The 72,089-nt window shown below is 42.2% G+C and overlaps 2 protein-coding genes and 3 long non-coding RNA genes across 8 annotated transcripts; 4 read left to right on the top strand and 1 right to left on the bottom strand.

The window, feature by feature from the left end:
* Window positions 1–15,320: 15,320 nt before the first annotated feature.
* LOC124387575 (SUN domain-containing ossification factor-like) lies at window positions 15,321–25,110 on the top strand. Its single transcript, XM_046851984.1, has 9 exons — window positions 15,321–15,518; window positions 16,737–16,848; window positions 17,417–17,528; window positions 17,625–17,746; window positions 18,872–18,939; window positions 23,273–23,380; window positions 24,273–24,378; window positions 24,477–24,532; window positions 25,074–25,110. Exons 1-9 carry the CDS (start codon window positions 15,466–15,468, stop codon window positions 25,108–25,110), a joined length of 774 nt encoding a protein of 257 aa, XP_046707940.1. The 5' UTR covers window positions 15,321–15,465.
* LOC124386695 lies at window positions 25,109–28,750 on the top strand. Of its 2 annotated transcripts, none has more exons than XR_006926002.1 (3): window positions 25,109–25,148; window positions 26,137–26,789; window positions 28,663–28,750. It is a non-coding gene; the product is annotated as an uncharacterized LOC124386695 (long non-coding RNA). The 2 variants fall into 2 exon arrangements; XR_006926001.1 differs by lacking the exon at window positions 25,109–25,148 and adding an exon at window positions 25,861–25,922.
* Window positions 28,751–31,175: 2,425 nt separating this feature from the next.
* LOC124386694 lies at window positions 31,176–31,700 on the top strand. Its single transcript, XR_006926000.1, has 2 exons — window positions 31,176–31,353; window positions 31,449–31,700. It is a non-coding gene; the product is annotated as an uncharacterized LOC124386694 (long non-coding RNA).
* Window positions 31,701–34,050: 2,350 nt separating this feature from the next.
* Window positions 34,051–37,545, top strand: LOC124386692. Of its 3 annotated transcripts, none has more exons than XR_006925997.1 (6): window positions 34,051–34,161; window positions 34,376–36,098; window positions 36,184–36,332; window positions 36,428–36,515; window positions 37,069–37,124; window positions 37,220–37,545. It is a non-coding gene; the product is annotated as an uncharacterized LOC124386692 (long non-coding RNA). The 3 variants fall into 3 exon arrangements; XR_006925998.1 differs by having other exon boundaries at window positions 34,057–35,051; window positions 35,386–36,098; XR_006925999.1 differs by having other exon boundaries at window positions 34,057–35,004; window positions 35,386–36,098.
* A 4,833-nt stretch (window positions 37,546–42,378) lies between these two features.
* LOC124387576 lies at window positions 42,379–46,015 on the bottom strand. The gene is made up of 2 exons (XM_046851985.1): window positions 45,861–46,015; window positions 42,379–44,449 (listed from the first exon to the last, which is right to left on the bottom strand). Exons 1-2 carry the CDS (start codon window positions 46,013–46,015, stop codon window positions 42,778–42,780), a joined length of 1,827 nt encoding a protein of 608 aa, XP_046707941.1. The 3' UTR covers window positions 42,379–42,777.
* Between the last annotated feature and the right edge of the window lie 26,074 nt (window positions 46,016–72,089).

Raw genomic sequence — 72,089 nt, forward strand, 5'->3', positions numbered from 1 at the left:
GGTTCGGAAGCGGAAGTAACTCGATCATGCTTCCCTGAAATGGATATAATCCACGGAACATAGCCATAAAGTAGGTTCGACACTAGTGATGTCGGAACGGAGGCTTATGTAGAGAAAGTCGTAACGAGAGACGGGTGTCCGTAATTAATCAAAGCCGGGAGTGGCAGAGATAGCGGCAGCATGAAAGGGGGTCATGGCAGGTGGATCCCTGACATTATCGCCCACTCCAGGGGTGGCACCTGACGCCCAAAATGGACCCGAGGTGGAGCGACTTCCCCTGTGGAGATCTGAGGCGGAGCGACACCCTCTTTGAAGACTTGAAACAGAGCAATGCCCTCTAAGACGGTCTGGATGGAGCGACGCCCTCAGTAGAGGTCTGGAACGGATTTTTGCTCACCGTTCTTGTGATATTTTTAAAGACATGGATTATCAATGGACTTGTATGTCTTCCATTTTCTAATAATTGCTCCCACAGTTGATTTCTTCACACCCAGCTGCTTACCTATTGCAGATTCAGTCTTCCCAGCCTGGTGCAGGTTTACAATTTTGTTTTTGCTGTCCTTTGACAGCTCTATGTTTTATGTTTGAGTTTGTGGACAGGTGTCTTTTATACTGATAACAAGTTTAAACTTCTTCTTCTTCTTTCGGCTGCTCCCATTAGGGGTCGCCACAGTGGATCATTCGTCTCCATACCACCCTGTCCTCTACATCTGCCTCTTTCACACCAACTACCTGCATGTCTTCTCTCATCACATCCATGAACCTCCTCCTTGGCCTTCCTCTTTTCCTCCTACCTGGTGGCTCCATCCTCAGCATTCTTCTACCAATATAATTCATATCCCTCCTCTGCACATGTCCAAACCATCTCAATCTCGCCTCCTCACCTTGTCACCAAAACATCCTACATGCTGTCCCTCTAATAAACTCATTTCTAATCTTGTCCATCCTCGCCACTCCCAACGAAAACCTTAACATCTTCAGCTCTGCTACCTCCAGCTCCACCTCCTGTCTTTTACTCAATGCCACTGTCTCTAATCCATACAACATCGCAGGTCTCACCACAGTCCTATAAACTTTCCTTTCATTCTTGCAGATACCCTACTATCACAAATCACTCCTGTCACTCTTCTCCACCCACTCCACCCTGCCTGCACTCTTTTCTTTACTTCTAACACACTCTCCATTACTTTGCACTGTTGACCCCAGGTACCTGAACTCCTCCACCTTCTCCAGCTCTTCTCCTGCAACCGCACTCCTCCACCGCCCTCCCTCTCATTCACACACATGTACTCTGTCTTACTCCTACTGACTTTCATTCCCCTTCTCTCCAGCATATCTCCACCTCTCCAGGCTCTTCTCAACCTGCTCCCTACTCTCACCACAAATTACAATATCATCCGCAAACATCATAGTCCAGGGAGACTCCTGTCTGACCTCGTCCGTCAACCTGTCCATCACCACTGCAAACAGGAAAGGGCTCAGGGCCGATCCTTGATGCAGTCCAACCTTCACCCTGAACCAGTCTGTCGACCTACTGCACACTTCACTGCCGTCACACTGTCCTCATACATGTCCTGCACCACCCTCACATACTTCTCTGACACACCTGACTTCCTCATACAATACCACAACTCCTCTCTTGGCACTCTGTCGACGCTTTCTAAATCCACAAATACACAATGCAATTCCTTCTGTCCTTCTCTATACTTCTCCATCAACATCCTCAAAGCAAATAAGGCATCTGTGGTGCTCTTCCTCGGCATGAAACCATACTGTTGCTCACAGATGGTCACCTCTTCTCTCAGCCTGGCTTCCACTACTCTTTCCCATAACTTCATGGTGTGACTGATCAACTTAATTCCCCTGTAGTTACTGCAGGTCTGCACATCTCCTTTATGCTTAAAGATCGGTACCAGCACACTCTTCTCCATTCCTCAGGCATCTTCTCACCTTCCAAAATCCTGTTAAACAATCTGGTTAAAACCCACTGCCATCTCTCCTAAACATCTCCACGCTTCTACCGGTATGTCATCTGGTCCAACCGACTTTCCACTCTTCATCCTCTTAATCGCTGCTCTCACTTCCTCCTTACTAATCCTATCTACATCCTGCTTCACCAACTCCACATCATCCAACCTTCTCTCTCTGATTTTCCTCATTCATCAGCTGCTCAAAATACTCCTCCACCTTCTCAACACACTCTCCTCACTAGTCAACACATTTCCTCTCCATCCTTTACTGCTCTAACTTGCAGTACATCCTTCCCAGCTCGGTCCTCTGCCTGGCCAATCGGTATAAATCCTTTTCTCCTTCCTTAGTGTCCAACCTCTCATACAGCTCCTCATATGCCTTTTCCTTGGCTTTCGCCACATCCTCTTTACCTGCTGCCGCATCTCCTTGTACTCCTGCCTACTTTTCTCATCACTCTGTCTATCCCACTTCTGTTTTGCCAACCTCTTTTTCTTATGCTTTCCTGCACTTCCTCATTCCACCACCACATCTCCGTGTCTTCCTTTCTATTTCCAGATCTACTACCCATCACCTCCTCATCATCTCTGTTACCTTCACCTACATGACCATTAAAGTCTGCCCCAATCACCAATCGGTCTTTTCTAGGTACACCATCTACCACTGCATCTAATTCACTACAGAATCTTCCTTCTCCTCCATCTCACAGCCAACTTGTGGAGCATAGGCACTGATGACATTTATCATCATCCCTTCAACTTCCACCATCAGAAACTCTTCACCTCTACTACACTCTTACTATACTCTTCCTTCAGAATCACCCCTACACTATTTTTCTTTCCATCCACACCATGATAGAACAGTTTAAACCCACCTCCAATGTTCCTGGCCTTACTCCCTTTCCACTTGGTCTCCTGAACACACAACATATCTACCTTTCTCCTCTCCATCATATCAGCTATCTCTCTCACTTTACCCGTCATAGCACCAACATTTAAAGTACCAACCTGAACCTCCACTCTCCTACACTGCTCCTTTCCCTGCCGTCTCTTAAGACGTCTTCCTCCTCTCCTTCTCCTTCTTCGGCCAACAGTAGCCAAATTTCCACCGGTACCCTGTCGGCTAGGACTTCTTAAAGAACCATATGCAACTAAAATGACATCAATTAGTTTTGTAATACAGTAGTAAATGTTTCATTTGTGAATTCTTCATTGACATAATTATTCAACCCCTTAAAGACTACCACTCTGAAGAACAGAGGTTCAATGAAGTGTTTTCAATCAGGTATTGAAAACACCTGTGGATATCAGGGAGCAGCAATAAAGCCTAATAAGCACCAATTAGGCAGCTTTAAAATGACTGTGATACTCAGCTCCTTCTAGACATTTACTGGTGTGGTTACAAACATGGTGAGGTCAAGAGAATGGTCCAGGAAGACAAGAGAACATGTGATTACTCTTCACAGGAAGGGCAATGGCTATAAGAAGATTGCAAAGATGTTAAACATACCAAGAGACACCATAGGAAGCATCATTCGCAAATTCAAGGCAAAGGGCACTGTTGAAACGCTACCTGGTCGTGGCAGAAAGAAGATGCTGACTTCGACTGCTGTGCGCTACCTGAAGCGAGAGTGGAGAAAAGTCCTCGTGTGACTGCTGAGGAACTGAGAAAAGATTTGTCAGATGTGGGTACTGAAGTTTCTGCTCAGACAATACGGCGCACCCTGCGTAATGAAGGCCTCCATGCCAGAACTCCCAGGCGCACCCCTTGCTGTCCCCAAAGAATAAGAAGAGTCGACTGCAGTATGCCAAAAGTCATGTGGACAAACCACAGAAGTTTTGGGATAGTGTTCTGTGGACTGATGAAACAAAATTAGAACTGTTTGGGCCCATGGATCAACGCTATGTTTGGAGGAGGAAGAACAAGGCCTATGAAGAAAAGAACACCTTGCCTACTGTGAAGCATGGCGGGGGGTCAATCATGCTTTGGGGCTGTTTTGCTTCTGCAGGTACTGGGAAGCTTCAGCGTGCAAGGTACCATGAATTCTCTTCAGTACCAGGAGATATTGATGACAATGTGATGCAGTCCGTCACAAACCTGAGGCTTGGAAGACGTTGGACCTTTCAACAGGACAATGATCCCAAGCATACCTCCAAGTCCACTAGAGCATGGTTGCAGATTAAAGGCTGGAACATTTTGAAGTGGCCATCGCAGTCACCAGACTTAAATCCGATTGAGAACCTCTGGTGGGACTTAAAGAAAGCAGTTGCAGTGCGCAAGCCTAAGAATGTGACTGAACTGGAGGCTTTTGCCCATGATGAATGGGCGAAGATACCAGAGATCGCTGCAAGACACTTGTGTCAAGCTATGCTTCACGCTTAAAAGCTGTTATAACTGTAAAAGGATGTTGTACTAAGTACTAAGATTGAATGTCACTTGGGGTTGAATAAAACTGATAATGATGTGAGCTCAGAAAAGACATTTGTGGTTATTTCATTATAAATGTTATGTTATATTTGTCTGACCTACACGTGCCTCTTTGATTTAATTGTAAGCAGGATGACTGAATGATCATAATCAATGTCAAACCGACCAAAACAATCAATTTCAGTGGGGGTTGAATAATTTTGAACACAACTGTATATAATTTTGGTCTTCAGAAGCATAGAGACCCCAAACAGTGGGGCAAAAAAGTATTTAGTCAGCTACCAATTCTGCAAGTTCTCCCTCTTAAAAGAGAGTCCTGTAATTTTTATCATATGTACACTTCAACTATGAGATAATGAGAAAAAAAAAATTCAGAAAGTCACTGTCTGAGCAAGATTTCTGGCTCTCACAGACCTGTAACAAGTTTTTCTTAAAGAGGCTCCACTGTCCTTCATTCGGAAGACTGAATCTGCAATAGGTAAGCAGCTTGGTGTCAAAAAATCAACTGTGGAAGCAATTATTAGACAATGAAAGACAAGACCACTGATAATCTTCTTTGATTTGGGGCTCCACGCAAGATCTCACCCCAGAACCACACGGAGGAACCTAGTGAATCAGACAATGTGATTTTCTGGATTGTTTTTTCTCATTTTGTCTGTGCATGATTGTATGATTTAGAATTTATAATCACAAAAATACCTGTGAATTTAGTATTTATGACCCTGAAATTTACATTTGTAACATTTACTTCTGTAAAGCTGATTTGTTACAATATATATTGTTAAAAATGCTGTATAAATAATATTCATCTAAACGGCTCATATGGTCATCTGATTAGTTTTTGAAATTAGAAGTAGAATGAGGACTTCTCTCAATTCAGAAAAAAAAAAAATCACCCGTAAACTGAAAGAAAATGTGAGTATAGAAATCGCACTACTTTTTTAAATGTATGTTTATGTTTTATGTTTTTTATGTGTTTCATAAAGTTTCTTTTTCAAGTAGTATTAATTAATTATATAAAATATGAATGTCAAATGAAATAGAAAAGAGGAATAATTACTAAAAATTAACGAAGCAAAGACAGGATTTTAAAATGATACAGATTTTCAATAAGGTAAACACTAGTTAAAATGGACAAAGCAATCTCACACAGTTTCATGAAGGCACAGTAGGCTTCTTCTACCAGTTCAGATTCTTCCTTTTCATTCTTGTTCAGTTCATCTTTCAGGCTAGTCTTTACACACGTCTTCCCACTTCCTGTTTCTTGTTGTTTTAAAACTTTTATTTGACATTTTCAAATGTCCCTAAATCCAACTTTATATCTGATGCTGAATTATTGCTGCTTTCATATTATTGCATCGTTTTTTGAGATGAAATGTCACTATGATCTCTTTGCTGAGGCGGCTGGAACCCCTGCACGCACTGGAACGGGGTGAGTCCCGTAATGTCCTGGCGGAGCGAGTTTTGTGCATACTCGGCCCATGGCAGAAACCGACACCACTCCCCTTAATCCTGGCTGCAATAGGTCCTCAAATAACGGCTCAGCTCCTGGATCTTTCGCTTGGCCTGGCCATTGGACTGCGGGTGGTATCCCGACGTCAGATTTACAGACACCCCCAGGAGTTTGAAGAACGCTCTCCAGACCCGAGACGTAAACTGAGGACCCCGGTCCGAGACGATCTCCTCGGGGAGTCCGAAGTTCCGGAAGGCGTGATAGAACAGAGCTTTCGCTGTCTCGAGGGTGGTAGGCAGGCTCTTCATGGGATTTAGAGAATCGGTCCATCACCACCAGGATGCAGGTGTGGCCCTCCGACCGGGGCAGATCTGTCACAAAGTCAATTCCCAGGTGGGACCAGGGGTGCTGAGGGACGGGGAGCGGCATCAACTTGCCCACGGGCAGGTGGTGTGGGACCTTAGATATGGCGCAGGTGGGACATTCCTGCACGTACCGTGTGACTTCCTTCATCATTCTTGGCCACCAGTATCGCGCTTGGATGAGCTGGACCGTCCACTTCTCACCAGAGTGGTCCGTGTCTGGTCCTTCGTGGACTGATCTGATGAGACCGCAGGAGGTCGGGACGAAGACACATCCTTCCGGGCACCCCGCAGGCGTGGCTTCGTGGAGTGATGCCATGCGTATCTTGCAGTTGATATCCCACAGGATGGCCCCACGATGAGTGCGGGAGGAAGGATGGGTTCCAGGTCGCTGGGTTCATCCGCCCCATACATCCAGGATCCAGGCACACTGGTAAAGCTAAGCAGGGGTTCCCGATCGCTGGGAGAGAGTGGCCCCACTCCGGTTGAGGATGCGCCGACCTTGACCACGAAAGGCTCCCAGGGGTCTGGGTGACGCAGAACAGGGGCGCTACAGAAGCGCCAGCAAAGCTCATGGAAGGCCTTCTGAGCCTCCTTGGTCCACCTCAGGGTTCGTGCTTTAGCCCTAAGGAGCGAGGTGAGGGGTTGGTAATCCGGCTGTAACCCTGGATTAACCGGCGATAACAATTTGTGAAACCCAGGAAACGCTGGAGCTCCTTAATCGACTCAGGAACGGGCCACTCCCTCACTGCCCTCACCTTCTTCTCGTCCATCTGGATCCCCTCTGCACTGATGAGGTAGCCCAGGAAGTGGATCGTTGGGCGATGGAACTCGCACTTCAAGAGGTTCAGGTAAAGCCGGTGAGAACGAAGTACTTTCAGGACGGCACGCACGTGTTCCATGAGTAGATCAAGATATTGTTTATGTAGACCATGACGAACTTCTGGAGGTAGGGCCAAAGTACCTCATTTTTGAACCCCTGGAAGACGGCTGGAGAGATGGAGAGGCCATACAGCATGACCCGGTACTCATAGTTCCCCAAGGGTGTGATGAAGGCAGTTTTCCACTCGTCTCCTTTCCTTATACGTACCAGGGTGTAAGCGCTCCGAAGATCGAGCTTGGTGAAAACCCTCGCCTCCCTCAGGTCCTCCAGAGCAGCAGGCATGAGCAGGAGGGGGTACGGAAGAGGAGCGATCTGGGAGTTCAGCTGTCGGTAGTCGATACAGGGGCGATGACCTCTGTCTTTCTTTCCCACATAAAAGAAGCTTGACGCTGCTGGGGAAGACGAGTGCATGATGAACCCCTGGCGGAGAGCCTGCTGGACATATTCCTCCATGGCTCGGTGCTCAGGAGCAGACAGCGGGTACACTCTGCCCTTGTGTAGCTTAGCACAGGGGAGCAGGTCAATGCAGCAGTCCCATGGTCGATGAGGGGGGAGACAGGTGGCAGCCTGGGCACTGAACACGTCCTCGAAGGCCTGGTACTCCTCAGGGATTTTCACCTGCGTCTTGGTTGTGGCCTCCTCCACCTGGGTGGCACCTATCACAGCCCCCTGGACCCGCTTTGAAAGTTGGAAGAGACAGTGCTCCTTACAGTGGGGACTCCACTCCAGGACGTCACAGGATCCCAGGAACACCACGGCACGTGTTTTTGTAACCATGGTCTACCCAGGATCACGCTGACGGTGGAACTCTCTAGGACCATAAACCAGATCTCCTCTCGATGGAATAGCCCCACTTGTAGCGTCACTACCGGCATGCAGTACTTCACCCAACCCTTTCCCAGTGGGTGTCCCTTGATGGTTTGAACCGCTAAGTCCTGGGAACCCCTCTCAGGGGAGGCGCAAGGGAGTGATGGAGTGTCCCTGTGACCCACAAAATAGGCACCTTGCAGTGGCCAGGTGGCGGTTTCTCTCTCTCCGGGACAGTCTCTGTGAGCCCAGCTGCATTGGTTTGACATCCGAGGCAGCCGTTGCGCCATGCAGAGCTTCCGGTTGAGGTGGAGGTGGATGGCATGCTGCCAAGCGCTGAGAGAGCCCCAATGGATTTTTGGATGAAGCTCTCCAACCCCACTGTGTCATCATGCATCGTCATTGCTTGTTTAATCTCCGGATTCAAACCCAGCCGATATATGCTGAGCAGCGCTGACTCGTTCCAGCCACTAGATGCCGCCAGGGTGCGGAAACGGAGGCTGTAGTCCGTGATGCTGTCATTCCCCTGACGTAAGCTGAGCAGCTGGTCGGCCGTGGTGAGGACGCAGAAGAAGGCGCAAAACACTTCCGGGAAGTGCGCTGTGAACCGAGCGTAGGACTGTGTAGCCGGGCTGGTGGCATCCCACAGCGACAGTGCCCAAGCCAGTGCTCTCCCAGAGAGGAGGGAGATGAAAAAAGCCACCTTAGGTCGTTCGGTGGGGAATCGCTGTGGTTGCATCTCAATATACAAGTTCACCTGGAGCAGGAATCTTCTTGGGAAAAAGCAGCCGGGAGCTCCATGGGACTGCCGGTGGAAGTGGGGGGTTTTGCCGAGCAGCGGAGGAAAGGAAAGCTGTTCGAGCACGGCGATGAGGTCCTGAACCGAATTGGATGCCGTGCTGGGTTGCTGATCCATCAGTCTGTTATTCTGTTAGGTGATAGTGATGGAGGCGAAAGCCAAAGCACCAGCAAACAGAGTTTAATATAAAAGTACTGCAAAGTAAACACACAAAATCCAACGAAAACAATAACGGACGCTGGAGTGGAGCGAGTGAGGTGTTTATATATGTGTGTGTAATGAGCGACAGGTGTGCGAAATCAGTATGATGGCGATGAGCTCCGAGTGGGCGGGGCGCGCACAGGAGAAGAAGCAGGGTGCTCCCTGAAACAAGTAGCTAACTGCTGTGACCGACCTTTAAAATGTATTGCCAAACATGTCTGCTATAAAATCTAGAGAACAAAGAACAGTACATTCAAAATGGTGCATGTCCAATATTGTTTTTGTTATATACGCAGAAACGGAGGCGGAAACCGTAGTAGATGAAGCGAGTTTATTTAGGAAAAGGATAGCGGAGAGTTTACTAGGGAAGCGAAACGGGTAGGAATATCCATGGTAAGTGGTTTAGTGTTGCAAATGTATCATTTGTATTTTCAGTGAATTTATCAGAATAAAAGAAAATGCTTTCGAACTCCAAAACCTAAAGAAAATTCAATTTTCTATTTTTGGCAGTTTGTTCATAAAGCTGAGAACACTGCAGTTTCATTTCTTTATGCTGAACATGGCAAGGCAATTCCTGCAGTCAAATTACTCCCATCATTTAATCTCTTCCCTAAAAAACCAAACAATTATTAAAGGCCATTAAAGTCCCCTATTAGAATTGAAGTCTGTTGCAATTAGAACCAGGCAGCACCAAGAATTATGCTACTCTGAACAGTATAGTGTTAATAAATATACTGCTACTGTACAATTACACACACACACACACACACACACACACACACACACACACACAGACACACACACACACATGGTAAGAATCACATGTAACCCAAATGTAATCACATGTATTATTATTATTATTATTATTAGTAGTAGTAGTAGTAGTAGTATTTTTTAAATCAGTCTATTTATATTTATATACCAATTTATCAGTTATATTAATTATTATTATTATTATTATTATTATTATTATTAATTTATATGTATTATATTACGATCAATTTCAATAGTGAATTAAAGTAAGTTTTAAATAGTTTTAAATGTATCACAGTTAGCATGCTTTATTCAAATGATGCCTACAATCCACATATTTTTTGTGAATAACATGCATTTATATTTGGAATAAAGGTAGTTCCCCTTCAGGAACTCGAGCTGCTTCTTCTCTGCTTCTTCTCCCGGTAAGAGCAGCGCGGCATTACATGTCTCTCTCTCCGAGGAGGGTGAGCGGATGGATGCTAGCGAGCCCGTGGAGTCCTCTCAGCCAGTGCTGTACGAGGAGCTCCTCGAAGTCGTGACACGAGCCGTTGCTAAGCTGGATCTAGATTGGCCGGTGGAGCAGCAGAAACAGCGTGCACCCAGTAAGCTGGATGAACGCTTTCTGCGTCCTGTGTCACTTCCTCGGCGCCGGGGCCTGCCGTTTTTCCCCGATCTGCATGCCGAGGTGTCCAGTTCTTGGGAAGCCCCGTACTCGGCGTGTACTTCGTCTCACCGCTCCTCGCTCTACGCGAATGTGGTTGGGACTAAGTCGTGCGGCTATGGGGCGATGCTGCGGGTTGAAGAGACGCTAGCTAGCTATCTCTCTCCTGGCGTTGCATCATCTCTGAAGGCCCCGGTGTTCCCTACTAAGCCGCTACGTGCTACATCGGCTTTAGTGGGGAAGGCTTACGCGGCTGCAGGTCAGGCTGCGGGTTGTCTCCACACCATCGGTGTGTTACAGGCATAGGAGTTACGTCGCGCTAGCTCCCTGGTTCACCCCCGCTCGGAGTTGTGGAGGCTGTGGCTGTGGCCCCTGAGAGGGCACAGTTCGTAGCAGCCGGTCTCTTCACCGAGCTCCATCCACGAGGAGGTCGTATGCCGCACGATGGCGACTGTTCACGTCCTGGTGCGAGCACCATAGCCTGGATCCAGTCAACTGCCCGGTTGGTTCAGTTCTGGAGTTCCTACAGGAACAGTTTGCCGCAGGGCTGTCCCCTTCGACCCTGAAGGTTTACGTGTCCGCCATCGCGGCTTATGGCTCCCCGCGGGGCAGTCGTTGGGCAGGCACCCACTAGTGACACGTTTCCTTTGCGGCGCTCGGAGGCTGAGGCCCGGGATGCGACCCAGAGTGCCTGTCTGGGATCTGGCGGTTGTGCTGGCGGCTCTATCTGAGCCCCCCGTCGAGCCACTAGCCGATGTGGCCCTATCGATTAAGACCACCTTCCTTTTGGCGATTTCCTCCCTGAAGAGGATCGGGGATCTGCAGGCTCTGTCCGTGGCCCCGTCCCGCCTGGAGTTTGCCCCTGGCATTGCCAAAGTGTTTCTCTGGATGCGATTGTGTCGGCTCACGCGTCCTCCGGCCTCCCCGCACCGCTCGGGGTTCGAGCTCACTCCACCCAGAGTGTGGCGGCCTCTACGGCCTGGTCCGCTGGAGTCCCGCTCCAGGACATCTGTGACACGGCGGGTTGGTCCACCTCGCTGACCTTCGTCAGGTTTTATGACCTCGACCTCAGAGCCACCCCGGGCTCCTCTGTCCTACGTGCTGGTGCCGAGGCCCTCACTCTCTAGGCAGGATCGGGTCAGTGTGGCGTGATTGGCGTTCGTTCCCAAAGCGTTTCGACGCAGCTCGAGTTCCTGAAGGGGAACGTCTCTAGGCTACAACCGTAACCCTAGTTCCCCGAGGGAACGAGACGCTGCGTCTCCGTGCCACACTCCCTGCATCCCTGCGACGCTTACCTTCTCTCGCAGGAGCTAGCGTCTGGTCCATCTCGCAGCCATTTGTAGCCTCCTGTTTACGCGACGTCGCCCGCCGATGACGTCACGTCCCAAATGCCTATTGGTCAGATTACACACGTGGTTCAGAGCGCGGTCACGCAGAGGGCGTTCCCATAGCGTTTCGACGCAGCGTCTTGTTCCCTCGGGGAACTTGGGTTACGGTCGTAATCTAGAGACGTTTTTATACCATGGACTCATCATCCATAGTTCTGGTAATGAAGCATTTTTCCGCAGTTTTCTCCTTCTGCATCATTCATCACATTCACAAAATGTTCATTTAAAAAAGTGCCCTTTTTTTAAGATAATGTTTAACAATTTGCAATTCTAGTTCCAATTTCTGATTTACTTTTTAGGAAGAATACAAATGTAAAATATTTTATCTTTTACATACATAACAGAAATTCCTTGTACTTATTTTGTATAAAAACATATCTTTTTGCTTAGGTTGTGGAGATGCTACCATTAAAATCATACAACCCCAAATTTAAAAAACAGTTGTGGATGCTGTGTAAAATGATAATTAAAAAGAGAATGCAATGATTTGCAAATCCTATAAACCCATATTTTATTCAAAACAGAACATAGATAGTAGAGATAAATAGACAGACAGATGCATTTGATAGATGCAACACGTCCTAAAAAAAGTTGGGAAATGGCCCACCAATGTTCACCACTGTGTAGCATCACGTCTTCTTTTACCAACATATGATACATCAAATGTTTTCAGTTGTTGAAAGGTCTGGACTGCATGCAGACCACTTCTACTACAAAACCATGCTATTGTAATAGATATACTGTAGTATGGCTTATCCTTAGGGGCCATGAGGATCACATGCATCCAAAATAGCTGTGTCCCTTGCACACAGAAATTTCTCCAGATTATAAGACTCTTTAGATAATATTATGTACTGTCCATGATGAGATATTCAGTCTTTGCAATTCGATGTTGAGGAACATTATTCTGAAATTGTTCAACAATTTGTAGGTGCAGTTTTTTGCAGATGATTTGCTCATTTCTACTTATAAGAGTCTCTGCCTCACTAAGAGTTTTTAAGTGGTGGGAAGTAATGAAGTACAAATATGGTGTTACTGTACTCAAGTAGATTTTTCTTCTATTAGTACTTTACTTTAATATTTATTTTTTTAAACAACTTTTCAAATCAAAGGGATCAAATAATTATTTCCCCCACTGCATGTATTTGTTCATCTGATGTTTACTAGATGGCCACATATAAGCATAGTCCCATTTGTGCCATAATGGGTTTTTATTTTCCACCATTTTGTCTTTCAAGTAAAATGTTACAAAAATTTTTGTTCCTTATTTATTCTTTTATCAGTTCTTATCAAATTAGTATTCTAAAATAGTAAAGCAATGATCAATTTGAATGTTTTGATTATTCTAAAAAATGATGCACAATTATACTGTATATAGAAATGTAAATTGTTATATAAAGTATAATGTATATAATGTAAATGTCTTAATTTACCTGCTTTGTAGAATCAGTCTGAAGAACCTTTTTTTTTTTAATATAGAGTGTTATGAGATAATCTGAGTGTGGTTTTATTGTCTACCAAAATTAATGTTGGCAAAAAGCCAGCAATTGTCTTGATCCTTAAACACATTATTCAAGTTTGGCTATCATTATTATTTTCTTTTAAATATATTTAGCCATGACTGCATGTTTGCCAGAAAGAATCGAGTGCATCAGGTAACATAATATTTCAGAACATTACTTCAAGACTATAGTTACCACATGAACAGTTATACATGCACACCTAATAATAACCGTTATTTTGTGAACACCAATAAAACGTTTTCCTATTTAATTTTCTTGTAGTTTCCTCTATTGTAGTTTTACTATTGTAACAGATTAACTCATAATGCAGGTGGATGTGGGTGACATCTACTGGTGATGATGATGTAGTGCACTCACTACACCATGAGATAACTATTAGATCTTTCTCCAAACTCGATGTCGAAAGAATGAGCTACGATTTGCTAGCTAGTTATATGGTGCTTTTAACTTTTAACCTTTTTTTCAATATTGTGTGTTTCGGCATAAAATATATTTTTGTGCTACACAGCCGAGTCAGTATATTCAAAGAGGTGATTCCTAAAGCAGTATTGAGCTCATTCTTCTTGAAGGGTTAATTCTAATGATTGATAAATGTGTAAAAAAAAAAACAGATAGTCAAGATACTACTTAAAAAAAAAAGGCGAATGGGCTTTGCTACCATTATTAAAAAGAGCCTGGGCATCCATAATAATGCTGGTGGTTAAAGGAATGTGTGTGGAATTATCAGCACCATGTTTGTGTCACATTTTTTATGTCTTGAGGAGCCTGCTCATCTGCCCCTGACATAAACTTGTCATAAACAAGGACCTTCTATGGTCCCTTGAATAAACTTGGCTTGAGGTGACTAAATGTCGACCATCACTGATGGACACTGATGACAACTGTAGCCCTAAACTATTGTAGCAAATAGTTTATATTATTCACAGTCCAAATCCATCTTTAGGTTCTTGAATAAACCTCCACAGTAACCTCATGGATTTTTATTTGTGTATGATGATTTATGATCTTATAAGGTATGTGTCAGATTTGTATTATGCCCAAACACAACTTAATTCTTGGAGAGGTTTTCCATACGGTCTACGATGCTCATGGTGCTTTTTCTGATATCAAGAAAGAATCACACAGCACACAGCATGGTGCAAATGTTTTTCTTTGGTTTAATGCAGGTAAAAGACAAGTATATATACACATTGGAAAAAACATTAGCTAAAACTGTTTCCTGTTTGCGTAAGAAAACTTAATAGCCGGAGATGTGTGAGCCCAGATAAAGGCTTCCTGTATACCTTACATACTCACATCATAGAGATCCTATAGACACTGAACAGACAAAGGAATGTATTCAGGGAACTAGTGTTAAACCATCTTAATACTAACAATGTCCACTTTAAATCATTTATGATTTAGCATCTCACACCATGACAAATGTTTTTTCTATGAACAGCATCAGTGATATTAACTGCAAATGAAAAGATAAAGACAAAACAAAAACAACAGATTTAATTTCATTCGGTCCCTACATGCATATTATCCTTCATCATCACCACTCCAATCGAGGCCTTTATAGCCTGTCTTACCATCGTCATCAAACATGGAAACATAAAAAGTACAATTCCAACAATCAATACAAGAATCAATGATAAAAGTGGTGTTCAACACTCCTTAAAGTATAAATTCTTAATCTTCTCAAAAAAAAAACTTTGCTCAGCAGTTATTTCATGTTCTCCAAGACATCATGAGACATGCTTCTAGGTGCTTGTTCAATATGTCTATAAGCAGTATTATCATGTATATGTAACAGTCTCCTCTCTGAATGATGTGTCTGACATGATTTAAAACTGGATTCATCTGATCCCTGATCAACATTGTACATGTTTACTATAGTGAAAGATAGATAGATAGATAGATAGATAGATAGATAGATAGATAGATAGATAGATAGATAGATAGATTGCAAGAAAGAAAGAAAGAAAGAAAGAAGTGAAGGGGTTAAGCAGACAGGTGCGCTCAGAAACGCTTAAGCCCCGCCTCTGCTCTCCCCTGATTGGCTGAGAGTCCGTAGGCGGACAGTTCTCTTTTCTCCTCTGGTCCACGTAAACACCGTCACATATCTACAGCTCCTCGGTGCTCATTCTGACTGCTACCGCCGCGAACATTTACAGTCTGCCAGCAGAAAGAAAAATATTTTCCTCTTCTTTCCGGAGACGAGTAACAATGTTGCGGTGCGCTTTTGGCCGAGGATGAAGAGGCTGAAGGCGGCACTGTGGTGGATCAGCGTCCTGCTCCTGTTGTGGTGAGAACAATTCAACATCTCTCTCGTTTATTTCATTCTTTCACATCATGGAAATAGAATGGGTTTACAGTCTGAACTGAGAAACCACTTCCTCTGTGCCACCTGCTAACATTGCTATTGGTAGTAGCATGTGATCTAATGGTGTGACTGGAGATTCTGGAGCTGTGGATCCACACCAGTAGATTAGATCACTTTATAGTATTCAGGATATTCAGGGTCTCAGTAGTTTCCAGTGGAAGCTTGAATACTTTCCCCTGCTTGATATGTGCTTTATAGTGATTACAGTCCAACACTGGGTTTGGAAAGCAGAACTGATCTTCTGATTCTCTGCTCAGATGATCCAGTAGATCACTAGTCACTGTCAGAATGTAGTTTGAGATGTCCTTCATGAGATATCCTTCATGAACCAAGCAGAGATTCATCAAGATAACGGGAGGAGGAAGGAAACCATGACAGAAGCAGTCATGCATTTAAACTAATACAGATTTAAAAGATGCCATTTTTGCACACTGAGGTTTAAACATAAACATATGTCATTAACATGAATATTTATGCAGATGGACATTTTTTGATGTTCAGGACTGAAGAAATGATGTGTGTTGTGTTCTAGAGAAATGCATAGTGTTGTTTCAACCTAAATTATTCTCTGAGATTTTTTTTACGACTGCATTTAGTGCCTCAAATTTGTAATTTCTTATATTGTAATTTTGTAAATTCTTATTAATTCCCGTATATTTCTGTTAATTCCTATGGAAAGTTTCCAGTCTTGAAAATTCCTGGAGTTTTGCAATCCCAGTCGGCATTAAGGGAATATGGAATATGGTGTGTGTGGAACGTGAACACCCCCAACTCCACCCCCCTGGTAATGAGATAATCTTTGCTGTTAATTTCACCTGTTAGTGGTTTTAGTGTTTGGGTTGTTTGGTGGTGCGTCAATACGATGTAAACTGTACATGAGAGACACGACCATGTTTATGATCACAGCAGCAGGTGAGATCTGTGGTGAGATCAGATAGACAGATGGATGGATGGATATTTTATTCATCTCAATGGAAAATGTACAATATTAAACACTAAGACGATCTTGAGTCTGTTCTGGTGAAGTTTATAATGAGATGTTTATGGTGAATATGTAGGTGGTAGATCAGAAGGTCTAGTTCAGTCCGAGCTCAAACAGAGTGGGCCCTTGAATAAAACTCACCCCATGTGTTATTCCAGTCTTCCCATCGTTTTGGAGAACGGCAGCACTGCTGGAACTGGAAAGAGCACTAAGCCGAGTTTAGGTCGGACGAATCAGGGAACCCACGCCTCCAGCACCCTGAAAGAAAAGGTACGTGTTACAGAGAACCAGAAGTCGGTTTGTGCCTCTTTGTGAAAATCCAATTCCACATTTACTCCTCATATCTCTGTTCCAAGTGGAGATGTTTCACTAGATTTGGTGGAGATTTGGGCTCCTCCAGAAACAAGGGTGGTAGTAACCTGAGGCCTGAGGAGATCTGGGGGTGTGTTCACATTCACCCTAACAGGGTTGGAGCTCTATAGCAGGAAATCTTCCACATCTTCCAACCCATGTAGATCAGATCTTCATAGCTTTGTCATGGAACAGGTTTAGGTCTTCTAGTTCAAGTGAAGAGCAAATTCACTTCTTCTGCATATAAAGACGTCCATTAACATTTATGGAAACAATTTATAGGTGGAAAAGTCAAGTGTCTCAATATACTATAAGATCATCTCGGTGTGCTTTTTGTGTGATTCTGTTCAGTCGATCTGTGAAGATTTAATCTCAGATGTTGATTTATTTTGATTGGATTCGGTTGTAACTGATAAAGAAATAAAGCAGTGGCTTCTCATGTCGGTCCTGTGATTTTCTCGATCGTGTCTATTGCCATGTGGAACAGATCGTTCCCGCCACCCCGGGAAGAGACCCGGCTCCTCCTCCTCCTGACCCAGAAGACATCCTTACTTTTGACGAATGGACAAAGAGCATGATGGAGGAGGAGAATGAAAAAAGTAAGACGCCGCGTTTCGCTCAGCATTGAGCATCACTGATCACATGATCCAGTCCCCCTTTTACATGATCCTGTTTTCCTCCTCGACTCCCACCAGGTCAAACCACACACACGTCCTACAACGGGGGCTCGGGTGGGGTTAAGAAGGTGCAGAAAACCACAAACTACGCCTCTGTGGAATGCGGCGCCAAGATCCTGGCTTCTAATCCCGAAGCAAAGGTACTTAAACCTGATTTGTTTTGGATGTTGTTTTATGCTGAATGTCTAAGATTTGAAGGTTTTTCTGACTGTAAAATATGTGATATGATACGTATTTATTTGTCACATGTACATTATTGGGGGATGAGCACAGGGTCAGCTATGATGCATCACCACTGGAGCACAGAGGGTTAAGGGCCTTACTCAAGGGCCCAATATTAGCAGCTTGACGGTGCTGGGGCTCGAACCCTCGACCTTTCGAACAGTAATTCAGAGCTTTAAACGCTGAGCGAGCACTTTCCCAGTGCATGCGCCGAATGTTGAAACCTGGTTTTCCAAATACTTTTAGTTTTTATTTATTATTTATAATTTATTATTATTATTATTATTGAAATAATAAACGAGATTCTCAGAACAAAATTCTATCAGCAGCTGCCAAGAAGCGATTAATGCATTTGTACATTTTAATCCTTTTAATGTTGTTTTTTTATGAAAGATCAAAAGCGACTCTTTCTGTCTATCAGTATAAACCTATGGTTTGCTTTGAGCTGGAACTCATGTCCTGCTGGGCGGTTCTAGAAATTGAACTTCTTATAAATCAGAATTGAGTATTTAGCAGCAATGTGGTATAAACTGTTATAATAATAAAAAAAATTATAATAATAAAATAAAAGTTGGACTTTTGGGTCTTTAAAATGACAATAAAATGTAAAATAAAATGTAAAATATGTTGTAGTAGTTTGTCAGTAAGACTGCATGATGCACTGCAGAAGGGCTGCGACTCGATAACCTTCACTCCATGTTTCTGTAAAGGGGCAGTAACAGTGCAAAAGTATTTGGACACTACTAGGTTTCTTGTTTCAGCAATGATCCTACATAATAATTACTCAGTTTATTTAGTAAAAAAAACAGTCAGAAAATAAAAGTGCAGTATTTTAAAAAGAATAAAATCAGATAAATGCAGATTTAATTGGCTAAAAGTGAAGGATTTATTGCAGATTTGTCCATAATTTTCCTATGAAGGGGCCAGAAATCGAACTCGATCGAGGGCCGTGGGTCAAAAAGAAATGTTTCCTGGTGTGATGAAACTTCTCAGCATGTTTACTGTGTGTGTAAATGACATGTTTGTCTTTTTTTCTTTTTTAGAGCACTTCTGCAATCCTGGTGGAGAATGTAGATGTTTACATGCTGAATCCTTGCAGCAATAAGATCTGGTAAGTTAAACCCAATGTTCACTGTATATACAGTTGTGTTCAAAATTATTCAACCCCCACTGAAATTGATTGTTTTGGTCGGTTTGACATTGATTATGATCATTCAGTCATCCTGCTTACAATTAAATCAAAGAGGCACGTGTAGGTCAGACAAATATAACATAACATTTATAATGAAATAACCACAAATGTCTTTTCTGAGCTCACATCATTATCAGTTTTATTCAACCCCCAAGTGACATTCAATCTTAGTACTTAGTACAACATCCTTTTACAGTTATAACAGCTTTTAAATGTGAAGCATAGCTTGACACAAGTGTCTTGCAGCGATCTACGGGTATCTTCGCCCATTCATCATGGGCAAAAGCCTCCAGTTCAGTCACATTCTTAGGCTTGCGCACTGCAACTGCTTTCTTTAAGTCCCACCAGAGGTTCTCAATCGGATTTAAGTCTGGTGACTGCGATGGCCACTTCAAAATGTTCCAGCCTTTAATCTGCAACCATGCTCTAGTGGACTTGGAGGTATGCTTGGGATCATTGTCCTGTTGAAAGGTCCAACGTCTTCCAAGCCTCAGGTTTGTGACGGACTGCATCACATTGTCATCCAATATCTCCTGGTACTGAAGAGAATTCATGGTACCTTGCACACGCTGAAGCTTCCCAGTACCTGCAGAAGCAAAACAGCCCCAAAGCATGATTGACCCCCCGCCATGCTTCACAGTAGGCAAGGTGTTCTTTTCTTCATAGGCCTTGTTCTTCCTCCTCCAAACATAGCGTTGATCCATGGGCCCAAACAGTTCTAATTTTGTTTCATCAGTCCACAGAACACTATCCCAAAACTTCTGTGGTTTGTCCACATGACTTTTGGCATACTGCAGTCGACTCTTCTTATTCTTTGGGGACAGCAAGGTGCGCCTGGGAGTTCTGGCATGGAGGCCTTCATTACGCAGGGTGCGCCGTATTGTCTGAGCAGAAACTTCAGTACCCACATCTGACAAATCTTTTCTCAGTTCCTCAGCAGTCACACGGGACTTTTCTCCACTCTACGCTTCAGGTAGCGCACAGCAGTCGAAGTCAGCATCTTCTTTCTGCCACGACCAGGTAGCGTTTCAACAGTGCCCTTTGCCTTGAATTTGCGAATGATGCTTCCTATGGTGTCTCTTGGTATGTTTAACATCTTTGCAATCTTCTTATAGCCATTGCCCTTCCTGTGAAGAGTAATCACCTGTTCTCTTGTCTTCCTGGACCATTCTCTTGACCTCACCATGTTTGTAACCACACCAGTAAATGTCTAGAAGGAGCTGAGTATCACAGTCATTTTAAAGCTGCCTAATTGGTGCTTATTAGGCTTTATTGCTGCTCCCTGATATCTACAGGTGTTTTCAATACCTGATTGAAAACACTTCATTGAACCTCTGTTCTTCAGAGTGGTAGTCTTTAAGGGGTTAAATAATTATGTCAATGAAGAATTCACAAAAGAAACATTTACTACTGTATTACAAAACTAATTGATGTCATTTTAGTTGCATATGGTTCTTTAAGAAGTCCTTGTAGGATTTCATTCTGAATACAATTACAAATGTACACTAAATTCCCTAAAACCATTTACAGCATTGGGGGTTGAATAATTTTGAACACAACTGTATATCTCTTTTGGGGTACTCAGAAAAAAATCAGTTTATTAAGAATAAATTACCGTGTTGAATTTAGCAGTTTTTCAATGTCTTGAGTTCAGCCCTTTGATGTGAAATTCTTCTGGAAATGAAAATGATGGTTAGTTGCAGCTCTAATCTGTATTATATCTAATTACATGCTCTTTAGAATAGGAAAGAGATTCCTGTAACTAAGCACGTTGTAGCTTTCGCTTTGAAAAGGTGCTTCTGGGAGCTTTAATTATCAGAAGGATCTGGTCCTAATACTCACACTGTACACAAACCTTTGTCCATTTGGTGCACACCCTATTTTCAAATGCATATGGACACCTGACCACGTACACATATGTGCTTCCTGAATATCTTCTTCCAAAAAATATATGTGAATATAAAAATAATAATAATCGAACCGCTAAAATTCAGCCAAAACATACATAAACAAAACTCTGTTTGATAAGTTAGACACAAAGAGAAAAAGATCAAAGGAATGACATTAATTTGACACTTTTGTGCTTTAAATGTTTTTTATTTAATGAATCTGGCAACCCTGTCTTCATGTCATTGTGGAAAGCTGCATTATACTCATTTATCTGAAGCAGTCCTGGAGGTGTAGTCGCTAATCAAGCCATGGTTAAATGCATTGTTTTGTACACTTTCCCTGAAAAAAGTATTTCTACACTAATAGGAACTTTAATATGCATAATAATTGTAGTAATTTATTTATAATTAAGAGTTAAATACAAAATATGATTAACAACATTATTAATAAGCCATCAATCAGACGAATTAAAAATACAATTATTAATTAGTTTTACTTATTATAAGTTTTCAGAGTTTCACTTTTTCTAAATTTTATGTTACAGCTTTACACCAAAATAAATTCAATTCTATATTTTCCTTGAAATTCTACAAACAAAACCCCATAATGACAATGTGAAGGAAGTTTGTTTGAAATCTGTGCAAATACATAAAAAAATAGAGGAAAAAAAGAAAGAAAAAAAAAATCACATTCTTTTTGAGTTTGATGCTACAAGCTCTACACACCTATTTTTGGGCAGTTTCTCCTATTGCTCTATGCAGAACCTCTCAAGCTCCATCAGGTTGGATGGGGAGAGTTGGTGCACAGCCATTTTCAGGTGTCTACAGAGATGTTTACTCAGGTTCTCTGGCTGGACCACTCGAGGACATTCACAGAGTCGTCCTGTAGCCCTTCCTTTGTTATCTTGGCTGTGTGTTTAGGGTCGTCGTCCTGTTGGAAGAGGAAACGTCGCCCAGGCTGATGTCCAGAGCGCTCTGAAGCAGGTTTTCATTAAGGATGTTTCTGTACATTGCTGCAATCATCTTTCTCTCAAACCTGACCAGTCTCTCAGTTCCTGCTTCTGAAAAATATCCCCACAGCATGATGATGCCACCACCATGCTTCACTGTAGGGATGGTATTGGTCAGGTGATGAGCAGTGCATGGTTTCACCAGAAATGACGCTTGGCATTCAGATCAAAGAGTTCAATCTTTGTTTCTCGTGGTTTCTTATGGTTCCTTTCACTGAGGAGTGGCTTTCCTCTGGCCACTTTACAATACAGGTCTGATTGGTGGAGTGCTGCAGAGATGGTTGTTCTTTTGGATGGTTCTCCTCTCTCCACAGAGAAACACTGGAGGTCCTTTAGAGTCACTATCGGGTTCTTACTCATCTCCCTAACTAAGGCTCTTCTCCCCGATCGCTCAGTTTGGCTGGGCAGCTCCGCTCTAGGAAGAGTCCTGGTGGTTCCAAACCTTTTCCATTTACAGATGATGGAGGCCACTGTGCTCATTGGGACCTTCACTACTGCAGAAATGTTTCCCCTTCCCCAAATCTGTGCCTCAATACGATCCTCTCTCTGAGGTCTACAGACAGTTCCTGGCACTTCATGGCCTGGTTTGTGCTCTGACATGCACTGTAACTGTGGGACCTTCTAGAGACAGGTGTGTGTTTTTTCAAATCATGTCCAATCAGCTGAATTACACAGGTGGACTCCAATCCAGTTGTAGAAACATCTCAGAGATAATCAGTGGAAACAGGATGCACCTGAGCTCAATTTTGAGTGTCTGTAAAAACTTATGTACATGATTTTTTTTTTTTCTCAAAGATTTTAAACGTCTTTCACATTGTTATTATCAGATTTTGTTTGTAGAATTTTATGGAAAATAATGAATTGAATTCATTTTGGAATAAAACTGCAACAAAACAAAATGTGGAAAAAGTGAAGCGATGTGAAAACTTTCCAGATGCAGCGTAAAACCCTAATTCACTTTAAAACTGCAAAAGCCACATATTGAGTTTAATTTAGAGATTTTAAATCTTATAGTAGCTGTTTATTGAGGACTGCATGTGGGATTTCTCCTTTTACACATTTTTTCACAAGCGGCTGCGTATCTCTTAACATCACTCTGAACCGTTACTTCAGGTTACAATTAATCCATAACTGCACCCGCCGACAACGAATTTCATCATCGATTAGTTCCTGCAGCTTTAAAACAGATCTAATAGAGTTTAAAGACAAACACTCAGATTGCACTGACGTAACCCCCATTCTGTTATTTCTTCCTGTTTTCTTTTTCTCCTCCATTCTGCTCTTCCTCACCCAACAATCATCTCCAACTTATCTTCAAGTTCACCCATTCTGTTCCTGTGTGTGCACCTCTAGGTTCGTCATTGAGTTGTGTCAACCCATTCAGCTCAAGCAGCTGGACATCGCCAACTTCGAGCTCTTCTCCTCCACCCCCAAAGACTTTCTGGTCTCAATCAGTGACAGGTCAGATTTTTTTTTACCTGCGAGGCAGTTTGGGGTATGATGTCGTGTTCTTTGACGTATTCTGACATAAAAGTCATTATTAATTTTCTATATTGTCACTTGTAATCATCATCCTCCTATTAGAAATAGAATTGAAATGCAATCGATAGAGTGGAAAAAAATTACAATACTGCAGTAGTTATTGATATTGATGTCTTTCAGTTCATTAGAGTATTTAATTTTTTCATATTTCCTCCATTAATATACATTAGGTATTTGATTTTGATGGTCAGAAGGTGTTGATTGATCTAGTGGGAGTTTCTTTGCGAGATGTAAACAGTTACATTTACGCCATTCGGCAGATGCTTTTATAAAGATCAGTGGTGGTGGGATTTGAACTCACAACCTTCTGGTTTGAAGTCCACTCGGGTTTTTGTTGTGGGATCTTATTCTTTTGGAGAGATTGGTGAGGATTAGTTTTGTTCAGAACTGGTAGAATTGATAAAAAAAAAAGCCCTATAGGCAGGTGAACTTCCGCACGAATAGTGAAAATGCAACGTTTTTCTGAGTCACATAAACAAAAAAAACACTGGATTCGCACCATGTTAACGATGAGGCTAATAGGACTGGTAATGGTGCTGCTGCCAATGCAGGGATTTCTCAATATCAAGGCATTGAAGTTCAATGTCTAGCTTCCCAGGATACAGTGCGTCATTAAGATGTTTTTATACGTAATTGTATCATCAGCATGGTTCAGTTTGTTATTAATCCACAGCGTTGTGCTTTTGGCTCTCGCTGATCAGCCACACCGGTCCATTTATTACACATTAACATTATACACATACAGCTGCACTTTAATTGCCTTTTTGTCTTCTGAAAATGGGTGCAAATGAACATTCTGGTTTGTCCACAGATATCCAACTAACAAATGGGCCAAGCTTGGGACCTTTCATGCTCGGGAGGAGCGCACGGTCCAGAGTTTTCCCCTGGATGAGCATTTATATGCCAAATACGTCAAGGTATGTGAGCAGGGTGTACACGCTAAATGCTAAACAACCAGGTCAAATCCCGTTAACCCCATATCTACCTGATTCGTCTCTTGTCATGCCAACTGCAGGTGGAGCTGTTGTCACACTTTGGTGCTGAGCACTTCTGTCCTCTCAGCCTGCTCAGGTAAAATTGGATGTACAACATGCATAGACACTAAACGTGAAACAGTACCTCAAAAGTCACGGTTCGGTTTGAACCTCGGGTTTAAATCAGATTTGAACTATGCCCCTTTAACGAAAAGGTTCAGTATGAATTTTACTGTTACACCCCGAATAGACAGGTTGTGGACACCTGACTTTTCCAGCCATATGTGGTTCTTTCCCAAAATGTTAACACACGTGCATCGGACGTCTTTGGATGCCGTGGCATGAAATGTTCCCTTTACTTGAACTAGGAGACTCAAACCTGTTCCAGCATGACGATGTCCCTGTGCACAAAGCCAGCTCCATGAAGATCTACTTTCCATGGCTTGAAGTGGAAGATCTCCTGCTATAGAGGGCCCTATTGAACACCTGTGAATGCTGACTGCACCCCACCCCATGTTTAAAAAAAAAAAAAAAAAAAAAAAAAAAAAAACATGGTCAAGTGTCCACAAACTTGTCAATATAGTGTATATATATATACATAATTAAAGTGTGTGTCTGTCACTGTTTTGTGTGTTAAGGGTTTTTGGCACATGCATGGCAGAGGAGTTGAATTGAGCTCTCTGAAAGAGTCAACTACCAGGATGAGGACGATGGTGAGAATTTCAAATAGCTGACTTGTTTTCTTCAAAACCTGTTGCTGCTTATGTGCTTGGTGCAAATCCAGTGATGAGGAAAAACTACCTGAGATGTCCTAAGGGACCAGACTTGAAAGGGAACCCAGCACCAGATGTCCATTCCGTTCAAAGATAGATGCATAAATGCAGAACTGTTCATGCGAACGTGGTCCTAAGCACATTGTAGCAGACTGTTAATTAATTACAGTCCAAATCCATCCTCAAAGTTGTTGAGTTGTTCAGTGACACAAGTGGAATGAAGTGTGGCTCGACTTGGTTGGAAAAACCCTGCAATATCCAGCCCTATGCATATAAAGTTTAAAACTTTAAATTAGAGGTCGGCCGATAGTGGATTTTACCTACAATATCATGCTGATTAATCAACCATTAGTTTTTAAAATAGATACTGGATAAAAAAAAAAAAAACATTCCAATCATTTCAATTTGATGAAATAAATATGAATATTTTAATTAATAATTATCATTACATAATTATTAAATTATAAGTAATACATTGCACTCTCCGTGCAGCACACAGTCTCACCTGTAAAAACAAACACCATGCAGTGTCAGTGATTTGCCTCTAGAGGCCGTCAAAAGCGATTAATCGGTCGACCTCGACTTTGAATTTACAACTCACACAATGAAAAATTTAAGAAGAAATGGAAATAAGTTTACACTGTGTTCAACAGGCAATTCTTTCTCCCTGCATTTAAATTTGACCGAGACATCAGGAACTCCATCCAAGTCTGTGTAAGTTGTTTAATTCGCAACTGATTTCGAAAATACTTATAGATTTTATAGCCAATTTTACGACACAGATTTGCATTGCTTATTAGAGTCTTTGGTAAGGAGGACATGAGGTGGAGTTAGAAGCATGCAACAGGCCCCTTCCCTTCAGTTTGTTCTTGAGACTTGTGTCTTGGTTAAACTCCTTCTGTATTTTTTTTCCTTTTATATAATTCAGTATGGAGACTGTGGCAGTGGACCAGCTTAAGTCAATAAAGGTCATTGAAACTCTCTCAATGACTGAAGGTGGACACATGGGTCCAACAGTTCCTTTAATTTCCCCTCACTCTCGGAGACCACAGCACAGCTGACTCCAGAGCCTGTCCAGACAACACTCACCAAAGAGGATCAGATTGTTACTTTGCTACCTGAAGATGAGTCAGATGTTCAAGACAAGTCCTCCAGGTCTACACTACAGAAAGCAGAACAGGAGAGTGTGAAGGCTCCCCAGGATCAGCAGTGCTCAAGATTGAAGGAGAAAATGGGAGGACATGTTCCTGACTCCAGTGCTTGTGTTATTTCAATCAAAGTCCCTCCTGCAGAGGCGATTTCCCATTCCAATTCAGCCGAGGTAGAAGACCAATACTAAATCTCGAGAATCACATTCTCAAACCAACACTTTCCACAGAACAGAGACCTCAGTCACGTGCTCCCCACCTCTTCATGTCTGCCATCTTCATACGAATTCTATGCTAAAATCCCCGGCTCCACCGATGTACCAATCCATGCCTCCAATCAGAAGTCCATCTTCATGAGGCTAAATAACCGGATTGAAGTCCTGAAGGTGAAGATGTCACTCAGCGGTTGTTACCTGGAACAGCTCAATCAAAGGTGACTACAGTATTCAGTTTGTTGAAAAATAAGAGAGAAGGTTGGATGAGGTGGTGAAGCAGGAAAGAGATAGGATTAGCAAGGAACAAAAGAAAGCAGCAATTAAGAGGATGAAGAGGGAAAAGTCAGTGGGACCAGATGACATATCGGTAGAAGCAAGAAGATGCAGTGAAGTTTTTAACCAGATTGATTAACAGAATTTGGAAGGTGAGAGGATGCCTGAAGAACGGAGAAGGAGATTGTTGGTGCCGGTCTTTGAGAATAAAGGAAGATGTGCAGACCTGCAGTTACTACAGGGCAATAAAGTTGATCAGTCACACCATGAAGTTATGGAAAAGAGTAGTGGAAGCCAGGCTGAGAGAAGAGGTGACCATCTGTGAGCAACAGTATGGTTTCATTCCAAGGAAGAGCACCACAGGCGCATTGCTTTGAGAATGTTGATGCAGAAGTATAGAGAAGATCAGAAGAAGTTGCATTGTGTGTTTGCGGATTTAGAGAAAGTGTATGACAGGGTGGAGAGAGGAGTTGTGGTATTGTATGTGGAAGTCAGGTGTGTCATAAAAGTATGTGAGGGTGGTGCAGGACATGTATGACGACAGTGTGACAGCAGTGAAGTGTGCAGTAGGAACGACAGACTTTTTTTAGGTGGAGGTTAGACTGCATCAAGGATTGGCTCTGAGCCCTTTTCTGTTTGCAGTGGCGATGGACAGGTTGACGGACGTAGTCAGACAGGAGTCTCCGTGGACTATGATGTTTGCAGATGATATTGTTATTTGTGGTGAGAGTAAGAAGCAGGTGGAGAAGAGCGGAGAGAAGGGGAATGAAAGTCAGTAAGAGTAAGACAGAGTACATGTGAGTGAAAGAGAGGAGGGCAGTGGGTTGTTGCGGTTGCAGGGAGAAGTGGTGGAGAAGGTGGAGGAGTTAAGGCACCTGGGGTCAACACTGCAAAGTGTGTTAGGGAAGAAGAAAAGAGTGCAGGCAGGGTGGAGTGGGTGGAGAAGAGTGATAGCAGGAGTGATTTGTGATAGAAGAGTATCTGTGAGAGTGAAAGGAAAGTTTATAGGACTGTGGTGAGACCTGAGATGTTGTACGGTTTAGAGACGGTGGCACTGAGTAAAAGACAGGAGGTGGAGCTGGAGGTAGCAGAGCTGAAGATGCTGAGGTTTTCGTTGGGAGTGATAAGGATGGACAGGATTAGAAAAGAGTTTATTAGAGGGACAGTACATGAAGGACGTTTTGGGGACAAAGTGAGAGAGGCCCGATTGAGATGTATTGCACATGTGCAGAGGAGGGACATGGGGTATATCGGTAGAAGAATGATGAGGATGGAGCCACCAGGAAGGAGGAAAAGAGGAAGACCAAAGAGGAGGTTCATTAATGTGGTGAAGGAAGACATGCAGGTAGCTGGTTTGAAAGAGGCAGATGTGAAGGACAGAGTAGTATGGAGACAGATGATCCGATGTGGTGCCCCCATTCGGTTGTATTTCCATGCCTTACCAGTAGAGGGAGATTCACAGTTTACCATTTATGATAAATGACCTCTGTGACATCACAGTTCAAAGGTCTTGATTGTGAGCTTAACAGGCCAGAACACTGAGCAGCAGCCGAAATACTACATCATGCAACCTATCTAGCAGATGACAGCAATAATCTCCACACACAATCAAATCCCTAAACCCAGTGAAGTTTGAGTGTTCAGACTCCTGTACTGTGTTTTTACTAGATTCTTCTTACACAGTTGTTCTTTGATATTTTCAACCCCGGCCCAAGCGCTGATTATGATGTTCTGAAAGAGAACAATATTCTAAATACAGAGGACAGCAGCTGCTCATCTTCTATTTGATTAGATTTTACACCCATTTTCTTTTCACAGATATCGAATGCAGATGGAGGAGATGCAGAGGGCTTTCTATAAAGCCATCATCAAACTCCAGAGCACCTTGTGGAACATTGAAGAGCAGGTCAGCACAATTAATAACTCAAATCTTTTTGTTCTTTTGCTCTATAATGTTTCTACACTATACTGACAAAAGTATTGGGACACCTGACCTTCCCTGCCATATGGTGTACTTGTGGCTGTTTGTGTTCATTCAGCAACAAGGGTGTTAGTAAAGTCGAATACTAATGTAGAGGAGGTTAGGAGGTCTGGGGGTGCAGAGTTCGTGTTCATGTTCAATAGGGTTGGAGCTCAATAGCAGGAGATCTTCCAAACCATGGAGAGCATGGAGCTGGCTTTGTGTACAGGGGCATTGTCATGCTGGAACAGGTTTGGGTCTCCAAGTTCAAGTGAAGAAAAAGTTGTTACAACATTCAATATGATTGTGTACCTCCGAATTTGTGGTAACAGTTTGGAAAAGAACCACATATGGCTGGAAAAGTCAGGCATTCCAATACTTTTCTCCATATAGAGCAGGGGTCACCAACATGGTGCCAGGTCGTCCGCAAGGACCACATGACTCACCTGTGGTCCTTTTCTAAAAATAGCTTATAGTTTCCTACCTTGTTAAATCATTGTTGATAGTTATTGTGAGAAATCATTAACATGATCAGTGTCTTCACATAGATGAGGGGTGTCAAATCCGGCCTGACGTACAATTATATCTGGCCCTCGAGATGATTTAACTATTATTATTGTTATTAATGGCCCAGCGATATGAAGCGCTGATAACACAAACTACAGATCCCATAATGCAGCGCTTCAGCTGCCTTACCGAACGCTAGACTACCTGAGAACATTCCAGCGTCAATCAAGTCAAGCTTCTGTTGATGTATTTAACCCTATTGTAAAGTTTTTGTGAAACAGCGCCTCACAGTGGTGAAGAGAAAAGTTGATTCTGAAAACAGAGCCTTTTAAAACCGAGGGGATTCTGAGTACCGTAATTAACGGACTATTAAGCGCACCCAAATATAAGCCGCACCCACTGAATTTTACAAATATTTGTGCTTATATGATTTTTGTTGCAACTGGAGTTAGCGAGCTCTCCCTTAACCCAGATTCAACGCGTTATAACAGCTTGTATCTAAACAGTAGCCGATCAAGAAAGTCCTTGTTCAGTGTCTTCCTCCTTCCTTTCACAACTATTTCTTTCTCGAGAGTTTTTCTCCTGTAGACAGTCCGAGTAAACGGCAGGTCAAACATCAGAGGAACATTATCCATATTTATGATGTGCTGCGGCCCGATTCAGTGGGAGCACATCTGATTTAATATAAAGAGTTTCATTGATTCATCTGAACCTGTTCAGCAATTTCATTGGTCTACTGTTATGGGGTTTTAGTTTTTTGGCTTGAAGTTTGTGAAACCGTGAAAAACCCAGGAAAAATCCACAAATTTGCCGCTTCATTGTTTAAGCCGCGGGGTTCAAAGCGTGGAAAAAAAGTAGCGGCTTATAGTCCGGAAAATACGGTATGTGTTTACTGACACTGCCGGTAAACACCTGTGTGTTATTAGTGGAGTGAATGTGGCTGTAATTCAGGAATTGAATCTGAGACTGAACTACGAGACAAAACATCAGGAGAAGCTGAAAAACCTGAATGCAGAGCAGAAGATACAGAAAGTAGAAGAGTTAAAGAAGAATCTGACATTTCAGCAGACATTTTTTACCACAGCAAAATCATGAAGTGAAGCTGGTGTGAAAACAGAGGAGAAATCAGAGTCTCATCAGCCGCTTATTTATTGAGGGAGAGTTTCTGAAGAGCTGCATGATGAAGCTGTGAGACGTCTGGTGTTTGACTGGAGATATTTTTATGGAGAGCAAAATATTTTAAGTTATTTAAAGTTTAAGATTATTTATTCTGAAATAATATTCCTGTCTGTTTTAATTCATATTTATGTTAAAAACATTGTTTAAGTGTGTTTAATAAATGTTTATCCTGTTCGGCCCGAGACCTAAAGTGTGCTTTGAGTTTTGCCCCCTGTGCAGTTGAGTTTGACCCCCTGATGTAGATGAATATCATTAATTATTGATAATAACATAGAATTAAAGGTAAATTGAGCAAATTTGTTATTTCAGAAGTGTGTATTAAACTGGTAGCCCTTCACATTAGTCGGTACTCAAGAAGTAGCTCTCGGGGTCAAAAAGGTTGGTGACCCCTGAAATAGAGTATGAGATACACAATGTATGGAACAGTTCAGCTCTTAAATCTGAGGTCATTTTGCTGATCAGATTGAGCTTCACCTTGAATATTGTGAATCTGATCTTTTCTTTTCTTTTTGTAGTGTAAGAAAATGCAGAGTCCATACAGGTTCTGCAGAAACAGATGGAGAAACTGTCACTGCAAGTCAGCAATCTACAGAGAGGTATCCACTTCCTGTCCCTGCCAAATCTACTGTATACGTTCCGGGTTTAAACACTACATATTTTCAGTGCTGCTTTGTTGTGCAGGTTTCGGTCCTCCAAAACTACGTGCTACTCTCTGTGGTCCTCAGCATCCTCAGCATCCTCAGCATTCTCATCATGCTCATCGTCATCATCTATCTCCATTACTGTCGCATGGCGGATTCAAATCTCTCATCAGAACCTGAAACGTCCATCCCAAAATCCTACAGCTGCTGCTGTCCTGACAGGTGAGAGCCTCGGGACTCAAACATGATTTACTAATAGGTTTCAATGGGTTTTATTTCAGCTGCTTTTGCTTTAATCCAGACATGGTGGCTTTTAGGGATTCGCTGAAAATGAGGACGTGAACCCAAAGGGGAGAGCGTCTTATCCTTTTTCACACTTGGCCATGCAGATTGCGACTACTGAAGGTAGAACCGAGATGCACTTTCAAGCAAGATAGCATTACCAGTGCCAAATGTGTTGGTGCAATTCTTCAGTAAACAGGGGGCGCCCTTGAGCAACAGATTTTATTCAAAAGAAAAGCAGATTAAATAGCAAAAAAAAATAAAATAAAATCAGCTTCATTCTTAAACTGTAGCACACTGGTAGCATTTTCTGCATATGTTTTACATGAGATTATATAGGAAGGATAGAAGGCAACATAGACTTGCTGACTTCCTGTTGATGGTGCAGCCGTCCTTTTGTTGAAATGGTTTCATGAATATAAGGAAATAATTACCTCGACATAACCAAATAATAATTTTAGTAAACATTCTAAACGATGAAACCGGGTGCACAAATAATTTATGATTTGTTCCTTTGTGTAAAAAAAAAAAAGAAATTTTGAACATAGAATCAGGTAGGAATTTTGATTTTGCAGACGTTCAACAAAATTAAACGTAACTGCAAATGGACTAAAACCAAAGCAAGAAAGAATAATGTATATTACCTCAATACATTTATTATAAAAATGTTCTTTTCTAATTGCTGTGGTTTAGGAGGAATAAAACACATGGAGCACTTCGAGACTTTAGATCAACCTGGTGTTTGATCATTTTCCTTAATGTTTAAGACATTGGAGCTTTACAGCTGAAGGGAATAAGTTCAAGTCCCAGCCACACCAAGCTGCCACTCTTGGGCCCCTGACCAAGGCCCTTAACCTCTTAGCTTTCAGCGCCACGCTCACGTGACCAATATTAAATTGTTCTCAGGTGTTAATGTTTAGCAATAGCTAAAATAAATAGGGATAAGAGTAACCATGACTAACTGTACATCATTCTAAAGCTCTAAACCTCAAGCAGCGATTTCAGATCTCTGTTTTTAAATTGAAAACGTATAATGAATGTATTTGCTGAATGTGTGTGAGCAGTACACAACAACAACATGCATAAAAAAATGCACTACTTACATTATTATTGTAATAACGAGTCATAAACACATCCACTGCTGCTAATCCCGGATTATTAGGAAATATGAGGCTCCACTGAACAACATGCTGTAAAGCATTTTTTGCTCCAACCAAACAATAGTGTTGTAATTTAGATGGTAAATCTTTGTTTACATCACAGTATATCGGGGGGTTTATAGTTTATATATGTTTCGGACTAACTTTTGCGTAAAAAACGCCATCTTGGTGGTAAAAAACAAATGAGACCACACACTTAAAAAAGTGAAAGAGGCGGAATCTCGGGTTTGAGCATCCACTCTCTCTGCAGGTGTGGTGAATTTCTGTCTACACCACCTTCATTTCAAACCTTTTATTTCCAGCCAGTAGCATTATGGAAACAACATGATTGATGTAAAATGTAGCCAATAAGTGCAGGATTCTAACGATATATGGGAGGATTTTATTCCCCACATGGGTGAGTTTTTGCTGAAGGCTAAGGGGATTTATACTGGAAAACATACAAAACAATGCCGGGCTATTAAAAAGAAAATAGAGTTAGCGCAGTGTCACTGTGGCTGCTCACTCAGTACCGGAAATAAGATTTGTTCTGTGCATGCATGAAAACGCTAAAAATAACCAGGAAGTAGCTAGCGGCTAACGCTATGGATTCTTTAGCTTTTTATGTTCAGCTTCAAGAATTTTTCTCAAAAGGAGAACATCCAGACTATTCCACATATCAAGGGAGTGAATAAATAAAGATTAGAAGGAATGAAGACATTTTAAAATATGCTGAAATAACTAGAACAGTTTGTTACGTCCCAGTATTGGGTTGGGCTGCACAGCATGATTAAAAGCACAGATTAAAAACACTTTTTACAAACCACTACATTGCCTACAAACAATCCCAAAAAAAAGAAAAATCACTTCCCTCACTCCCTCACAAAAAACAGGGAATTAACCCACACCCAACAGAAATGGTAACCCCGCCCCTACTAATGATAAACAAAGCAACACACATATGTGCATATATTTACAACCGTATAATACAGTGAGTATTTACAATCCTCTAGTAAACTTCAAATCGGGACAGGGCAAATTTGAAGTCAGAACAGGCGTAGGTCAATAACAGGTAATCACATAACATGGAACAGCATAGCAAAATGAACAAAGCAAGCGTCGGCCTTGTGAACTCCTAAATCTAGCTTCTGAACCGACTTTATGGGTTGCCTCCTGGCAACATCATCCACAGGAGGTGGGTGTGGTTTCAGTTAACTGGAGTGCAGGAAAAGTCAGGACAGGTGTCTCGGGATGGTACCTACTCACATAAACCCCACATCCCATGCAATGCAATACAATCCGCAAAATTAATGCAGGTTGTAACAAGTTAAGTAGATCATATCTTTAGGAAATTAATTGACGCTTCAGTGATTTGCCACTAGAGGCCACTCTTGTAACGACAGCAGACCGGAAGCTGGAAAAACTATTGGTATGGTTTTTGCGGATAGTTCCATCAATCGACTATTGATCGTCAAAATTGATTAATCGTTTGACCTCGAATGAATAATTTGAGAAGAAATGGAAATAAGTTTACACTGTGTTCAACTGACAATTCTTTCTCCCTGCATTTAAATTCGCCCGAGACATCAGGAACTCCATCCAAGTCCGAGTAAGTTGTTTAATTCGCAACTGATTTTGAAAATACTTGTAGATTTTATAGTTAATATTACGACCCAGATTTGCATTGCTTATTAGTCTTTGGTAAGGAGGACATGAGGTGCAGTTAGAAGCATGCAACAGGCCCCTTCCCTTCAGTTTGTTCGTGAGACTTGTGTCTTGGTTAAACTCTCCCTTTATTTTTTCTTTCCTTTTATATAATTCAGTATGGAGACTGTGGAAGTGGACCAGCTTGAGTCAATAAAGGTCATTAAATCCCTTCTCAATGACTGAAGGTGGACAAAGGGATCCGACAGTTCCTTTACTTTCCCCCTCGCTCTCGGAGACCACAGTGACGCTGACTCCAGAGCCTGTCCAGACAACAGTCACCAAAGAGGATCAGATTGTTACTTTGCTACCTGAAGATGAGTCAGAGGATCAAGACAAGTCCTCCAGGTCTACACTGCAGAAAGCAGAGCAGGAGAGTGTGATGGCTCCTTGGGATCAGCAGTGTTCAAGATTGAAGGCAAAAAAGGGGAGAATGTTTCTGTCTCCAGTTCTTATTTCAATCAGAATACCTCCTGCAGAGGCGTTTTCCCATTCCACTTCAGCTGAGGAAGAAGACCAATATGAAATCTCGAGAATCACATTCGCAATCAAACACTTTACACAAAACAGAGACCTCAGTCACGGTGATGATCTCATCGTCCCAAACGCGGGTGCTCCCCACCTTTTCGTGTCCGCCATCTTCATCCGACCTCTATGCTGAAATCCCCGGCTCCACCGATGCACCGATCCATGGCTCCATCCAGAAGTCCATCTTCATGAGGCTAAACAACCGGATCAAAATCTGAAGGTGAACATGTCACTCAGCGGGCGTTACCTGGAACAGCTCAGTCAACGGTGACTATAGTTTTCAGTTTGTATGTATTTCCATGCCTGACCACTAGAGGGAGATTCACAGTTTACCATTCATGATAAGTGACCTCTGTGACGTCACAGTGCGCCGCTCTCGATCGAATGCAGGCTAGAACGCTGAGCATACGACATGCAACCTTTCGAACAGCAGCTGCCAGATAACAGCAAGAATCTCCACACACAATTAAATCCCTAAACCCAGTGAAGTTTGAGTGTTTAGAATCCTGTATTGTGTTTTTACTGGAAGAGAACAATATTCTAAATACAGAGGACAGCAGGTGCTCATCTTCCATTTACTTTTGGCATATATTGAATGCAGATGGAGGAGATGCAGAGGGCTTTCTATAAAGCCATCATCATACTCCAGAGCACCTTGTGGATCATTGAAGAGCAGGTCAGCACAATTAATAACTCAGTCTTTCTGTTCTTTTGCTCTATAATGTTTCTACACAATATTGACAAAAGTATTGGGACACCTGACCTTCCCTGCCATATGTTGTGCTTGTGGACATTTGTGTTCATTCAGCAACAAGGGTGTTAGAAAACTCAGATACTAATGTAGAGGAGGTGAGGAGGTCTGGGGGTGCAGAGTTCGTGTTCTTGATCAAACAGGTTCAAGCTCAATAGCAGGAGATCTTCCAAACCATGGAGAGCATGGAGCTGGCTTTGTGCACAGGGGCATTGTCATGCTGGAACAGGTTTGGGTCTCCAAGTTCAAGTGAGGGAAAAGTTGTTACAACATCCAATACGATTGTGTGCCTCCGAATTTGTGGTAACAGTTTGGAGATGAACCACATATGGCTGGAAAAGTCAGGCGTTCCAATACTTTTGTCCATATATAGTATGTGATACACAATGTATGGAACAGTTCAGCTCTCAAATCAGAGGATATTTTGCTGATCAGATTGAGTTTGACCTTGTGAATCTAATCTTTTCTTTTCTTTTTGTAGTGTAAGAAAATGCGAGTCCATACAGGTTCTGCAGAAACAGATGGAGAAACTGTCACTGCAAGTCAGCAATCTACAGAGAGAGGTATCCACTTCCTGTCCCTGCCAAATCTACCGTATACGTTCCTGGTTTAAACACTACATATTTTCAGTGCTGCTTTGTTGTGCAGGTTTCGGTCCTCCAAATCTACGTGCTACTCTCTGTGGTCCTCATCATCCTCAGCATCCTCATCATCATCTATCTCCATTACTGTTTCATGTTGGATTCAAATCTCTCATCAGAATCTGAAACATCCATCCCAAAATCCTACAGCTGCAGGTGAGAGCCTCAGGACTCAAACATGATTTACTAATATGTTTCGATGGGTTTTATTTCGGCTGCTTTTGCTTTAATCCTGACATGTTGGTTTTCAGGGATTCCCTGAGAATGAGGACGTGAACCCAAAGCGGAGAGCGTCTTATCCTTTTTCACACTCGGCCATGCAGATTGCGACTACTGAAGGTAGAACCGAGATGCACTTTCAAGCAAGATAGCATTACCAGTGCCAAATGTGTTGGTGCAATTCTTCAGTAAACAGGGGGCGCCCTTGAGCAACAGATTTAATTTGAATGATAATTCAATAGAAAAGCAGATTAAATGGCAAAAAAAAAAAAATCCCGAAACACGTTTTCATTTATATTGAAACATAAATGTAGGATATCGGTAGCATTTTCTGCAATCCGCCACCTGCCGCACTCAATTCCTCCTGTCTTACACGCAGTCATTGTTTCATTGCCCCTGAGCAAGGCCCTTAACCCAGTAGCTGCTCAGGTGAATTAATGATATAAACGTAAGTCGCTCTGGATAAGGACTCTGATGAATGGCGTTAATGTAAAGGTCTGCAAAACCCGCAATAGAGGGTCATGTATCAAATTTCGAACTGATAAAATCAGCGTATGAGCCAAATTATTAGACATTGTTTTTACTTCTGGACCTGATCATGTGACTGCTGGAGAATTGATCATTTATTTACCCAAATTGTTCATTTGTTTATTACGTTTTTACATTTTCACAGGTCCAAGTAAAGCATATAATGTAGAAACTCGAAATAATTCAACCGGGAGTAAAAAGGTACACACACACACACACACTTTTCATTCCTAATGTATTAATAAATGCTCATATATTGTTACGGCCATAATATTTGTCATTTTTTCCTCTTCCAGAAAAAGCACTGTAAATTGAAATCCAGCACAAAGCCTGAGACGATCACTCCCACATTACTCTCCACAGTCATCACAATCTGGATGCCTCCTCATAGCACCGCTTCTACTCCCTTCTCTTTCAGAGACTCTCCACCAGAGGGAAGCTCTGAAGACTCTTCACAGTCAGACAAGCCTTCGACTAAAACTAACTAATAATCATGACTCAAACATGATCATAATATTGTCCTATTAAACTGCTCTTTTTACTGGGATTGAATCGAATGTGAGTCAATCCAAGCAGATTGTTCATTAATTGCACAAATAAAAGTTAATCAGAAACTGTTTTATACTTGGAGTCTTTGCTTATTATTCCACTAAGTTACATTTTTCAGTGTTAATCTGTGGAACGCTGATAGTGATGGACAGGTTGATGGACGAGGTCAGACGGGAGTCTCCCTGGACTATGATGTTTGTGGATGATATTGTGATTTGTGGTGAGAGTAGTGAGCAGGTTGAGAAGAGCCTGGAGAGCTGGAGGTACACGCTGGAGAGAAGGGGAATGAAAGTCAGTAGGAGTAAGACAGAATACATGTGTGTGAATGAGAGGGAGGGCAGTGGAGTGGTGCAGTTACAGGGAGAAGAGGTGGAGAAGGTGGAGGAGTTCAGGTGTAAAGTAATGGAGAGTGTGTTAGAGAAGTGAAGAAAAGAGTGCAGGCAGGGTGGAGTGGGTGGAGAAGAGTGACAGGAGTGATTTGTGATAGAAGAGTATCTGTGAGAGTGAAAGGGAAAGTTTATAGGACTGTGGTGAGACGTGAGATGTTGTTTTGATTTAGAGAAAGTGGCATTGAGTAAAATACTCTTCTCTTTAGCTTTTATTGAGGTAAAGAAAATATTTTGTTTGTTCTCTTTGTGCCCAAGTGATTAAAGTTTTGTTCTCTACTGCATGTCTTCGCCAAACAAGGACAAAACTGCACCAGCAGTGTATTGATTCCTGCCAGAGAGTTGATTCTCAGATGCTTTTACGATCAGACATACTGCATTAGATTCTTCATAACCAACTGTCAGTGGTGGTAAAAATAGATTGGGTCTTTTTGCACAAGGCTCTCATGAACAGTGAATTCAGGTGTTTACATTTTTACTGATCTGACATGTGATTATCTCCTCCTGTATTCTGTAATCTTAAATGACACTTAATCTCTAAACTTTACCCAAGTATATAATTATCCATGGCATTGATACTAAATGATATTTTTTACCCAATTGTGCATTCAGCCTACCATTTCTTCTTCTTCTTCTTCTTCTTCTTCTTCTTCTTCTTCTTATTATTATTATTATTATTATTATTTATCCCTCTTTCTGACTATCTCTATGATCTCTATCTCTAAGATTTGGCTTTCAACATCATGTGACATGTCTGAGTCAAAAAATTCTCATATCGTTGTAAATACTCCAAATGGTTTGTATGTAATGTGAATCTGGTAACAAAGACGCCATACCGCAACGGCATTGAGCACACACACTTGTAGTTGTCATCTTAAATTCAATGAACCGAGACAACAAAATAATGTTCCAGTGCCATCTAGTGGTCAAAAGTTGCATGTTAATATCCTATAAATGTTTACATCTGACTACTTTTATTGTTAATGCAACAATAGATGTTGTGCTTTCACTTAATTTGGCTCAGATCATCTTGAATGTGTGGCTGTTATTATTATTATTATTTTTATTATTAATATTATTATTATTTTTATTTTTATTATTATTATTATTATTATTATTATTAATGCTTCTTTTGTTGCTGTTGCAATATTATTTATTATTATGCAAATTATTTTTATTCTTATAAATGATTAAAAAATGCTAATGCTTTAGTCTTATTTGATAAAGTAAATGTAAGTTTCTCTCAGAAGGAGGCGACTCGGCAAACTGCAGTAAGCAGATATTTAATGAGAAAGTAAAAAAAACTATACACAGAGATCACTGGTAATACTGGAATTATCATTAAAATATAATGAACTATAACAAGTTATATAAAGATAAACATTATACATGAACTTTGGCACTTTAAAATCATATGTAAGATAAAATATCCACTGTACTTTAACATCTAAATATTTTAATGGCTACCAAGAACTAAATATTAAAAGTTAAAATCTTAACAGCATTGATTAATAATCACAATACATTTAAACACATAATTCTTTTCTTCATTAGACATTAAATGGCCATATTTAACTTTATAAATATTTTTTTTTTCAAGGAATACCATTTTTTTTGTTTATTCCAACCTGCTTTTACATACCCCACTACAGCATTTACTCTTTCTTTCGTTTTTGGGTTCAATTTTCCTCATCTCTATTAGTTTCTGAGCAAGAGCAGTTTTCTATTTTTTTTTTCAGCTTGAGGGATCAAGAAGTCTAGAGTAAAGGTAAGAGGAAAGGTAGTAGGAAAGCATGAGGATCACTTGAGAAACACTGCTTTTCAATTGTTCTGTAGAAGTGTGCTGCCACTCCTCCAATTGTGCTGTAAGGCTTGTTTCCCTCACCTCCCTCATATACAGCACTGGGTGCTTCTCTCTGTTTGATGCATCAGACTGCAGAACAACATAGAGAAAAAAAGTCAGGCAAATACTTCATACAAAACTGATTTTGGTAGGAAGCCTATTTGGATGACCCAATTCACTGGATCATATTGTGAGGCCAGTCAGTGGGCTGGTAATTTCCAAAAAAATGCAAACCTTTTATAAAAATTAGCCAGCTTTTTAATATTGGGTCTTTTGCTTACTGTCAAATGATGTATGAACCTGTTCATGACCCAAGAGGAAGCCCAGATACAGTAATTCCACCCACCCAATTGCAGACCTATTTGGATTTGCTGGGAGTCCAAGGATACCAAGAATACTCATGAGTTGATATGGAGCACATGAATATGGCTGATGTGCAATAATCTTGGAGTCCCACAGTGACAGGTTAAATTCTTGGAAGTTCACATCTCTGAGGTTCTGATATTTTTTAAATGAGCAATATGCCATAATTCATGATGCCATATTCTAGGTCTTATTGCTGAGATTGCACTATAAAATATATTGTTAATAAATGTATTTGATAAGAGCTAATAGCCAAGTCAAACCAATAGCCAAGTCCAATAATACAGGCTGCTGTAAAATATAGAGAGCAAAGATGAATAATTGTGAAGGGGTGCAGGTGTATTGGTGTCTCATCAGTATCATAAAACTTGAAAATAGCAATACATTTTAGTGCCCTTTGAACACCAATTAACAAATAAGAAAGTAAATCAAATCTAAATCAAATCAGTATCTAGTGTGACTACCTTTTGGATTTCAATACCTGATTTTGCAAACGTTGTACATGTGCACAATGTCAGGATGTTTATTTATGCTGCAGCAGGACAACAACCTACAGCCAATTAAGAACTATCTTTAGAATAGAGAAAGAGAAGAAGAGGTCCTAGAAGTGATGGCTTTGTCCCCACAAACTACCTGCTGAGTTCCTTCAAAAACTAGTCTGTACCACAAACAGCAATTAGAACTGATGCTGTTTTCAAACTAAGAGTGTTCACACCACATATTGATTTTATTTGGATTTGGACTAGACTGCGCCGCAATTTTGTTAATTGATAAAAAAAATTAATTTAATGCATTCTTACTTTACAGCATTTTTTTTACACCACCATTTGCACACATGGATTGGGGAATAGTTGAATCCTTTTAAGATCAGTCAGGTTGCATGGGAACTGTCTGTCTCTCCAGAGATGTTTAATACGATGTTTAGAATTTAGTCCTCTGGCTAGACCACAATAGAACATTCACAGAGTTGTCCCTAAGCCACTTCTTTGTTGTCCTGGCTGTGTGCTTGGATAAACAGTGCTTGGGTTCCTCTAGACATAACGTTGTGAAATGAGACTACACAGTTCAATCTTGGTTTCCTCAGTTAATAGAATCTTGTTCCAAACAGTCTGATAGTCTTTAAGTGGGCTTCCATGGGTTTTGCACCAAGGAGAGGCTTCCGTCTAGCCACTCTGTCATAAAGAACTTTGTTTCTTCTTCCCACACAATCTCGAGAGCTACGTCAGATTGACAATCAGGTTCTTGGTCACCTCTTTTAACTATGTTTTACTGTTCGAGAGTCTGATTTATCTCTGTCTCCCTCTAGTGGCGCATGGCTGTACTGGTGAAATGTAATAGATTAACATACTAATATTGCTAATTGTCATATCTGGATGTGCGGATGTTTTACAATAACACATAGATTCCAGGTATTGGCTCTATTTCTATGTTTTCTATATGTTTTCTTTGTCTTTCAGTCAGAATTTAAAAACTACTAATTTATTGATAAAACTACAAAAATGTACTGATATGTATATCGAAGATACAAAATAGAAAAGTTTATAAATAAAAATACAACATAAAAAAAACATCCATTATTTACCTTGATACTTGTGTTACACATTGTAAAACTTTATCTAATTAAATATATGCATTTTTCTGAAATTGAACATTTTGTGAAGACAAGGAATGATGCATAAAGAGAAAAACTGTGTGAGAAAAAAATGCTCCATCAGCAGGTTTAATATGGACGCATTCCATGTAGTATAAAGACTACCTTTATTCTTATTATAAATGCATTTTATTGACCAAACAAATGTTGATTGTGGGCATTATGTGTATTAAGAATGTAATAAAAAAAAAGCCCAATAATTTCATTGACTGTGACACTAATAAAACTTTATACTTTATATCAATTCACTGGTGTAATAGACAATAATATAATAATAATACAAAAATAGAAGAAGAAGAAGAAGAAGAAGGATAAGCTGAAATATAAATAGGCAAATATCCAGTGTCATTTGATACATGTATGTTTGTCTTAGAAAGATCACACACAACTGTCAACACCTCGGTGAAGCTGTTACGTTGGCATTGATTACTATTTAGTACATTTCAGTACATAAACATAACAGTATATGTGTAGACAGAAATGTGGTGTTCTAAAGTGGTGGTAAAAAATAATTATAAGAATAATATATCACTATATTATTACTATATCATTAATATATATTATTGATAATAGTAATATGATTTGGATGATGATTGGCTGAAGATTCAGGGTTATTTGATAGAACATGTATGTTTTTGTCAGTAAGAAGCAACTCAGACAAACTTCAGTAAGCAGATATTTAATGAGAAAATCAGAAAAACAGTTACACAGATCACAATCAAGAGTAGAATTAACACTGTAAGATAATAAACTACATCAAGTTCAAATCTACTCGTTTACAATATCACATTTATTATTCTACATGTAGGTAAAGATTCCACTGCAATTCATAATCAGGTAAAGCTCAGAAGAGGAGTAAAGAGGATTTTTTCTGATAACTGAAATGTAATGATTAAATATTGATTAACAGTATTAATGAATAAACACAGTGCATTTTATTTATTGACAAAAATACACTTTTAATTCTGATATTAATTCCCTTCTTTATTCGATATTACATGGTCATTCTCTCTCATGAGTTTGTTTATTACCTGTAATAAAATATTTATCTTTTTATTTAATTTACTCCTGCTCCTGCATACCCACTGCAGCATGAACTCTTTCCTCTGATTCCGGTCGAATATTTCTCATCTCTTCTAGTTTCTGAGCAAGATCAGGTTTTCCAGTTTCCTGAGCTCGAGGGATCAAGAAGTCAAGAGCCTGGATAATGAAAGCAGAATCTGGCTTTAAAGCAATCTCACACAGTTTCATGATGGCGGTGCAGGCTTCTTCCACCAGCTCAGATTTTTCCTTTTCAGTGTTGCTCACATCTTCTTTCAGTCTATTCTCTATGCTTTTCATCTCCTCTTCTTGTTTCTTCTTGCTCTCAAGTTCATTTTCAACATTTTTTAAGGATGCAGAATCATATGTGACACCTGATGCTGAATTACTGTTGGTTTCATATTGTTTTTTGAGATCAGCATATGTCATTATGGTCTGCCTGCTGCGTGTCACATATTTCTTGTTCTCTCTGACATGCTTAGTGTAGTGACATTTACCTGTACATACAGTACAATGATCATGTTTCATGACGTAACACCACCAAGCATTCAAGGCTGCCCAGCAGTCATACTCATGACAGTTCTCCTCACAGACAGAGCATGTGGTGGCCATGCTGTTCTGCCATAAAACATTTCCAATGGGAACTTTTACTTTATAAGTCTTGGTTACTGTAAAAGGAAAATTTTTGTCTTTCTCAATCTTTTCTCTGTTTTCCTGAAGAGCTTTCTGAATCTGAACCAGGTCTTTACTTTTGCTTTCCACAAACTTAATTCTGAATTGTAGATTATTAATACAGGCTTCAAGTTGTTTGGACTCAGACAGAACACCACTAGTTTGCTCCAAACTTTTTCTGTTATCATTTTTCAGTGAGTCAAAGAAATGATTTAAACTGTCTTCTGTTTGTTCCCAAGCTGACTGAAGAGGTCTGTTATACTTTTCGCTCCTTTTCTCAGTTTGTCGATTGTTAAATAAGAAACACTCAGGTTCATCTTCTTCATCTTTCCTGCAGGGAATCTCTGCTCGCTTAATGGCATTTTTCACATCTGTTGGAGGCATTCCATCTGAATAAGTGACAAAAATGACAATATTGTTCTCAATGTCTTTACCAAACAAAGACAAAACTGCATCAAAGATGTATTGCTGTCTGTTTGAGAGTCGATTCTCAGATGCCTTCAATACCAGACACACTGCATCAATTTCTTTCACTCCAGAATTACTGCGAAACAGTTTGTACAGATTCTCAGCAATCTTTTTATCTAGATTTGTTCCTCTGGTGTCTCCGTAACCTGGAGTGTCAATGATGGTGAGACAGATTGGGTTGTCCTGACCAAAGACTTCATACACTGTGATTTTACTTGTTTGACTTTTTGACTGATCTGGCACATCATTATGTTCTCCCTCTTCAGTAATCTCAAACCACACTTCATCTTTAAACTTCACCCCAAGTATATAATTGGCCATGGCATTGATCAGAGTAGTTTTGCCTGTTCCAGTTTCTCCTACTATCAGTATTATTTTGTTATGCATGTTGACATCTTGCTGTCCGAATGTCCATTTTCTTACTGATCCGTTTTCATCAATATTACTCCTGGTAGTGATGAGACGATATCGTGCAGGAGGACCTTCAGTAGTGGAGGATATCAAATTACTCTTCTGTATTGCATCATGTACAGCCACTGATGCAGTGTGAAACCTTGAGAAATCAAATAAACATTTATAGAACCAATTTTGTTTTCTGTGCTGTCAATTATTATGTGATATATTACTGGTATATTAATTAATTTCTCATCACTTCTTAAAATAAATAATAATAATAATAATAATAATTAAAAAAAAATAACTAACGTATTTTTTTTACTTTTGCATAAACTTTAAAATATCAAATATATTTTAACTTGTATTATTTATAACATTTATATAAAGAAAACCCTAAAACACATTTAATTGTTCAACTGATCACTTACTTAGTAGCCATAATGTGTAGAGGTTTGGAGTGAGAATTTCCAGCAAGTCTAGTAAACAGAAAGACCTGGGAAAAGAATAAACATCATCCATTATACCTATTCATTATGCTATTTAAAACATTAATTCTTGTAGGGATATAGTGATTTTCAAAGTATAAATTCACAATTTTAGAGGAGTTGTATTAGTAATTGCAGTAATTAGGCTGTAACAGTCAGCTTATTCATCATGTGATGATTTATTTAATTAATATTATTCACTATTTCTTTGTGTTGGGCTCCAGTTTAACCCATAGCAGCTCCAGTATACAATATTTTCTGATTTCTTGAAGTACAAAAGAAACCTAATATTGTAAAATCACACGGTCACCTCTAAGCTACACTGAGTATACAGTCACACCCATACAGACTGCACAAATCAACACACATCAATACTTTGACAAAATAATACTCACAGACTCGGTGAATAAGAAACGCAGAAATGGACTTTGTTGCACAAAATGGCAATCAACCCAAGATCAGTTCATCAAGATGTCTCTGAATGATCTGATCTAGCTCTGACTCTCTCCTGTATTTATACTGTGTGCTGCTACTTCTGATTCAGCCCTTTGATTTCCCTTATTTTTGTCCACCCTCTTCCTTGCATAAACAAAATTCCTGTCAAGACTGTGGCACCAGATCTTCCTCTGTTCATCAACTCATACTCTCGGATATATGATAATACCTACATCAGCAGCTGGTCCATTAGGGCATGGATTTTAATGCATTACTGAAATAACTCTGCTTTGCTCTTATTTCCCGGAATGGTCCCTCCATTCTACCACATCCTGCCAGCCTGTGAGTGAGGCATTTATAACAGCTTTCAGCCCTACCCATTATAGACCTACTGTCACGGTCAGATCAGGAGTCCCGAGTGCAGTCAATATGCTTTATTTGCCTTTTTACACAAAACGTGAGCTTAGGTGGAAGCCCAGACCGGAATACAGGTATAATCCAAATCATGGAGTGTCCAGGGATGATTTCCAGAATGAACTGTAGATCGAACAGTGAGTGAGTGAGAACAGGGGCCTTATAAAGGAGTGAGTAGACTGGAGACAGGTGAAGGTAATTAGTAGGCGTGGCTGGCGTTTTCATGAAAATTACCCCCTCCTCGAGGGGTCGCTCTCGATGCCCCTAACTCGGCGCCTGGGACACCTGTGGCCCCGGGGTGTGGGGCGGTTAGGGTGGTTGGCGTGAAACTCCTCCAGGAGCGCTGGGTCTAACATGACACCGTCTGGCGACCCAGGAGCGTTCCTCATGTCCGTACCCCTCCCAGTCCACTAGGTATTCTAGGTTGGCACCCCTACTTCGCTAGTTCAGAACCTCCTGGACGGAGTCCAGCATATCCAGGGAAGGAGGATCTATGGCGACACCAGGGTACTCTGTGATAGGGGTTTTAGGAGTGACACGGGTTTTAGGAGTGACACGTGGAAGGTCAGATAGATGCGGTACAGAGGAGAAAGGTCAAGCCGATAGGGCACATCATTGACCCGCCTGATGATCTGGAACGGCCCAAAGAAAAGGGGACTGAGTTTCTTACTGGGTATCTGTAGCGGCAGATCTCGAGTGGACAACCAGACCTGATCGCCTGGTTGGTAAGTAGATCTCCTAGTATCTGCAAATCTCTGGTTGGTTCTGAGGGCCCGTCAGAGCGGTTTGTGTGCTGACTCCCACACGTGCAGGCCAGGCCAGTCTCACCCCACATCGTCACATATCGAGGTTGCTTCGAATGGCGTAAACATCCTACACAGAAGGGAGCCCCTTTGCATCGCTTTTCAACGTAGATGGCCATCCTATACACTTAATCACTTATTATTTATAATAAATATTATTTATTTTAATAAACACTTTTTATTTATAATAATAAGTGTATCGGATTATTTATACTATATTAAATAAATAATAGTAATGTTACGAAATGTCCACTACATACGACCAATTCGTTGGTTGTCCCCCGGCCGCGTTGAAATCCGAAGATGACCCGAACCCTAACCCTAACCCTAACCCTAAACCAAACCCTAACCCTAATCTGAAGATGAGGGATTTGCATTAAAGTGTATTGGACGGCCATCTACGTTGAAAAGCGACGCCAAGGGGCTCCCTTCTGCGTCGGATGTCTACGCCATCTGGGGCAATGTCGATATGTGACGATGTGGTGAGACTGTGTAGTGCAGGCTTTCTCGGAACCAGTAATCCACAGCTGTAACGTTGGGTGGCTCGTCTGTCTAGGGAAACAACAGTGGCTGGAAGCCCAGCATGCACTGGAATGGGGTCAGGCCAGTTGGCATCTCAGCGCAGGGAGTTTTGCGCGTACCTGGCCCAGGGGAGAAAATGTTTCCAGCTAGTTTGGTCCTGATTGCAGTACGACCGGAGGTAGCGTGCTGGGGCCAGGAGGAGAGTTTATTTGGGGCCTTGTGCTTCGATCTCAGCAGGGACTGACGGCATGGCCCAGGAACAAACGTCCTTCCTTCACCAGCAGTTAAACAATAGTTTTGTCATTAAAACATGCTCACTGCAGACACCAGTTGTTTACAGTAGAACTCTATAAAGTCAATACGGCTTTGTAGATTAAAAAGACAGGCTTGAAGTCGTTTGAATTCAGTAAGAACACCAATAGTTTGCTCCAAACCTTTTCTTTGTCCCACTTTTTTTCATATTTACTATATTTTATTACACTAATGTGCAAAAAGAGTGTTTTAAAATTAGCAATATACCATAATTAATGATGCCATATTCTAGGTCTTATTGCTGAGTTTTTCCCTTCAAAATCTATTGTTAATAAATATATTTAATAATAGCTAATAGCCAAGTCAAACCAATAGCCAAGTCCAATAATCCAGGCTGTTGTAAAATATGGAGAACAAAGATCAATAATTGTGAAAAGGTGCAGGTAAACTGGTGTCATAATATCATAGCAATATTTTTTAGTGCCCTTTGGACACCAATTAACAAATAAGGAAGTAATATAAAATATAAATCAAATCACTATTTGGTAGACTTTATGTCCTAGGCATCCTTTTAACCCTTGACATCTGCATTTCAATCAATGACAAGCACCACGATTTAGACCTCTACACAGACACACACACCACAAGGGAGCATTCTTTTATTAATGAAATAATAAATAATATGTGTCAGGGTTTCCTGACACACTGCTGTGTTCCAGGGTTCTCGTGGACGCATTGCACCATCTCCGAGTGTCTGCGAGAGTGCCATGGCATCCCAGCATCCCCACGAGCTGTCCGGGCCGCCACAGAGTCGTCACGAGAGCGCCGGGCCGCCACAGAGTCGTCACGAGAGCGCCGGGCCGCCACAGAGTTGTCACGAGAGCGCCAGGCCTCCACAAAGTCGTCACGAGAGCGCAGAGGGTGCCGCTCAGCCCCAGAGTTCCGCCGAGGGTGCCGATCAGCCCCAGAGTTCCGCCGAGGGTGCCGCTCAGCCCCAGAGTTCCGCCCCCGAGTTCCGCTGAGGGTGGCACTCAGCCGCCGAGGGTGCCGCTCAGCCCCCGAGTTCCGCCGAGGGTGCCGCTCAGCCACCAAGTCCCGCCGAGGGTGCCGCTCAGCCACCGAGTCCCCAGGAGAGCTCAGCCCCATTCTAGAGTCCCCAGGAGAGCTCAGCCCCATTTCAGAGTCCCCAGGAGAGCTCATCCCTGTTCAAAGGCCGCAAAGGGGACGTCGTCCCGCCGCCTGGCAGCGAAGAGGCTCGCCCCCAGGTCCTCCTCAGGGTGACGCCAGGCCTCCAGGTTCCCCGCAGGTCGACACTGGGCCTCCAGGTTCCCCGCAGGACGACGTCGGGCCTCCAAGCTTCCCGCATAAAGACGTCGGGCCTCCAGGTTCCCCGCAGGACAACATCAGGCCCCCAGGTTCCCCGTTCGGCCGAGGATGCCCCTGTGTTCCTGGTCTCCGCCGTGGACATCGCTCGGCCTCTGGTCTCTGCCGTGGACGTCACTCGGCCTCTGGTCTCCACCGTGGACCTCGCTTGGTTCAGGTTCCCCGCTGTGGAGGTCGCGCCGCTGCTGATCTCCGCCAGTAATCCTGCTCAGCTTCCGGTCTTTTCGAGGGCTGCGGGCCCGTTCCTGATCCTGACCAAGGACGCCGCTTTGCCTTGGGCCCCTTCCGATCTTCCCCTGTTCTGCTGCGATGCTCACGGGCCCTCCTTTGTCCAGGGTCGGTTGGAGAGGCCTTTCTCAGAGTGCCCCGGCCCGCCTGACATTGGTGGGTTTTGGGGCGTCGGGTGCCGCCCCTGGAGGGGGGGTACTGTCAGGGATTCCCCTGCCATGCCCCGCTCGGCCGGCGGTCAGAGATTCCCCTGCCACGCCCCCCTCAGTAGCTGTCAGAGATGCACCCGCCACACCCCCTTAGTAGCTGTCAGAGATGCACCCTGCCATGCCCCCCTCAGTAGCTGTCATGGTTCCTCGTTATCCCGTGCCTGCCTGAACGACCGACAGCTGTGGCTCGTTACGGATCAGACTATATAGACTCACGTTCTCGAGTCACAGGCTGTCGGTTCTTAAATTGTCATGCTGGTCATTCCGCGACCGCCGGCCTTCCCGCTGGTTCTGTCCCCAAGACTCTGTTTCCGCGTCAGATTCCGCGTCAGACTCTTTGCCGTGGAGTTGCTTTCATTTCAGGTTTTGTTTTCCATTGGACATTTACTTTCGTGTTGGATTACTCATCCTGAGCGGATATACTTTTCGTTTGCTTTTCTTCGCGGCTTGTGAGTGTTCCTTTTTGTTGAACTAATTTTGAATAAAGACATGATCGAGTTATTTCCGCTTCCGCGTCATCAGCCTGACAATATGTTCCACGTTCCATGACATAGGCCTATATTTTGTATGTATTTTCTCGTTTAAATAAACGTAGTGTTTAACTCTGTCTCTACAATAGTTACACTTATTTATGTATCTCTGCTTTGATGCTGTATTTTCATTTAAGGCTTGATGTCAAAGTTGATATAAAAACTATCTGTTCTTTACTTTCCTTACAAGGGTGCATTTTATATACCAGAATATAACATTATATTAACACAAGTTATACCTTAAATACTTGTTCCGGTATATTAATGTACCTCTGCTTTAATGCTCTTTATTATTTTAAGGCTTAATATCAAAATGATTACAAAATTATTTGTTCTTTTTTTTCCAAAAAACGGTGCACTTTGTATTATCACGAAATGTACCGTACTGTCTTAATACAATTTGGATAAAACTTTATAAGTTTTCCAAAGCAAATATAAACAGGTAATCCCCCACAAACGCATGGACAAAAAGTTTCTGCCTCCGAAAAATTCAGGCCTAGCTTTGGCCATTCCACCAAAGATGGGTGTGGTCGGGACCTTTAAAATGTCCCAAACACCACTAATCGACGCTCAGAACCTGTTTTCCAAGACAGGACTCAAACCCCTTTTGAGAGATCTTCCAGCAAGCTTTACCTTCAAGAACTTCTCCTGCTCTGATCTTCAGGAGAGCCTGGAAGAACATCTAACTCCCTCCTAACAGACTCTTCAAACATTCCTTTGTCTACCGCTTCCAGATTCTTGTGCAACAAGCCAATGCAAGTAACCGTTTTACCAACCAGTCTAAATACGTGTTTAAACTTGAGCCCTTTATTTTTAAGGTGAATTTTAATTTCTTGATGATTCTTGTTTAGATTGTGATTGTTTTGAAGGTTAAGCTTGCCATTCTTTTTCTTTCCTTTCTTTTTTTCTTCCTCCTTTTACCAATTTACCTATCCTTTTTTCCTCTTTTAATAATCCTAAATTGTTTTTGTCTTCCTGACTTGTGTGTTAGTTATCTCGACTATCACTAGTGTTGACTATATTCATTGCCTCTTACTCTGCTATCATATCTCTGGATCTTAACTCTTTTCGCGATTATAAGCACAATGCCGGCTGTGTGTCTGCCTTTGAGCACAGGTGAGGACTCGTTCGAGTTGCAAACGATGGAGTTGGAGATGGAGGCTTTTGAGAAACAGATTTGTGGGCTGCATGCAAAGCATGCCCAGCTGCGAGAGCGGAAAGCAGCGCTGGAAACATACCGGGCGGACGCGCAATCGTCCCAGGTAAATTCCCGGGTTGAATCTAACGCTCCCAGCAACTCAACTCCGCGTGTTTCTCTGCCCAGGCCCAGCGCACCTACAACGTGGCCCGCCCAGGTATCGTTTACTCCAGAACCAGTGCACCACGGACCCTGGATGCTGCAGCAGTGGAAGACATGAGCCAAGCCCCGGTCGAGGATGTCTCCCCCGCCACCACCACCGGCCTTCAAAATCTCGAACGAGAACCGCTTCGCCCCTCTCCGCGACACGGAACGCAATACCGTGATTCTTGGAGATTTCATCGTTCGGCATGTCCACGCTACCGGAGCTAAAGGTAAGGTGCACACATTTGCTGTTATCCTGGTGCTCGTGTTCTAGATGTCGCTGCTCAGGTACCCGCGATCCTGAACGAGAACTTCGGAGCGGTTGTTCTCCATGCTGGAACGAACGGAGGGATTTCAGGATCCTGGTGGAGACGGTACACAGCGCATCGCCAACAACGAGGATCATAGTGTCAGGACGTCTTTCCACTTACCAGCGAGGGGCTGAGAAATTTAGTAGACTTTGCACTAAATGAATGGTTACAGTCATGGTGTCGAGAGCACAAACTTCTCTTTGTTAATAACTGGAACTGTTTCTGGGAGCGTCCTAGGTTCTTCCGCCCTGATGTCCTGCACCCCAGCAGAGTTGGAGCAGCAGTGCTATCAGATAACATCTCTAGGATACTTCACACCATCTGACTGGTAAGACACCAGGAAATATTCGACTATGAGAACACGCATACAACAGACCAAATAGTTACAAGTGAGCACACAGCCCAGCTTATAGAAACCATATCTATCCCTCGTGTAGTAAAACCAAGAAATAATTACACAAGATCCAGAAACAATCTCATTGAAGTTAAAACTGAAAATGCCAGATAAACAAACACCAAAAAGTTCTAAAGTTTGGTCTTTTAAACATTAGATCATTTGCACCCAAAGCACTGATTGTAAATGAGATGATCACAGAAAATAAACTCGATGCACTCTGTCTCACTGAGACCTGGATTAAACTAGGTGATTATATGTGTCTAAACGAGTCTACACCGTCAGGATATGTTCATAAGCACGAGCCCCGTCAGACTGGTCATGGGGGAGGTGTAGCAACCATTTAAAGTGTCCTTCTTAATGTTAGTCAGAGATTAGGATTCAGCTTTAAATCATTTATAGTGCTCGTTCTTAAAATTGTACTTTCAGACATGCATAGAAAACTCGCTCTGGTCACCATGTACAGACCCCCAGGGCCCTACGCTGATTTTCTTCAAGAGTTTGCTTGTTTTCTTTCAGACCTCTTGATCAATTTTGATAAAGTGCTGCTTGTAGGAGATTTTAATATTCATGTAGATGATGCAAACGATGCCCTAGGATTATCATTTGTCGACTTATTAATCTATTTTGGGGTTAAACAAAATGTCACCAGACCAACTCACCGTTTTAACCACACACTAGACTTAATAATATCCCACAGAGCAGACGTCACTGATATAGATATTTTACCTCAGAGTGATGACATCACAGACCATTATCTTATACTGTACACACTACCGGTAGAGCAGATTAGCCATGTTTCACCACGTTATCGACTTGGTAGGACTATTGTTCCGACCACTAAGGACAGATTCATAAATAACCTGCCTGGTTTAGCTCAATTTCTCACTAAACCCATAACTGCTAATAATCTTGATGAAATGACTAACAACATAGACCTTATCCTCACTAGCACATTAGACACCGTTGCCCCCATCCGGTTAAAAAAGCTTACCTTGGTATAATAGTCATACACATGCCCTCAAGAGAACAGCACGTAATCTGGAGAAAAAATGGAGGAAAACTAAATTGGAGTATTTAGAATTACGTATAAAGACAGTATGCTCAGCTACAGACAGGTGCTAAAAGCTGCTAGAGCTGAACACCTGAGCAAACTCATAGAAAACAACAAAAACAATCCCAGGTTCCTTTTCAGTACAGTAGCTAAATTATCAACAAATCAAGTATCTGTAAACTGTGTTCCATCACAGTTTAGTAGTGAAGACTTTATGATTTTCTTCACTGAAAAAATTGATAACATTAGAAAAACTATTGTGGTGGTCCAACCTCTGACAGCATCTCCTGACACAATCTTACCTACAACTCCACAACTCCACTGCTTTACATGTATAGGACAGGAAAAGCTGTGTAATGTTGCATTACTGCCCAGTCATGTTCCCACTTGCAAGAGAACAATATCTTTGAAGAGCTTCAGTCAGGTTTTAGGCCCCATCATAGCACAGAAACTGCCCTAGTTAAAATCACCAATGACCCGTTTTTAGCTTCAGACCAAGTCTTCATCTCGCTCTTAGTTTTACTAGATCTTATTGCTGCATTCAACACTATAGATCTTGAGTTCCTCCTAGATCGCTTACTTAATTACATCGGCGTACAGGGACAGGCATTAAGCTGGTTTAAATCCTACCTGTCCAATCGTTACCATTTCGTAGACTTAAATGGAAAGCTATCCAGTAATGCTAGTAAATTATGGCGTGCCACAAAGTTCAGTTCTAGGACCCCTGCTCTTTACAATATACATGCTTACCTTAGGAAATATTATTAGAAGGCATGGAATTAGCTTCCATTGTTACGCTGATGGTACCCAGCTATATATTTCATTAAAACCAGGCGATACAGCTCAATTAGCTCGGATAACCGAGTGTGTTAAAGAAATAAGAGATTGGATAACCAATAACTTTCTACTATTAAATTCTGAAAATTCAGTATACAAAAGCTCCAGCATCTCAACCTGCATTTAGACGGATGTTCTGTAACTACTAGTTCAACGGTAAAAAACCTGGGAGTTATTTTAGACACCAACTTCTCTTTCAAAAATCATATCAACCAAGTCACAAAAACAGCCTTCTTTCACCTTAGAAATATTTCTAAGCTAAGAAACATGTTATCTATATCTGAGGCAGAGAAGCTCATCCATGCGTTTATGACCTCCATAATAGACTACTGTAATGCATTACTAGGTGGATGTCCTGCATCATTAATAAACAAGCTTCAGTTAGGTCAGAATGCAGCAGCCAGAGTTCTTACAAGGTCAAGGAAATATGATCATATAACCCCAATCTTATCGACCCTACACTGGCTTCCTGTTAAGTTTTGAATAGACTACAAACTACTACTTCTTACATATAAAGCACTAAATGGTTTGGCTCCCATGTATCTCTCCAGTCTATTAACACGCTACAATCCATCTTTTATGTGAAAAACCGACGTGAAAAAGCAAACAGTTACAAAAAATTTTAACAAAAAATTTTCGTTATAAGGAATAGGATGAACCAACGTAAAGCACCAGTCCTCACGGAGAATAATTCGGTGGTGATCAGTGGGAGCGAGATCCACCGAGATAGAAATCCAAAACAAAAAGGCAGTCTGTGTAATATCTAAGGTGCGCTATGAGAGAAGCGCGGCACTGACCAGCACTCGGGAAGTAACATGTGATGATCAGTACATACCATCGATAATAACGGATGGTGTGAGTGTGGAAGTGAGGGGTTTATGTATGGTGAGGTGATTAGTGCCAAACAAGTCTCAGGTGTGTGTGTTCAGTACGCCCGCGAGGAGTGCCCCACCCGCACGGGAGAAGAATCAGGGAGCTCCCTGACACCGTCACACTCCCTGAGATCTCAAAACTCTGGACTTCTAGTAGTTCCTAGAATAGCAAAGTCGACTAAAGGTGGAAGAACATTCTCACATTTAGCTCCTAAACATTGGAATAGTCTTCCTGACAGTGTTTGGGGCCATCCTCATCTGGGTTGCACTGAATTTCCATTTGAAGCAGATATACATATATAGCGAGGTACAGTGATGATGATCAGAAGCGAACTGTATTCCTGAGTCAGTGTAGCAGACTGTTGACATTAACTACAGTCCAATCCATCCTCAAAGCTCACGTTTGTAAGAAAAAATGAAGAGGACAACGAAGATCGTAATGAACATGTAGCAATTCATTAATAACAACAAAAATTATCAATCAACAATCAATCAACTGTGTGCTGGTGTGGAACTCATGAAACTCACAGATTAGATATCACCTAAAATGAATAAAATGAATAATTACACAATGATTTCTTTTTTGTATAGCCTTTGGAACACATTTGCAGGTGTTAAATGTTATGATAAAAACAAATATTCAAATAATCTGCCTACCTGGGTTTATCGGCCAGTGAGCAACACCATCAAACCTGGTAATATCAGTCACATCAGCTGACATTAAGGATGGCAACCCTTGTCCTTTTGGTGCGTACCAAATTATTTCAGGAGATTTTGGGCAACTACTCGCTGAAATCCAAGGAGATCATAGTCACCATTCATGACATCTCTGTGGAACAGCTAACTGTTGACCACAGCATTGTGGAGAGTCCAGGCATAAATTGGCCTCCACCACTTTTTTGATTTTATTGTGCTGTGGTAACGGGACACCTGAAGATCATGTAGATCTACTCCTCCCATTTTCTGGTTGTAATTGTGGATTATTTGAGGTTGCTGGAGGTAGTCATATGCCTTTCTTTCCTTATTTCATCTCCTAACTGGTAACTCTGTGTAGACATTTTCCACATTGCTTGCAACAATCTCCTCATGTGGAGGAGGCCGAGTGGAATTACACTGGATGCTGCCGCCATGAGACCCAGCAGCCTCTGGAACTGCCTCACAGTGAGTGGCTGGCCTGCTCCTACCCTCCTGACTGAGGTGAGGATGACTTTTAACCGGGCGGGAGACAACCGTGCCCGCAACCTGGCCGAGTCCCACACCACGCAGAGAAAAGCGGTTCTCCGCGCTGGAGAAAGTACACTCTACCCGGTGGTTCAGTCCGAACCCCAGTACCACCCTACAGGCGAGAACAACATCTCAATGCCGAACTGCCTGGTGCTCTAAAGAGCCAATATCAACCAATCATTGACATAATAAAAATTCCAGAACTGAACCGACCGGGCAGTAAACTGGGTTCAAGGCATGGTGCTCACACCGTGAGGAGGGTAGGAGCAGGCCAGCCACTCACTGTGTGCTTTAGCTCTATCTTGAATCTACTCTCTTCTGGTAAGGTAGGATTCTAACTTTGTATATCTATTTAACTCAGTTGATTCTAGAGTGTTGGTCTGTGCTTATTAGTTTGGCCAGGTGATTAATCAACTGTGACTGAGGCGAATTGTATTGGTCAGGTGATTAATCAAGGGTAGTTTCAGCCTCACTTGAGGTGTGAATTATGGGCAGGGCTTACTCACTTATATTGAAGGTGTAACCAGCTCAATCTTCAGTGTGCTTTAGCACTATCTTGAATCTACTTTCTTCTGCTAAGGTAGGATGCTAACTTTGCATATCTATTTAACTTAAGTTGATTCTAGAGTGTTAGTCTGTGCTTATTAGTTTGGTCAGGTGATTAATCAAGGGTAGTTTCAGTCTCACTTGAGGTGTGAATTATGGGAGGGGCTTACTCACTTATATTGAAGGTGCTACAGTCTGTAGCGGTTGTAGGCAGCCCCCACAATTAGGTAGCCCCCTTAAAGCCAGTAACTCTTAGTGTTAGGCCCACTGTCTTAGGCCCACTGCTTTTCTCTTTATATATGCTGCCTCTTGGTGAAATTATTCATAAACATGGGATTCGCTTCCATTGCTATGCTGATGACACACAGCTGTATATTTCAGCAAAGCCAGATGAGAGAGATCAGCTTAACAATGTTGAGAAGTGTGTAAAGGACATTAGACAGTGGATGCTTAATAACTTTCTTCTGCTTAACTCAGATAAGACGGAAGTACTTTTACTAGGACCACATGCAGCTAGAAGTAAACTTTCCGATTACGTAGCATCTCTGGATGGTGTTTCTGTTTCAGCATGTACGGCTGTCAAAGACCTTGGTGTGATTATTGACCCGAGTCTTTTCTTTGAGTCTCACGTGAATAATATTACCAGGATCTCCTTCTTTCACCTTAGAAATATTGCTAAGATTAGAAATATGATGTCGTTACAGGATGCAGAAAAACTAGTTCATGCTTTTGTTTCTTCTAGATTAGACTACTGTAACGCTTTACTGTCTGGGTGGGCGAGTAAGTGCATAAATAAGCTTTAGTTAGTCCAGAATGCAGCAGCAAGGGTCCTCACTAGATCTAGGAAATACGACCACATCACCCCTGTTTTAATTAGTCTACACTGGCTCCCAATCAAATCTCGCATTGATTATAAAATATTACTACTGACGTATAAAGCACTTAACGGTTTCGCACCGCAGTATCTAAATGAACTTCTGTACCAGTATGATCCTCCACGCCTACTTAGATCAAAAGGTGCTGGCTATCTGTTGGTTCCTCAAATAATGAAGACTACAGCAGGGGGCAGATCTTTCTCTTATAAAGCCCCACAGTTATGGAACAGCCTTCCAATCAGTGTTCGGGACTCGGACACAGTCTCAGTGTTCAAGTCGAGGTTGAAAACTTATTTATTTAGTCAATCCTTTTATCAGTAGATTTTTCTTAGGTAAAGGCACAGATCTGGAGGGAGCATGGATATAGAGTGTTTGGTGAACTGGTATATTTGTATGCTGTCGTCCCCTCACATTCACACGTTCACTCAGGTTTGTTGACGGTGGTGTGGTGGGTCGTCTCTTATCCCAGAGATCCCTCATGTCTGTGTTACCTTCTGGTTCTCCCTTTTAGTTATGCTGCCATAGCGAGTCTTGCCGGAGTCCAAACTGCACAGTGATATTAACTTTCATACAGCAATAGTTACACTTAATAATCCATATCCTTCTCTTCCCGTCACCCTCTCTCTCTCTCTCTCTCTCTCTCTCTCTCTCTCTTTCGGTCGAGTTAAACATGCTCCTGAGGCTCCAGTGACCACTGTTCCTGCCCCTCTCCCCTCCTTGGATCTTCACACTTCTGTGCAGCTCGGGACGGTCTCTCATCAACACCTTGGGTGGTTCCATGTAATTCCGGACTAGAACGGGTGCTTTGAGGACGGATTGGACTGTAGTTGGTGTCGGTGGTCTCCAGCACTGACTCGGGAGTGCAGTTTGCTTTTGATCATCATCACTGTACCCCACAACATTGTATATCTGCTTCAAATGGACATTTGGTGCAACCCAGATGAGGATGGGTTCCCTCTTGAGTCTGGTTCCTCTCAAGGTTTCTTCCTTATGCCATCTCGGGGGGTTTTTCCTTGCCACAGTTGCTCATCAGGGACAAACATACTTACAAAGAACATATTTATGTTTAATCACCACATTATCTGTGTAAAGCTGCTTTGAGACAATGTTCATTGTTAAAAGCGCTATACAAATAAAAATGAATTGAATTGAATTGAATTGTTATTTAAAAAGTCTTATTTGTACTTTTTCTTACTTTTTAAAAAAAACACATTGATCTCAAACTGGGAGATCAGTCATGTGCCTCAAACCCATCTCTGTAGTCATCTCTTACAGACACAGACGTTCCCATCCACAGAACAGATGTCACATCGCTAGTAACCTCATCTACCCCCCCCCCCCCCCCCCCTGTTGTCTCAATCTCAAACAGTGGTGGTAGTTGGGCTCTGGAATTGTCAGTTTGCTGTAAGGAAAGCGGACTTTATCACAGGCTTGGCTTCCCACTACACCTTTGACTTTCTGGTACGTACAGAGACCTGGATATCCCCACAGAACACTGCTACACCAGCTGCTCTGTCTTCTGCCTATGCTTTCTCTCACTCACCAAGAGAAACTGGTAGAGGTGGTGGTACAGGTCTACTTTTATCACGGAGATGGTGTTTCACACCTCTCCTTTTGTCTCATCTAACCATGTCTTCTTTTGAATTTTATGCAGTTTCAGTTACCTCTCCATTGTCATCTACCGCCCTCCTGGTCCCCTTGGAGACTTCCTAGAAGAGATGGACATGCTCCTCAGTACTTTCCCCTATGACAGTGCTTGGTGACTTCAACCTTTCATCAGACAAACTTCAGTCATCTTGCCTCTTGCCTTTTCTGAATACCTTCTCCTTGACATTTAACAGCTGCCCTCCAACTCACAAGGGAGGAAATGTTCTGAACCTGGTTTTCACCCGCCCTACTCCAGCTACAGAAATGTTCATTGACATGTTCACTCTTCCTATTCAACCTAAAAATAATTTACATGTCTCTCTTATGCGTCCTAAACTTCACTCTATCTCTCCCTCCTCTGTAGCTTCCTGTACTCTTTCATCTCTTCCTGACCCTGACTCCTTTTCCTCTCTACCCTTGGACGTTGCTACAGACTCCTTCCTCTCATCTCTTTCCTCAACCATGGACCTCCGTTGCCCCTTGACTACACGACCCAAGAAGACTTCTTGTCCCACACCCTGGCTGTCAGAAGTTTTGCACAGCAATCGACGAGAACTCAGATCTGCAGAGAGGAAGTGGAAAAAATCACAACTTGATGTAGACCTCTCATCTTACCGTGCACCCCTGACCAAGTTTTCTTTGGAGGTGACTTCTGACAAAACTGCCTTCTACAAGGAAAATCTTGAGGCCTCTGCACAAGATCCTCGTAAGCTTCACAACATCTTCTCTTCGCTATTTAACCCCCCTGCTGCACCTGCTCCATCCTCCCTGACTGCTAATGACTTTGCCTCCTTCTATGATGAGAAGATTAAGAAAATCTGCCAAACCTTCACTTTCTCTCCAACAATGGCCACACAACACAGCCAACAATCCACTACGTCTCTGTCAAGCTTCTCAACCTTAATAGAAGATGAGATACTGCAAGTCATCCGATCTTGCAATCCCACCACCTGTCCTCTGGCTCTGGACGCTCCAGACCATCATGCAAGATCTCCTGCCCTTCATCTCCACAATCATCAATGGGTCATTAACATCTGACTATGTACCAACTTCCTTCCGACAAGGGTCATTCCCATCTTGAAGAAACCTGCTCTGGATCCATCAGACATCAACAACTACAGACCGGTATCACTTCTCTCCTTTCTTTCTAAATCTCTGGAACGCACTGTTTTTAACCAACTGTCTGTCTATCTCTCACAGAACAACCTCCATGATCTGAACCAGTCTGGGTTCAAAGCGGCACATTCCACAGAGACGGCCCTTTTGGCTGTTTCTGAGCAACTGCATGCTGCTCGATCAGCCAAGCTGTCATCTGTACTTATCTTCCTGGACCTTTCAGCAGGATTTGACACAGTCAACCACAAGACACTTTTGTCAACTCTCAAGAGCCTTGGTATCTGCGGAACAGCATGGGAATGGTTTGCTTCCTACCTGGAAGGTCGCTCATACCAGGTAACATGGAGGGGATCCACATCTGCCCATGCAGACTCACCACTGGTGTCCCACAAGGCTCTGTACTTGGTCCCCTCCTTTTCTCCCTCTATACCCACTCCATTGGTGAAGTCATATCCTCACATGGGTTTTCTTATCACTGCTATGCAGATGACACTCAACTCATCTTTTCTTTCCCTCGATCAGATACCACAGCTTCGCTCGGATCTCAGCATGCTTGTCAGACATATCTTCACGGATGAGTGCTCACCAACTAAAATTCAACCCTAGCAAAACAGAACTGCTGGTTATTCTAGGTGATTAATCTCCAGGTCAAGATCTCCAAATAACACTTCCTGACTCTCTGCTCTCCCCTTCAGCCACTGCTCGTAACCTTGGGTTAACTATGGACAATGAACTGTCTTACTTCCCACATGTCGCTACTGTTGGTTATTCTTGTCGATTTCTTCTCTATATCATACGAAGGATTCAACCATTTCTGTCCATACAGGCTGTCCATACAGTGCTTGGTCAGTCTCTTGTCATTTCAAGACTTGACTACTGCAACTCTCTGCTGGCAGGTCTTCCCCTGAACGCTATTCGTCTACTGCAAATGACCCAAAACGCAGCTGCACGACTTGTATTCAATCAGCCCAAGCTTTCCCACACCACCCCACTGCTGGGCTCCCTTCACTGGCTTCCAATAGCTGCACGTATCAGATTCAAAACACTGATGCTTGCCTACAAGGCCAAAAATGGACCAGCACCATCTTACCTCAGTGACCTCATCACATCTCGCACTGCACCACGCTGTCTGAGATCCTCCAGCACTGCTCGACTGGTATCACCTTCTCTCAGTATGAGAGGTAAGTACACTTCAAGGCTCTTCTCTGTTCTGGCACCGAGGTGGTGGAATGAACTTCCCCTAGATGTCCGTACAGCAGAGTCCCTGATTATCTTCAAGCAACGACTGAAGACCTACCTCTTCCTTAAATACCTAAATTAGCACTTTCCAAGTTTGTAGAATTCGAGTTATATTCATATTAAGTTTGTGATCTTGCATAACCAGTGTAGATTTATTTCTTTACTAGAGATTTAAAGCACTTTTGTACGTCGCTCTGTATAAGGGCGTCTGATAAATGCCGCAAATGTAAATGTAAAATGCGGATGGCCTGAAGCTGCAGAGGGGTCAGTGCCGCGTTCACGCACTTTGTGAAGGTACGGGGTGAGAGTGCTAAGCCATATGGAAGGACCGATATTGGTAAGCTTCGCCCCGAAAGCAACCTCAGGAACCTCCCGTGTGTGGTAAAGGACACCTGTGTGGGAGCATGCGACCTCCAGATCTGGTGGTTCAAGACGTGGAGATGCACGAACCGCTGGAGGGAAGAGGTGGTGGATGACCCCCACCCGCAATGAACTTCTAGGTGGAATAAGGGAGTTAACCGCTGGAGGGAGGCAGCGTCCGGAACTCCCAGTGGTGCCGGGGAGGGACAGGCACTGTAGCATGAGGTGCACACCACCCACCAAGACTATACACGCTCCTAAGCTAAGCAAACAACACATCGGCTGCGTGTCACCCCCCCCCCCCGAAATGAAACGTTTCGAGGCAGCTCGAGTTCCCGAAGGGGAACTAATATTCAACAATCCTATCTTTAGATCAGTGCTGGCGGTGCGTTCAGTCCTATTTAATTTACTGTTAATCAGGTTACTTTATTATACCGTGGTGCAGGTGTTTTTTCTCCAACCTTTTTTAACCAGATCATTTACATCATCTACACGAATATTAAAATTTCCTACAAGCAGCATTTTATCAAAATTGATCAAGAGGTCTGTTGAAATGTATTCTTTAGTAGCCTTGGCGAACCTTCCTATCTTGACCTTCTTGGAGACAGGATGCTCCTGTCTTTGCTGACCTGTACATTTTGTGCTATCGCGTGACTGGATGTTAGAAGACCAAGGGCGTTCAGTTAGAAGATAGCTATAAGCACATCCTGTTCTCTTTTCTTACGCACATTTCTGACCCCTATCTCTGTCAGCACACGATAAATCTGTCCGTGTCACAATGCCCTCCCCGCCTTTCCTATGCACTATGGCTTGGACTGATGTGTATATCTACCCAGCCTTGCAGCCCAGTTCTTTGAGCAGTGGTATTGAATAAACCAGACTTGATTTTAATCGTGTTTGTTGTTCTTTCATTGCTCCGGAGCGCTCCTAAAGCCTTGCAGAGAAGAGACACAGACGAGAGGGCAGGGGATCTTTCTTAATTTGGTGACCCTGACGTGATACTCTCGACCAGGTAAGACGTTTGATTGACTACCTGGTTGGCAGTATTTGAAATAGGATATCTCCTTTCAGGGGAAGGTAGACCTTAGTATTGGAATTACTGAGCAGGTATAGGATTAGGGTATTCCTGTATAGACCCTGAAAGGAAGGAGGACCTCAGTATTATAGTTACTGGGCAGAGCACACTGTAAAACAAAAAGGAAAATATTCTCTCTGTGTCTCTTGCCTGTATTGCCGATAAGTATTGGTGTTGGTATTTTAAAATGGGAAACTCATACCCTAAGCCTGAGCCTGGAGAGACGCCTTCTGTTTGGATGCAACGTTGTGGTCTAACATACTTCGTTACCCCTTATCTTGACAATTTAGCTGGTTGGACTGAGGCAACCCCTTTAGCTTCCATCATACCTAGAGAGGGTTCATTTGATCCAGGGTATTTGGCCTCCGCATATCGCATGATTTTCGAAGGACTGGGAGATCTACAATGGGATTTTAATTATATGCGGGAAAGTTATGGACGGTGGTATGAGATGAAATAGGTATAGGATGAGTCTAAGAAAATCTACACTCGAGCCACAGAAAAATAAGTGTTGTGTATCCTTCTCTAATTTTCACACACTCTTTTGTCTACATGCCTGACTGCCTCTTTAACCTACTAGGCCGTGATTTGATGGGTCTTTTGGGACTCTCGATTGTTTCAGTGGTTCTCACATGCTTGTTCAGATCGCAGATAATTCCTCACCAGACATTCACGCGCTCTCTCACGCTATCCTCCCACATAACATTGCGGCTGTAAACGTTTCATGTGTTACTCACAACAATGACTTTCCTCCTGTTTTAATGTCTGTGGATCCCTCTCTGTGGGCTGATTATAAGGTAAGATGGGTCTTGTTTTGTGTCCTCGATACGAGGCCAAGGTTAAACATTTGACGCCTGTGTTTATTAAACAATATCCTTTATCACCTGAAAAAACTACTGGCATTGACTCTATTTTGAATTCTCTTTTGCAACAGGGCGTTGTCACCCCATGCGTCAGCCCATACAACACACCGGTTAATCCTGTTTCAGAACCAGATGGCTCGTGGAGATTCACCCAAGATCTGCGAAAAATAAACGAACTGATTGTTCCAGTTGCACCAATTGTCCCTGACGTCTCCTCCATCATAGCCTCAATTCCATGTACTCATACAGTCTTTTCTGTGATTGACCTCTGTTCTGCTTTCTTCAGTGTTCCTGTAGGAAAGGAGACGCAGCCTCTCTTTGCCTTCACACACAGGGGGCAGCAGTACACGTGGACTAGGCTGCCACAGGGGTACATTGATTCCCCCGCGGTCTTCGCGACCACGGTCAAGAACGCCTTGTCGAGCCTCTGCCTCCCCCCTGATTCAGTGGTTCTACAGTACGCTGATGAGCTCCTGGTAACTGCTACCGACTATGACACCTGCCAGGCGGCCACCCTGGCCCTACTCAAGCACCTGGCTGCAGAGGGTTTCAAAGTATCCAAGACGAAACTACAGTTTTGCCAGAACACTATCCGGTACCTGGGCTATGAAATCTCTCAGGGTTCCAGGAAACTGACTTCTGAACGAATACAAGTCATCATGGACACTCAGCGGCCCGCCACTAAACAGGCACTGCAGGCTTTCCTCGACCTTATCAACTACTGCTGTCAGTGGATTCCAGACTGCTCTTTGTATGACAAGTGTCTGCGCACTGCAGTAAAGCACTCTGATCCCTTAACCGCGCCCTTGACATGGAATCCGGAAATGCTGGCTGCCTTCGGGGCCTTGAAACGAGCCCTGTGTACAGCTCCCACACTGGGACTGCCTAACTACAGCCTTCCGTTCCACCTGTACGTGGCAGCTCAACCAGGAACAGCATCTGGGGTGTTGGCTCAGGAACATAGGGGAGGCATGCGACCTTGTGCGTTTCTTTAAAAATCCCTTGACTCCGTGGCTCAGGGTTTGCCGGCCTGTCTTTGTGCTGTTGCCTCCTGTGCTCTGATGGTAACTGATGCTGAAAAGATCGTTCTATCTCATCCTCTGATTCTGCACACCTCACATCAGGTAACACAGATATTACGCAATCTAAACACACAGCACATGTCTTCCCAACGTCGCTCAGGGTATGAGACTGTTTTGTTGGCCACTGAGCATTTAACTATACGTCCATCATCTTCTCATGACACTGTAGCTCACGCCCTACAGCGCCTGCTTAACGCACGGGATGACTGTATGGGGGGCTCCGACCATGATTGCTTCACAAATTGTCAATGACACCAGTATTCGCCCTGACCTATCCTCTGTTCACCTACAGATAGGTGATGTTCTCTTTGTTGATGGTTCCTGCTCCAAACCTAGAGATGGTGTTTACCTTTGTGGTTATGCTGTTTGTCAACTACCTAACACTGTTCTTGTCTTTTTCTCTCCCTTTCTTCTCTGCCCAGGCTGCTGAACTATTCGCATATTGTACGATAAAGGACAAAATTCGAAAAGCCATGCACGCATCTGGCTCCAAAAATTGGCTGCATGTTCTCCCACTCGTTCTTGCTGATATGCGAATGACTGCACAAGTGGCCCTTGATCATATCTCACCGTATGAACTTGTAATGGGGCGACCCTTTCCCCTCCAATGGCGACGAGGCAAGCAGGCTGTGGGTACGGGGGACCTAGATGTGCATCTCAGCGAGTATGCTGCAGGGTTGCTGCAAACATTAGACGATTATTGGACACGGGTAAATGCAAGAAGACCCCCAATTCCGACTAAAAACACTCACCCCTTTAAGGTAGGGGATCGAGTCCTGGTGAAGAAATTGGACAAAATGGGAACACCCTTGGGTGAGACCCCATACAGTGAACCTGCAGACGTGATCGCTGTCACTCGTACGGCTGTATTAACTGATCTCTTTCCACAGTGGATCCATGCCGGACGACTGAAACATGCCCCACAATGATAATTGTTATGAAACTTTGTACCTAACTACTATGTGTTTTTTTTGTGACCAGAAGTAAACCCTGACGACCCTTCCCAGAGTTTTTTCCCTCCCGAAAGAACTAAGGGAGTACCAACCTCTTCTTGAGAAAAGCGCAGCCAGTGACCGGTATGGCTGCCATCGCTCTCCGAGAACCGCAGTACATGCGTTTGCGGAATTCATCTAATGATCAATACACTGATACATTCATGTAATTATACTTATTAGTTATTAAGTATAAAAGAGGGGATTGTTGAAGTGTATTCTTTAGTAGCCTTAGCGAACCTTCCTATCTTGACCTTCTTGGAGACAGGATGCTCCTGTCTTTGCTGACCTGTACATTTTGTGCTATCGCGTGACTGGATGTTAGAAGACCTGTTCTTCTTCAAATGATTTAAAGCTGAATCCTAATCTCTGAATAACATTGAGAGGCACTATAAATGGTAGCTACACCAGGCCATCAGGGTGGAAGAACCTTGGATGCTCCCAGAAAAAAATCCAATTATCAACAAAGAGAAGTTTGTGTTCTTGACACCATGACTGTAACCATTCATTTAGTGCAAAAAGTCTACTAAACTTCTCAATCCCTCACTGGTAAGTGAGAAAAGGTCCTGACACTATGATCCTCATCGTGGGCGATGCGCTGTGTACCGTCTCCACCAGGATCATGATATCCCTCTTTAAGATCTCAGTTTGCCTCAGCCTGGTGTCATTGGCCCCAGCATGGAGAACAACAGCTCTGAAGTTCTCATTTACATCATAACCTTGTGCTCCAGAACATTTGATCACATGCACATTATCAACTTGTGCTGTTAATATCATGAACAGCAGCTACGCTATTTTTTCTCCACTGCTTCTCTTTCTCTCCCCATCCCGAGGCATCTTGAGGTTTGGCCAGCTCCAGTCACGTCCCACCTCATGAAGTTAATGGACTTTTGAAGAAGTAGATGCCAAACTTGCAAACATCCCCTACCATCTAGGGACGTACCAGTGGCTATTGGATCCCACTACATGTGTGGAGTTTTGACATTGGACCTCCTGGAGTGTTTAAAGGCTCTGGCATGAAGAAGCTGGTGCTGGATCTGTGATGATCACAAATGTTGAGCTCAGTAGCTCCTAGTTTTATAACCATTAAGACTGTATAAGACTGTAGAAAGAACATCACTTATAATCTTATACTCCAGTGCTCATGTTACTTCTCTCTCTCCAGTGTTCTGTATTGTTAAAGATTTATGATCAAACTCTTGATGTCACTCAAATGAGGATGGGTTTCCCTTTTGAGTCTGGTTCCTCTCAAGGTTTCTTCCTCATAACATCTAAGGGAGTTTTTCCTTGCCACAGTCGCCACGGCTGCTCATCAGGGATAAATACACACCATTCACCCTGACTGTTGATTTCTGTAAAGCTGCTTTGAGACAATGTCTGTTGTGAAAAGCGCAATAGAAATAAACTTGTAAATCTCTAGTGCCACAGGTACGTCCATAGTTGGTACGGGATGTTTGCGAGTTCGGCATCTACTACTTCAAAGGGCCATTTCACTTCATGAGGTGGGACGTAACTGGAGCTGGCAAAACCTCAGGATGCCTCAGGATGGGGAGAGAAAGAGAAGCATGATCATAGCAATACATTTTAGTGCCCTTTGGACACCAATTAACAAATAAGAAAGTAAATGACATCTAAATCAAATCAGTATTTGGTGTGACTACCTTTTGGCTTTCAATACCTGCTTTTGCACATGTTGAATGTCAGGACATTTATTTATGCTGAAGCAGCCAATTAAGAACTATCTTCAGAATATAGAAGGAGAAGAAGAGGTCCTAGAAGTGATGGTTCCTTCAAAAACTAGTCTGTACCACAAACAGCAATAAGAACTGATGCTGTTTTCAGGCTAAGAGTGTTCACACCACATATTGAGTTTATTTGGATTTGGACTGGACTGCACTGCATTCTTGTTAATTAAATGCATTCTTACTTAACAGCATTTTTTCACCCCTCCCACACCATTTGCACACCTGGATTGGGGGATAGGCGAATCCTCTTAGGATCAGTTAGGTTGCATGGGGACTGTCGGTCTCTCCAGAGATGTTTAATAGGATGTTTAGAATTTAGTTCTCTGGCTAGGCCACAATAGAACATTCACAGAGTCTCTAAGCCACTCATATGTTGTCCTGGCTGTGTGCTTGGATGAGCAGTGCTTGGTTTCCTCTAGACAAAACGTTGAGAATTGAGACCACACAGTTCAATCTTGGTTCTCAGTTAAGAAAATCTTGTTCTAAACAGTCTGAGAGTCTTTAAGTGGGCATCCATGGGTTTTGCACCAAGGAGAGGCTTCCATCTAGCCACTCTGTCATAAAGCTCTGATTGATGGAGTGCTGCAGTGATGGTTGTCTTTCTCAAAACTTTGTTCCTTCTCCCCACAAAATCTCGAGAGCTACGTCAGAGTGACAATCTTGGTCACCTCTTTTTACTCTTCAAGATTCTGATTTATATCTGTGGCACATGATGTGGCATAAATCTTTAGTGGCAAATGGTTGTACTGGTGAAATGTAATAGATTAAAATGCTAATATTGCTAAATGTCATATCTGGATGTGCAAATGTTTTACAATAACAAATGAATTCCAGGTATTGATCTAATTTCCCTAGTAAAAGGACATGGTGGCTCTATTTCTATATGTTTTTCTATTACCAAGTAAACAGTCTTTCAGTCAGAATTTAAAAACTATTGATAGAACTACTGAAAATGTACTATGCTTATCGAAGATACAAAATAGAAAAGTTTATAAATAAAAATACAACATAAAAACCATGTCCATCATTTACATTGATATTTGTGTTACGCATTGTGAAACTTTATCTAAAAAAAGATATGCATTTTTATTTATTTATTTTTTTTTATTGAATATTTTATACTGAAAAGGAATGATACATAGAGTGAAAAACTGTGTGAGGAAAAAACATGCTCAATCATCAGGTTTTTGATCAATCAAAATTCTCACACAGTTTCATGATGACAGTGCAGGCTTTTTCCATCAGCTCAGATTTCTTCTTTTCAGTGTTGCTTACATATTCTTTCAGTCTATTCTCTATGCACTTCATCTCCTCCTCTTGTTTCTTGTTTAACCAAAAAGCAGTGGAGGATATTAAATTACTCTTCTGTATTGCATCACGTACAGCCACTGATGCAGTCTGAAACCTTGAGAAATCAAATTAACGTTTTCGAAAATGTAATTTAATATGACAGTTTCCCTCTATATTATCCAATTGTTTTTTTGCCGTTTTTTTTTTTTAACTTTTGCATAAACCTTGGCATATCAAATATATTTTAACTTGTATTATTTATACCATTTATATAAAGAAAACCTTAAAACACATTTAATTGTGCAACTGGTCACTTACCTAGTAGGCATAAAGTTTAGAGTGAAAATTTCCAGCAATTCTAGTAAACAGAATGACCTAGGAAAAAAAATTTACATCATAAACATTAGACCTATTTATAATTCTATTTAAAACATTAATTCTTGTAGGGATATAAAGTGTAAATTCACAATTTTAGAGTAGTTGTGTAAGTAAATGCAGTAATTAGGCTGTAAAAGTCAGCTTATTTATCCTGTGCAATGATGATTTATTTCATTAATTTCATTCACTATTTTTTGGTGTTGGGCTTGAGTTTAACCAATAGCAGCTCCAGCATATATTATTTTCTGTAGTACAAAAACCTTATATTGTAAAATCACACTTTCACCTGTAAACTATACTGAGTATACAGTCACACTCATAAAGAAAAATCAACACTTTGACAAAATAATACTCACAGACTCGGTGAATAAGAAACGCAGAAATGGACTCTGTTGCACAAAATAGCAATCAACCTGAGATCAGTTCATCAAGACATCTCTGAATGATCTGATCTAGCGCTGACTCTCTCCTGTATTTATACTGTGTGCTGCTGCTTCTCATTCAGCTCTTTGAATTCCCCTCTTATCCTGAGTTTAACTTGCTTAATTCCCCTTATTTTTGTCCACCCTCTTTCTTGCGTAAACAAAATTCCTGTCAAGACTGTGGCACCAGGTCTTCCTTTGCTCATCAACTCATCTTCTCTGATATATGAGATTACCTACATCAGCAGCTGATCTATTCTGCCATGGATTTAGGGGTTAAAAATGTGTTAAAAAAATATACTGTATCTCACAAAAGTCAGAACACCCCTCACATTTCAGCAACCATTTTATATTTTATAGTAGTCAATGTGCAGTTTGTATAGCAGTACAGATTTACTGTCCTATAAAAATAACTCACTATACATCCATTATTGTCTAAATAACTGCCGACAAAAGTGAGTACACCCTCAGTAAACATGTCAAAACTGTGTTCAAAGTGCCTATTTTGTGTGAGCACCACTGTTATGTAGCACTGCCTTAAGTCTCCTGGATATGGAATTCACTTCCACTCATCCATAATGAAGTCAAGTCAAGTCAAGTTTATTTGTATAGCGCTTTTCACAACAGACATTGTCTCAAAGCAGCTTTACACAAATCAACAGTGATTGATAATGACACCGTAGAGCTGCTGGATGTTAGATACATGGTGCTTCTTCACCTTCCACCCTCAGGTGCTCAATAGGGTTCAGGTCTGGAGACATACTTGGCCACTCAAGCGGGTTGTGAGATGGAGGAGAAGGGAAAATTCTGGAGTGAGTTAGACGAAGTGGTAGATGGTTTACCTAGGAAAGAAAGATTAGTGAATGGGGCAGACTTGAATGGTCATGTCTGTGAAGGGATCAGAGCCCAGGAGGTGAAAGGTAGGTATGGTCTTAAGGACAGAAATGTGGAAGGGCAGTTGGTGGAAGATTTTGCTAAAAGAATGGAAATGGCAGTGGTAAATACTTTATACAAAATATTTTAAGAAGAAGAAGAAGGATCATAGGGTGATGTCTAAGAGTGAAGAAAGGTGCACACAGGTGGACTGTATTCTATGCAGGAGATGCAACCTGCAGGAGAATGGAGACTGTAAGGTGTTGGCAGGGGGCAGTGTATCTAGACAGCATCGGAAAGGGATCATGAGAAAGAGAAAAGTTGGCAGGAGTACAAAGAGATGCGGCAGCAGGTAAAGAGGGATTTGGCAAAAGCAAAGAAAAGGGCATATGAGTAACTGTTTGAGAAGTTGGACACTAAGGAAAAAATAAAAGGACTGACTGACTAGGCAGAGGGGCCGAGCTGGGAATTCTGTGCTGCAAGTTGGAGCAATAAAGGATGGAGATGGAAATGTGTTGACTAGTGAGGAGAGTGTGTTGAAAAGGTGGAGAGAGTATTTTGAACAGCTAATGAATGAGGAAAATGTGAGAGAGAGAAGGTTGGATGGTGTGGAGTTGGTGCAGCAGGAGGTGGATAGGATTAGTAGGGAGGAAGTGAAAGCAGCAATTAAGAAGATGAAGAGTAAAAAGTCAGTAGGGCCAGATGACGTACCAGTAGAAGCATCTTTAACCAGATTGTTCAACTAGATTCTGAAAGGTGAGAGGATGCTTGAGGAATGAAGATGGAGTTTGCTGGTACCGTTTTTTAAGAATAAGGGAGATGTGCAGACCTGCAGTAAGTACATGGGGAATTAAGTTGATCAGTCACACCATGAAGTTATTGGAAAGAGTATTGGAAGCCAGGCTGAGAGAAGAGGTGACCATCTGTGAGCAACAGTATGGTTTTATGTTGAGGAAGAGCACCACAGACACATTATTTGCTTTGAGAATGTTGAAGGAGAAATATAGAGAAGGTAAGAAGGAGATGCAGTGTGTGTTTGTGGATTGGAGAAAGCATATGACAGGGTGCTGAGAGAGGAGTTGTTGTATTGTATGAGGAAGTCTGGTGTGTCAGAGAAGTATTTGAGGGTGGTGCAGAACAATATGAGGACAGTGTGACAGCAGTGATGTGTGTAGTATAAAATGGACAGCTTGACGGATGAGGTCAGACTGGAGTCTCCTTGGACTATTATGTTTGCGGATGATATTGTGATTTAGAGTAGGGAGCAGGTGGAGAAGAGCCTGGAGAGGTGGAGGTACACGCTGGAGAGAAGGGGAATGAAAGTCAGTAGAAGTAAGACAGAGTACATGTGTGTGAATGAGAGGAAGGGCAGTGGAGTGGTGCGGTTGCAGGGAGAAGAGGTGGAGAAGGTGGATGAGTTTAAGTACCTGGGGTCTACAGTGCAAAGTAATGGACATTGTGTTAGAGAAGTGAAGTAAAGATTGCAGGCAGGGTGGAGTGGATGAAGAAGAGTGATAGCAGGAGTGATTTGTGATAGAAGGATATCTGCAAAAGTGAAAGGGAAAGTTTATGGTACTGTGGTGTAACATCTGGGCAGGGGTCATTTAGACTTCATGTCCCAGGCATTCCTTTTAACCCTTGACATCTGCATTTCAATCAAAGGATGAGCACCACGGCTTACACTTTTATTATTTTGTATACCACAGTGTATACCCCACCCCAGAAGACACGAAGCAGGACAAACCCTGATCTCTCCAGACTTCACAGGGACCCTCAAACCATAAAACAATTCACTCTCAAAAATCGGCCACAGTATGTCTGTTTGTGACACACACAGACACTTATACACACACACACACACACACACACACACACACACACACACACACACCACAATGGAGCATTCTTTTATTAATTAAAAAATAAATAAAATGTTCCACATTCCATGACATAAACCTATATTTTGTATGTATTTTCTCCTCAACAATAGTTACACTTT

The sequence above is a fragment of the Silurus meridionalis genome, chromosome 6, assembly GCF_014805685.1.
Source record: "Silurus meridionalis isolate SWU-2019-XX chromosome 6, ASM1480568v1, whole genome shotgun sequence".
Classification (NCBI taxonomy): domain Eukaryota; kingdom Metazoa; phylum Chordata; class Actinopteri; order Siluriformes; family Siluridae; genus Silurus; species Silurus meridionalis.

Bases quoted from the DNA above. Each gene is read 5' to 3' on its own strand.
- LOC124387576 (XM_046851985.1), bottom strand. From the start codon at position 46,015: ATGAGGAACGCTCCTGGGTCGCCAGACGGTGTCATGTTAGACCCAGCG. The intron at 44,450-45,860 runs GTAATTTTCATG...TGATTTCTCAAG, and splicing joins AGCGACCCCTCGAGGAGGGG to GTTTCACACTGCATCAGTGG.
- LOC124387575 (XM_046851984.1), top strand. From the start codon at position 15,466: ATGAAGAGGCTGAAGGCGGCACTGTGGTGGATCAGCGTCCTGCTCCTG. The intron at 16,849-17,416 runs GTACGTGTTACA...CATGTGGAACAG, and splicing joins CCAGCACCCTGAAAGAAAAG to ATCGTTCCCGCCACCCCGGG. The intron at 18,940-23,272 runs GTAAGTTAAACC...GTGCACCTCTAG, and splicing joins CCTTGCAGCAATAAGATCTG to GTTCGTCATTGAGTTGTGTC.